Genomic DNA, 72089 nt, shown 5'->3' with positions numbered 1-72089 from the left:
AATCCACGGGGGTACACGTTCCCTCCGAAAACAGAAGGTAGGAGTTGGCGAGGTGTTGTGCACATGGAGAGTGTTACTTACTGGTTATTATGGTGGTCATACTGTGTCCCGTATGGCAGTGTATAAATGAACAGCATGCAAACACCTTCTGTCCAAACATCTGCGACAGGCACATTTTTAGGCTGCCTTCCAAAAACTAAAAAAAGATGGAGGCAGAAGAAATAAAATCTCTCTCGCTGCTTGGCTCAGCTCGTCCGCTCTCATTCTGTTGGCTTATTAGTTGTTCCCCCCCCCCCCCCCCAAAGCTTCTCTGCCACACAACTCATTTCATTTCAATTTTGAAATTGAAAACTACTATATTGATAAAAAGCCATCCAGGCAGTCTTGACAATGCATTGTCTCAAGAAAAGACAGGAAACTTTTGAAAAACAAGCTCTCTCGAATCCTTCATCCCTCATTAGATATATTTCGCCGGTAGAAAACACTACCTCACAATTCACATCATGAGTTTGTTCTATTCTCCAAAACCACCTTAAACTCTGTTAACTCGACACACCATCAGTGGCAAGATTACAAATATTAGATATCGTCTTTGTTTATCTTTAAAAATGCATTTAGTGTATCATATTCATACAACAAATGTCACACTATTAAAATGATCAGTCTTGGTTATGTGCCAACATGTGACCAGCAGTTTTGTGGCATCCATGCACCGGATGTCATGAGCCCTATTCACAAAGGAACTAGTACTAGCATGTCATTCACAAATGCTGTCAAAACTTCCATTTATGATTGCCCATGCAGCAGCCATGATTCTCAACTGGGAAAAAGGCACACAAATGTGTAATCTAAAAAACAATCACAGAGATGCCAATTTTCACAGGATTTATATCATCACATGACCTTTGTGTTTGGTGAAATATTTACTTTTTACTAACTTTGGACGTGGTAGATTCACACAGGATTAGGATGACAGAAAATGTCAGCAATAACTACAAATTATAGAGTTCTAAATAAATAGTAAAAGTATTAAGAATCAAAACTGAATTTATTTTTTTATTTTTTTATTATAGGGGCATTGTGGATACAGATTACTTCAGCCGCAGCAGCAGTTTAGTCATTGATCTTGTAATATATAATATGTATATTACTTTTTACCTTTTTAAGCTTGAATTACACTGTCTAAAGATTAAAATCATGGTGTATGTTAACGTCTCCTGTAATCAGTTCCAAAGTTAGAAAGCTATAGGCTAATATGCTTACACTTTCTCAGTTGAAGCTTACACAGATGTGTGCAAAAACAGATAAATATAGGAGATAAATAAATGAAAAAAACATGTGCAATAGGTGCGATATGAATACAATATATTTCTCATATTCAACAAAATGTGAGTCTTTCAGAAATACTGTAATTATTTTAAAGAATTATATATGAAAGTATGGTAATCATTTCCTATTGCTTTTTTTTTCAGCTTCAGTTTCAGCTTTACACACGTATCTCCTCTGCAATTCTGTGTTTTCGCTAGTCATTGATCCTATCCTGGCAAAGATGTTTCTCATCTACAAGTTGCATGACCTGGCCAACGCTGTGTACACAAGTACTTGGCACGACCATACATAGCTGGCCAAAGAGGCGCCCGTTATAGAAATAAACAAGTGGAAGCTCGGCTGCAGAGCCTCTGCTGCTCCTTCTCAAGGCATCACGTCATGCATTCCTTCTGTTCTCACTCATTTTCCAGCATTTTTTGCCGCTGAAGCTTTGCCCCCTGAACACGACTTATAAAAGACATCCAGTGTCAGCCAATTATTTTGGACTTTGATGGTCATAAATCAAGGCTGACCAATAAAAATGAAGACAGCCAAGTATAATGTTCGTGTGTGAGTCAAACTGGATTGTAAATGAAGCCAGATGGGCTGGGAGAGTGCCACTGAACAGAGCTGGATCCCATCACTAAATGGCTGTGTGTTTTCCCCTTGTGCACAAATTACGGCATCACCTCATTCAGCGACGTAAATCAAAGCCCAAGCTGTGATATGCGCAGGGCATCTCTCCATCTCATTACTAAAATAAATTCTCTGGCAGCGTTGGATGTGTGAGCCCTGTTCAAATTGTTGATACTGCCACAATCGGTACTTTTGTCGCCGCTTTTATTTTGAAGCCATTGATGTGATCTCAAGCGAGCGGAGGCATGCTTGGAGATGAAACAGGGCCTGGGAGTGTTGCCTCATAGGGGACCTCTGGACACCTATTGAGGAGGACTGACATGTTTGGTTCTGGGAGAGTGGGGAGGCGGGAGGGGGCAGAAGAAGAGTCAGGTCCACAGCAGATATAGCTCACAAAAAGCAAAATAGGCAGCTGGACAGTGATGAGGAAAAGGGACAGGAGTGACAGATATGAATGGACAGATGTATGTGGGCAGACAGTGATGGAGTTATTTGAAAGCATTCTGAGGCAGGCGAACTGAGCTGTAGATTTTCCAGACACACACTGCTGACCTTTATTCATCTGCTGTGACTTCAATTGTAAAGTGAAGAAACAGAACCCTCTGAGAACCTGTCTTTCTCATTCAGTGATGAGACAGGTACCCCCTTTACAAACAATCGACTCCCTGCAACCCTCTCTTCATTTTTCAAAAAACGTACAAGGCTAAATTATAATATTTGTGCCCTTCTGCGTTCCATTGAATTTACAGTACATAAAAGAGTTTTACATATGGCATTCATGAATTTCCGAGGTCAGGGAGGCTTGGCCAAGCTAAACAATATTCTGCACTTCACGGTGCTAGACTACTTCATCAGTAATGAAACAACACAAGAGTTGAACGATCGTCCTTTCTGCAGAGAATGATTCATGGGAGCAGTGAACGGCCTGACCTGTTATACTTTCTGCATTATGCTTTCTGAAAGGGAAATACTCGGAGACTGGCACCTGATAAAAGGAAGCTTGTGGTCTAGTGTTTCAAGCTGAAGGTCATTGATATGGGTCTGTGAAGGATGTAGGAGTGGGGAGGACTGGCAAGGTTGCTGACAAAGTTAGTCAGCTGTCAGTCAAAACCAAGCAGCAAAAACAGATCCATAACATTATGCAGTCAGTGGATGGTAACTGAGTGGCGGTGCTGCCGCAGGCAGATTTCTCTCCTTCTCCATCACAATTTGCTCAGAGGAACGTCCTTTCCTCAGGGAACTGATTAGCAAATATACAGCTGGTTGGTTGGAGCCTGAAATGTTAACGGTAAACCAATCAGTCGATCTAAATTTCAATGTACTGTATGAGACTACAGTATATATTAGTCAGAGCCAATATGGTTGCTGCAATATTGGGAGATGTGCAAGTCTTCAAATTGTTCTGCAACTTTGATTGCCTATTTAATCAAAGTTTGCTGATCGTTTCTGAATTAATTACATTTTCGTGATGTCCAAACACAGTAGAACTGAAAAATGTAAACTGAAGAGATGCAGATGTTGGCTAAATAGAGAGAGAGAGAGAGAGAGAGAGAGAGAGAGAGAGACTGAACAATGCTGATATGACCTGATATGCAGCATCCTTTTTAGCTGCAGCCCAGAATAACCTTTTCTACTTTCTGCAGGGCCGTCTGCCTGATGTTGACTGGCTATGCAATCCACGGCCTTGAGCCATACCAGGCATGCTCTTTGCCATAATACACACATCATCTGTTACACACTCCAGGAATTGTCAAGGTAAGCAACAGCAGGCGTCAAGCTGCAGACAAGTCATACATCTTCTGTGTTGCTTGGAGGAAGTGGTTAGGGCCTGTGTTGGTATTTGTGTGTAGGTGTGTGTGTGTGTGTGTGTGTGTGTGTGTGTGTTTTCAGGCATGTTTCTTCCTGCATCTGAATGTGTGTATGAGTGGTCCCGTGCACATGTTTGTGTCCGTCTGCCAGCAGCTGTCCCCGTGTCTCAAACAAAAGTGCCCATTGGTTCATGTGGGAAAACGGGGACTCAAAGAGGAGAGGACCTGGATCTTATCATTCTCCTGGTTTAACACAAGCCAGACCACCTCTCACTAACTCCAGGCAGCAAATTAGGAGCTGGGAGCTGCTGACTGGACTTGTGACAGGGAGGTGATGGAGAGCAGGCAGGCTGGGCCGCTTCACAGCTCCCATGGACCATGATAGGAGAGGAATGCTCCCTGTATATATAGGATAAGTAGTTCAGGAATGGAAGCTCATGTTGGTGCTTTTGTTTCACATCAGAAGCCCTTTTAGAGATGCTATGCATGTACACAGTTGGAACAATGGGATACTTCATTAATATAGGATACTGTGTCAGCCAGCTGTTGCATAACGTGAATGAGAGACCAGATGATAACCAGGACGAACTGAAAAACGTGGCACACACACAGATGAAACCGCACACCAAACTTTCTGACAACTTCTGATTGGGCTTTCTTTGGACATTAAGTTGATTTTCTCTAACTGAAAAACATATTACAAAAGCATGTTTGCAATTAACATGATCCGCAAAACAGGTTGTAGTTGTACTGACCAGTATAATAAATCCTTACGGACACACACAATTTTTGCAATTGTGTGCGTCTGAAGGATAAAGCTCCAAGCTTCAGACTCTTTCCTGGCAATGAAGTTCACAACTGCACACACCATGTCCCATCAGTGAAATACATAGTATCACATGAACATAATGCATATACTTACACATGCAGAGCAACAAACACAATATCCCTGCTACTGTACCTGACTTTAGGTTCCTGCCATGACGATCTGACATCTGGTCATGTCCTATTTCCCCTTTCAGGTTATTTTCCTCTTCCTGCGTCTCTTTTTACTCTTTTCACTTTCTCGTGCTCCCCCCTTATATTTGCACACACACGCAGTATTGAAAGCATTGCTGTATTTCAACAAAAGAGATTCGAGTTACTCTCTCAACCTGACAAATATCCAGAGTGAGCAAACATCCTACACAAGTCTGTAACACACTGTTACAGACTGAGGATTTTGGCAAGTTCCCCCCTTCTTTTCCCACCTGCTAGCTTAAGTTTGAAGAATTACAGTTGTGGCAATAATGTCTGATGACTTTGGTTTGATTGGATTTTCCATTCAATGTTTCCATATTTACATAATATTTCACTTTGCTTTTAATCATTTGCAATTTGGAACCAGTTGTTCTGTTAAAATAAAACTACAATTGAGCGATTGTCCTTTAAAAAGGAAGACCAAACTATAGCAATAATAATCTAGATGTCAACTTTCTGCATGCCGAGATGACAACACATTTTCAAAGGATCTTTTGCACTCACACTGTGTCTCTAAAGTTGTATTTACACAATAAAATGTGTTTATTTTAACAACTTGTTCTCAAATAAGTGCGATGTATTCTTTATACACAATCACTACTATTCAAATAGCTGGAAGGAGGACTAAAATAATCTTCGTATAATTACATTGTTCTTGTCTAAACATCAACTTAAACACATTTAATTGTTTGTTGCTAATGGTTTTTACTAAGAATAGCAATGCTGGGCTCCTCCACGATTGAATGTGCCACATCAAGTAAGCTACAGTAGCCGTAGTTGACTCATCCAATGGGAAGTTGTCTGTCGGTCGGTCTGTCTGTCATTTGAACTTGATCAACACTATGCACTATGTTATCCTTTTTGTAGAGTGACGATAAAAAAATTAAAATAAATAATGGTTAGTTAACGTTAACAAGTTAACGTTTTGTTAGCTGACGTTACTTGCATTCCATTTCTTAGAATGAAATGACAGCATAACTAAAACGTGACTAAAACGTGAGATAAATAAAACTTTAGTAAGCTATCTTGCTGAGTTGTCTTTTAGACGAGAGAATTTAAGTTCCCGCTAGTGAGCGGTGACATGTCTCGGGCTTTTATTGTGAAAGGAAAGACTGGAATAAGTGAAGCTGTAGAGCTCCGCGGTTGGCAACGTAGGAGCAATAAAGAGTTTGCTGTCATGGTTAAGACTACAGCGCCTCTGTGTTATTATTTTATCCCCTTCATGCACAACTCATCACCCTCGTGGAACACTTTGGTACAAAGTTCTGCCTGAGTAACCACAGATAGATTTTCAACAGCACTGGTGGTTGTTGAAGACAACAACTCCCATGATCCAACGCTATTTCATAACGTCATCAAAGTCTTTTTGTCTCTATTATTTTGAGAGACCCGTGGTGGTAGAGATTCATACAGTTTGTTTAAAGTCGATAGCACTGTTAAGAATTTATATATTATAACTCAGGTTACAACCTCCAGTTCTGCTGAGTGAATTTAATGCAGATGTATTCAAACCTGCATTCTCTCTACTGACCATCAAGGGGCATCTCCTCTGGTTGCAAAAAGAAGTCTAATTGTATGGAAGTCTATGAGAAAATTGCCCTACTTCTCACTTGATTTATTACCTCAGTAAACATTGTGAACATGAGTTTATGGTCTCAATCTCTTGTTTCAAGCATTCAATACAGCGTGATGTTCATTTAGTAAATTATGGTCCCATTTAGAGTAAAAAAAGACCATAAAGCAGAGTATGCTTTAGGGCGGGCTTCTGTGATTGACAGGTCGCTGCCGCTACTAGAGCCGTATACACCGTCTCTATATCACGACTACACATTCCAAATATGAAACTTCCGTTCACCGGTTGCAAAGAGTCAAGATGGAGACGGCCATAATCCAAGATGGTGACGTGGAAACCGCTGAACTCAAGACTTCATAACGACAGTCCACACACACATGAGTGACATCACGATGACTATGTCCACTTCTTATATACAGTCTATGGTATAACTTCCAAATATGGAATTCTGTTAATAGGAAAGTTTGTTCAAACCAGTTTTACATTATGGCAATGAAGATGAATGGTTATTTTTTTCAGTGCTCCTACAATATCAATCCAGTGTTTCTATATACAATATGGCACACATACAATGATATGTCTGTGTGTGTATGTGTGCGTGTGTGTGTGTGTGCGTGTGTGTATGTGTGTGTGAGTGTGTGTGAGCTCAGCGTGTGTTTACTCAGTTCAGCGGGCTTGAAGCCAGCCGTCCCTCATGTGATCCTCTGTCTCCATTCCTTATCAACAGCACTTTGTCGTCCCTGCCTCCCTGTCAGTGCTGTGTGTCTGCATCACCTCTCTGCCCGATAGGCAGCAGCCGCCTAAATACACCTGCACTCTGTCACACTGCCACCGCTTTCCCCGCAGCTGTTGCTTTTGGTGTTATTTCCATACATTGCTTAACAATGTCCGAGTAGATCTGATTTGATTACATTTCACAAATTGTTTTCAAATGTTACTTATGTGTAACTTAATGCTATAGACCATTTAATACACAAACAAATAAGTGTCAAAGTGGTGAATCAGTGGCTTGATCTCACAACTTTTCTCACAGATGATCTACTTTTAAATCAAATGCATCAATATACAAACATAACCAATCATTAGCCAAGCGTGTTTCCACACATGGCAGCAACAAATTGGAAAATTAAGCATAGCTGCATGTCTGTCTGCTCTGGCAGCAACTGGATTGTGATGAGGAAAATGGGAAAAAGATTATATTGAATATGCATTGCACCACTTTGAAAGCGCAAGCTGTGTTTTCTTCTTTTGGCGTTCAAACAAGTAAGAGATAAAAATGTGTTTGACGACTACTGCTGCTAAATGTGTGTGTAAACTGTAAAGTTGTCTTTAAAGCAATGAGATAAACCACGGAACATTTATCCTTTCTCCTGTCTGCCATTACAGACAGTAAGATGAAAGATCTACTGTGTCCTGCTGTTAAGCTTCGCAAATCCATCCCACTCCACTCCACTCTGCTCCCAAGCCACTGAATGTTTATCAGACTGCTTCTCATATTTCGTTCTACTGTACCCATTGCTCTTATCCATTCCAACTCTCCTCTCTCTACTGCGCTGTACTGTATATCTTTTCTCTCCATCCCTTCATCCCACTAGTGCTTCACCTTTCAGCTCCAGACTCTGTCTGGTTTTCATCAAGTGAGTCCGCTGGCACCATATTGACGCCCACCAGGCGCGCTACAAGTTAGATGCCTGCGCAGGGCTGATAACCTGCCCTGAGGCTGCCCTTTCCAAGCAAACACATTCCCTTTCTCTTTGCCTTGATTACAGCACAACAAAGCATGTATTTAGATGAAGAAAGCAACAATTCAAACTATTTCAACTTCAGTTTTACCAATGGAACAACTTTGAAGCTTAACTTTGAGGGAAACAGTGTAGCAACTCTGCCCTTGAATTAAAGGATTGAGGTCAAGACCAGAGGGCTCTACTTAAATGTAGCGAGAAGCCTGATTCCTACCGGCTGTGTCATACACTAGGTGCTGTGCCATTTCTGGGGGGAAAGCAACAAATTATGTAATGAGTCAATGAAGTAGCATAATAATACCTCTTAACTGGAATATGTAGCTGTTTTGCCTGTTGTAGTTCTTTCCGGTGACACAAACGTGGATTGTCAGTTAAGGGTGACGGCTGCTGCTGATGGCAGCAGACAGTACAGCGCCATGGGGGCTATTTACAGGCTGCATGCCGTCATGGGTGAAGTGGTGATGAAGTGTGTGTGTGTGTGTGTGTGTGTGTGTGTGCAAAGAAGTAACAAACCCAACAAAGTAGTTGGAATGAAATTAAGGTCTAAAGCAATTGTCCTTAAGTTGCCAAAGGCTGCTGTACAACAATGATATAAACAATGATAATATTTAAGTTTATGACTTTTTTTTCTGTGTCTAAATAATGTTTTTACTGTCTTTGCAACTTAGTGATGAACAAACCTCGAGAAGTCTCTGACAGCATAATACACCCAAAACACTTTCCACAAGCCCTCTTCTCTTTAAAATTAATCATCCGCCACAAATCACTCTCTCATGCTTTTCCCATCAAAATTGTGTCCAACCAGAATTTATCATTCTCTCATTCAAAACATTACACCATATAACATTACAACAGACAGATCTGAACAGAAGACAGGGGGACACAGGAGAGTTACGCGAGTACTTTAACAGAGTGTGTGGAACAAGAGCGTGGTGTCCAGGATGCTGCTCTCTGCCCTCTGCACCTTCACCGGAAAACAGAAAAGGGAGTAAGGGACAATAAGTGGTTTAAGATGTATGTGGTGAGATGTGAGAGGAGTGTGCATCTGTGCGTGGTGGGCGGGAGAGAAAGACAAGTGTGTTTTGTGAATGATGATTGTGCCCATGTACATATTTGCATGTGTATTTGTGTATGTCTGACTATATCAGCACATATGTTTGTGCATGCCTGCGCGTGTGTGTGTGTGTAAGCAAGTCAGCGGCTTACATTGTGTATAGGCTCTGCACCAGCTGTGTGGGCCATGTGGAGGAGGATGTATCAAGGGGTCAGGAGCTGGCAGCTTGCAGGGAGGGAGGGAGTCCAGCGCTGTGTCTAGAGGCCTAGACATTAGGAGTTGTGTTGTCTGCATGTGTGTGTGTGTGTGTGTGTGAGAGAAGGGAGGTTTGCTGAGAAAAAGAGAAAGCAAGAGCGTGTTGTGCAAGCATCCATGTCTATTAAATCAGATAAGCACATTAACACTCAGACAACAATGGAAACACTCCCACCTCTTGTTGATAGTCGTACCGCGTCAGAGCGCACACTCAGCATCCACACACTGTGTGGAGTTTGTGGCTGAGCAGTCATTAGCACCTTCAGCGGGCATCTGGTTTTCTTCTGACATCACTGATGGTTCTGACCTCTGGAGTGGAAGGGTTACACACAAGTCACACGTGTTGCTTCAATGAGCCACATAACATCCCCACAACTCGTCTCACACCAGCATCTGGTAGATTAAAGCTCCGGGGTTTACTTCCATTTACTGATTAGATACTTTATTGGCTCATTCAGGTTGATTACATCTGGGAATTCAATTTTTGTCAAGCCAATTGACAGTCTAAACTACCTAATTTGGAGGTAAAACTAAAAGTGAGCGCACAGAAAATGACTATAATAATATTCCACTGGAAAACTGAACTTTATGCATAACTGTGGGGTAGGAACCATGAAGTATGTCTGTAAATGCTGATCAATGGTTTTTAGTTAAATAATAGCAAATATTTTATACTTAGACAATAGCCTGTTTCATTAACACAACTTGATTCGACCAATAGGAGAGGCGTTTCTACTATTCCTCTTGAAGTTACAACACCTGTAATTAGCTAACAGTGATTGACAAAATACTGTTATAAGACATCACTATCCACATCAACTGTAACCTTATTGTTATCCAATATTCTGTGTTGTTCTAAACCTCTTAAACCAAAGGCCATTCCAATCAAACCACCTCTAACCATTACTGTCAGTGACTCCCTGAGGTCGATGTAATGTGTCTTGCTCCCTGAAAGAGCTTCTGTGTGCTGGCAGGTCTAGAAATATGCTGCAACATCTGTGAAGCTACTTGTGGTCCTAACGTTTCAATCCATTCCCAGCTAAAGCAAACAAGGGGAAACATATTGGGAAGGAATTAAGGGCAGATTTGAGCTGTATTGTTAAGCCTTCACCACTGACATGTCTGTTTCAGACAGCCTGACCTGGCAACTGCTTCATGGACCTAGCAACCCAAGTTTGAAATATACACCTTTTAGGAAGTGTACTTTTTATGGACTTTTCAAACTGCATACGTGTTTAAGGGTTTTGTTAAAGGATACATAACAAATAATGGAGAGAGAAAAGTCTGAAAAACAGAGATGAAATGTAAATATTAGAGTCCGTTGAGACCTAACCTGCACTTTGCCCTAACCTTTGCATTCATCATGTGAACCTCACTCTAACCTTCCCATCCAATCAGATACATCCGGTACAGTCTCTTCCAGTCCTCTCACAGATGCACACATGCAAACATACACAGACCAGCAGACACACGGACACCCGCTCATTTGTTCACTTGCTAGCTGAAAAGCTGAACAGATGACGGCTTCTCCTTTCGGCGCGGTGCCGGCCATGGTGGCAGTAGCCATGGTGGCAGTAGCCGTGGTTGGCGGCAGCGTGCTCATCATTCCACAAAACCCCAGCCAGATGTCCCCGAGCCTGGGAGGCAGGTGGGCCGGGGCCCCCCTCTGCCGCAGCGCAACGGTGCTGGCAGCTCTTCAAACCTGCTGGGTATAACCTTTAATTCACATGCTTTTCCTGGCACGGCGGGCCGAGGGGCTGCCATCTGCCCGGCCTGTTGTGGTATACAGTGAGAGACGAGGAGAGAGAGGAAATGAGAGAGATCGAGAGAAAGTCGGTGCGCATATGTGTGTGTGTGTGTGTGTGTGTGTGTGTGTGTGCGTGTGTGTGCGTGTGTGTGCGTGTGTGTGTGTGCGCGTGTGAGAATGACCGAGTTGCCCAGAGGCCACCTCACAGAATATTGTTCTGGTGGTCCATCAGTTTGGTATAAGACCCTTTTGGCCCATGTAACATGCATGCATGCGCACACACACCAAAGTATGAATGCAGATAGCTTCAGTATATTCACAAAATCATCTTTACTTAATGCTTGCTTAATATTCAGTTAGTGTATCCTCAAGGTAACAAATCACCAGTATGCTGACTAAAAAATAGGAATACAAAAAAATGCCCTTTCAATGATTTAGCAGATTACTGAAATCAATCAACACCTTGTGTAGCAAATAAATGACTGGTCTCTCAATGCAGATGCTCACCAGATGCAAGGATTTTGGTCTATTTCACAGTATCCCTTTCATATTCTCCATCATGGAGGGCTACACTGTTTGGTTCAGAACAGATGTCATTAATAATCCCCAACATAATGAAACGCTGCAGATCCCTAAGCCATGATACAGTCAACAAACATGGCAACACTCACCCTTGAGGTGAGGAGAGAATTGGGGCATCTTGGGTCGTAAACAGAGGGGTAAAATCATATTACAATGTTGGGAATTATTGCCAGACTGAATTAACTGATAAGATCAAGGGAGGAGTGGGAAAACAAATTGAAAGTGCCTTATCGCTTGATGTGGACTAAATCTCAAGGACTTGTTTTTGCACCATGTTGCCAATTTCTGGTTTGGAAAATCCTACTGGTGCAATGTTTTAAAATGATATGAAGGGGTTTGATTTCACGGGTTTCTAAAAATGATGGAACTATTTACAGTTCAAGTGTGGAAATTGTTTTGGAAGAAAAAGGATTAATAAAAGAAGGAAAAAAAACGTTGACATCATTATAATTGATATGACGTAACAAAATATATAGCCAATATACTGTACAGCACTTCTTGAAGAGTCTTGAATGTCAATCACACTATTGTGTGACTATTGTCTTAACACAGTGAGATCAAATATCATTGATCTGAAATTATACAGCAAAATCTAAGCACATATTCTCTTATCCATTAGAAACATAAACACTAAACAATATTGCTCCCAGAATATATTAAGATAAATTGTTGAATGATGATTCAGATATTATTGTACGCATCATGACACATTTCTACATCGTGGAATATTTGCATTTAAGTATGCAAATCCATGTCTGGGTCTGATCTTTTACACGACAGTTTTAAGTCAATCTTGTCCCATCCCTACTTTTTACAGCTTCAGAGGAAATAGAAGATACAAAAGAAGAGGGTGGCAGATGAGCAGAGAGAGGGAGAGAGAGAGAGGGAGAAGTGAAGACAGCGAGGGAAAACAGAGGGAGTCAGATCTAAAGAATTAAGTAAAGAGAGAGTGATGAAGGCAGAGAGAAAGAGAGGCAGCCAGACTGCGAGAGGAGACGAGAAGATAGGTGGTGAGCAATACACAGCACATACAAGAGATAATGAATAGAAAGAAAACACCAGAAATAGAAAAAGAAGGAAGAAGTAGAGAAAATAGCGAGAGAGAGAGAGAGAGAGAGAGGGGGGGGTGGGGGGTGGGGGGGCAGAGAGGCAGTCACAGGCCTGCTGTGCGGTGCATGGCGGAGGCTCATCATTCAGCTAATTATGATCAGGCTTTTCCCTGCAGGCACAGCAACGCTGGAAATGGAAAGTCTTTGTTCTCACACACCCCAATGGAAGCGATGGGGCATGGCGCCATGCAGATGAGATGTGTGTACACACATGTACACTCGTATGCAGACACACACACACAAGCAAAACGAGCGGCCTCATTAAGACTACATGCACACACTGTGCTTACTCCCACACGTGCATTCTTGTCTACAGAACACACACAATCACCATTCACTCTACACTTCTCTCTTAATGCATGTTGCCACCCCCCCCCCACACACACACACACACACACACACACACACACACACACACACACGCACACACACACAAACACACACCTCTACTTCTCGCCCTCACCCATAATCATAAAGCGCCACACACAGGCGCACATACAAATGAATGCGGACCCCAGGGATTGCACTCACAAACACACACAGACGTACACAAACATGAGAATCAGCCTCTCACCAAGAATGCATTGGGAACGTTATGATTATACTATCCATTAAGTTAGCTCCTACTGAGCAAAGTTATCCATCTCTATTACAGTATACAGACCTAGTTTAGAAAGGCCAGTGGGGTATTCACTTAGAAAAGTGAAGAAAACAAAGAGATTTATATCCAACAAAGACTAAAGAGATTCCAAAAGGGTAAATTTTGGCTTCAATGACCGGCCTTTTTCTGCTAACTTTGAGCAATTAGGACAAATACACAAACACATCATTCCTTAGAAGACTTGTGGGGTCAAAAATCAAAACAATATAATAATATCCATAATGGCCACAATTGCCTGTCAGGACCATGCTGTGTAGTTCATGGCCACTGAGCTGCACTCATTAATTGAAATTTATGGGTATTTCAAACACTTAATTACAAAAAAAGGACAAATAATTGCTTAATTAATAAATAAAGCAAAAGAGAAAGCCTGCCAATAAATTGGCGGTGGTCTGAATGCATAAGTACTTTTCTTAATTAATTAAGATTTGACAATAGTTTGAGAGGGCCGAAGCAAAACACAATATCTGAGAACAGATTATTGGTATGCTGGAAATATATTTAAAAAATCATATTTACAGCATGTAATCATGGAACACATGACATCTGGAAGGTAATGCCTTCAATACTTATGTGACAATGTGATCAAAAAAGATATATCTTTGAGAAAGTAATTGAGAAAAACACTCAAACACTCAAACACACAGAGCGGCCAGTGAAAACAAAACACGTCAGAGCAGATTTTAAGTGGAAAGATTTTGTCAAAAAGCTTTTTAATCTCCTTGATGTATCACAAAATCAGCAAAATTGTCTTGCATGTTCATCTCAATCTTATGAAATATGTCATTGTGATCATTTCAGAGGCCCAATCACCTGGTGGACTGCACTTTGCCTCCATGTTGCTGATGAAGCAATGTGCATCACAAATGATCTAAAGGAAACGGGTTGTAATAATATAGGCCAAGAGAGAAGGAAATAGCTTGAGAAGGGATGTGATTAAGTACATTTTGAACTATGGAGAGCAATAACTAGGTCTACTTTATTCAAAGGTTCTGATAAACAGCACATCACTGAAATTAGCTTACGGGGAGAAGGACACAGCTCTTTACAGAGTGAAATCTCATTGTACTGCAGTTTACAAGAGCAATATGTCAATTAGTAGAACCATATCTGCACACTGATCCCGCAGAATGATTTATGATTGGTATAATTTGTTTTGTGGGGAGTGAACGAATGCTCCGAAAGGACACAGTTGCAGTCGAGTGCCTCGGAAAGCTGATAACAGGAACCGATTCCGCCAACATTATTACAGATTTTCAACAGCTTGCCGACTGTTGAAAATCAGTTGAAGACTGATGCTTGAACTCGCTTTAAATTAAATTATATGTAACAAGTTGATTTGCTGCTTTTAAAATCATTGAATGATTCTGGACATGTTCAGAGGCTGATGTGTGTGCACGCTTTACACAAGGAGGTAAACAGTCCATTGACTACAGTCGTCTTGCTGCATTCAGCACACGCGTTTGCAACTGGCAAAGAATTACATAAACATGTATTGTTGTGCTTCTAGGCGAAAAAGAAATAGCTGCTGTCCATATTTTTCCATGAAGTCGATCATCGCAGCCCCCTGGCAGAGAGAGCATCTCTTGGCATGGCTCTGCACCATTCTCCCTCTCCCCTCTCTTGTTTACAGTACAAACACATCTGCCTTTCACGCATAAGTGGCTCCTCAGAGTTGTGCAACGGTAAACGATATCCCCCTGCTCCCAGATAGAGGGGTGTGTGTTGCAGAATAATGTCCCCAAAGCTGAGAGGACTTGGCAAAAACACACAGGTTGTTTTAATGAGCAGCGTATCATTGGGCGAGTGCCTATTGTGTGTGTATCCAATAGACACACTTTGTCACAAAGTATGCTACCGAGAGTTTTAGCATACACAGCTTCCACGACTTGTTGTTTTTTTAAGCAAGTTTGTACAATTAGTTTATTTTTTAATAAGCGATTGTCAGTGTCAACAATAAATGTTTGACGTTTGCCATCGCTGCAATATACGGACTGATCTGATGATGGAAACAGACAATTCATCAGTTGTTGATAGAAATGGACTTTTGTTGTCAACACTGACAAGAAAATGAGTGGAAAGCATCTGAATGTGTGATATGTTGTGTTGCTGTCTAATGAAAGAATATTTTAAGTGTTTCTTACAGACAGACCGACACATACGTACATACATAGAACGATAGAAAGATAAATACATACATGGATAGATGATTGCAAGAACATTTACCTCCTTAAAAACAGACATTTATTTTCTGAATCATTACTGCGCAGTACACACGCACAACACTGCCTGTAACCTTTGTGGAACTTCTTGCTTCCCAGACTCTCATTAGAGCTGAATCAATATGCCACAGAATGGGTCACCTCTGAGAGGAATCTGGATGTGGGAAATTATGTGCTATTACCAGGCAAATGCCTTTTTGAGTAATTATTACGTGCTGGACGTGGTTACAAGCCATTATATAAATGCCCCATTCACACTGTGCATGCATATTGATGCAGCTATACAGGCGTATTAATTCACTGCATCTCAGGTTGTTGATGGGCAGGTGGTGATGCTTTATGTTGTGTCCTGCAGGAAGTGATGATATGTGTACATGTGTGTGTATATGTCTAAAAAGGATCATGTACAAGTGTTGACTTATTGTGTTTTCTCTCATTTTATGGAAACTCTAGATAACTAAACTACAAGAAGAATAGTACTACGTGTGGTCAAATGATATAAAGTGCTGCAGGGATTTGAAAATACAACACAAATGTCATGTCATCGAGCTACATAATAGAACAGTTAAACAAATGAACGGGGGGAGATTTAATATTGTACACAATAAAACAATTGTTGATTTGCATCTATCCAAATGAAAATACCAAGTACTGCCCAGTCAGTATTTCAGTCCAAAATACTGAATTACCTGCTGATAGCAATTTAAATGCATTAACATATTCTCTCACTGTATCTACTACAATTGTATAAGCACATAAACACGTTTTGCCCATTGAGGCTTTAACAACGTCAAGAAATCAACACTTCCTTTCATCAAGAAACAAAACCAGGGCAGTACCATGTCCACAATGCTCACAGTCACAGCTGTAAATCGATCATTGTGTGCAGCAGCTATACGAAGTCTGTGACTTAACAACAACAACAGCTAGATCCAAAAGCATCACTCTGAAATTACAGTTCTCCTTAATTTTCCTGAACACTGGCATGCTGGGAAAGTGGGTTTGAGGTTTAGACGGTCAGATCAGATACAAATGTCGTCTCTCCTCCTCCGTCTTAAACTCCCTCCTTTTCTGCTAAGAGCCTCAATGCGTGGCAGAGCTGGCCGGAGGCATGTAGAGAACAGTGGTCGCCCGAACTGTAAGGCAACTCCCCAACAAACCAGTCAGTCAAGTAGCCGACCTCGGAGCCAAGCAGCCAGTCAGCCAGCCAATGCAGCCCAGTGTCTCCCTCATGCTGCCAGCTCTGTTTCCTCCCAGTAGCTGCAATGTGGGATTGTTTACAGCTCTTTTTATAGTCCAGTGAATAAGCCCTTATTTTCTCCCAATCTAGCCCTGCTGGGAGAGCCAGCCCAGACAGTGGGAAGTGGCACTGGGAAGTTGTAATTATATTTGGCACACACACACACACACACACACACACAGACACACACACAGAGAGAGAGAGAGAGAGAGAAAGAAAGAGAGCTGTGTTTAAATACCATTACTTGGATATATATGCAAAGACATCTGAGAACTGAGAAAGAAGGAGTACTTATCGGTAGCCACACACTGCTGAGTGCTTGTCTGTAGTTAATGCACATCATACAAACACATACAATTGTACTCTTTTAAAAACAGCGCACATAAAAAGACACCAGACTGTACACGCCCTCACAGAAAAGCCTGAGACTCCTCTGCAGCCTTACTGCATTGTATGAACACGCCTCCCATTTCTGCCTGAAACGTATGTTTAACATGCACTTGGGCCCATTTGGCTGACTCCCTTTAAGGTGTGAGGGGACACTGTGAGATCACTGGATTCATGGCGGCTGTGCATGTATCGTCTGCTTTGTACTGTTGCCTCAACCAAACTTCTTTACATCAAGAAATATCACCAAAACACTCATTTTGAAGCATGTTCCAGTCAAGTTACACCTATAGTGTATGTTGTACTGCTTACATGTCAATATAATAAACTAAATACCTTAATAATAAACTAAATACCGTAAGTGTAATCGCTCTGCCTTTTCCTCCAGCAGCAGTTCCAGGAGTCCTCTTACAGTAAGTGCTCTTTGTGTGGGCACAACATGTGTGAATACGTTGCAATCCATTCCTTTTCACAAATGCAATTCAGCTATTCAGTGTAACAACATTAAATGAGATGAACAGGAAAACAATCGCGCCAGAGCAAGAAAATGTGCTGCGGTGGACAGCACATGGCTCCAGTGGAAGAATTGTACTGAACTGAACTACAACTGGGTAAAAAGGGCTGTATATTCATTCTGCTTCTACATCGCACCTTCCCTCGTTGGCAATTCTATTATCTTAACAAAGAGGCTACAGTTAATGTTAAGCCGTAGTAAATAAAACAAATTCCCGAAATCTTTTCATATTCAGCACAATAGCTGTGGTCGGAGGATGAATTTAATCATCGCTCTGCAAAGAAAATATTGAAGCACTCCAGGAATCCCATTTATCTGTGTGTGGGGTATTCAGATTGTGTTATCATAGCAATGCCTTGCTCTTCACATCGGACTTAACATGACCAACCAAGCATGATTTATTCGTTTTTTTCTCAAAACAACGCTTCGACAAACGGCACAGAGAAGTAGAAAAAAAACGATGCAGAATTTGTAGCTACAGTACGCTTCTTGGTTTTAATGTGTGACATAACCAGTCCAGCATACTGCGCATACTGAAAGGTGTGGCGAATATTGACCATGTTATAAGTCCTATATCCATTACAATCATTTCCATAAATAATATTGAGACCCCCACATTGGAAGGCAGATAAACGGTCTTAATCCAGAAACACATCAATGAAATCACAGAGCATGAAAACACCCACTGTCAGCTCTTTGTGTTCGCCACCACTAATGTTGTCAAGGTTGCCAGTTACCGTCAATCAAACAACAAAGGGTCAAGCTAATTGGTATCCTCTGTGTATCAAATGATTAGTGTCTGACTTCAATGTGATGTGGATAGATTGTACCTGTATACTGTGTCTCTATCAAGCGGATGCTTATCAGTGCACTAAATGCACATCCTGTATCCTAATATCTAGTCTATGAGTTTCAAACGCTATTTTCCTTAAAACAAATGTAAAAACATGCCACGGGTTATAAAGATAACACTTGTTCATTTAAACACTGTTCATCTCTCGACAAATCAGTGTTGGGCATGCTGAAAATTGTATTTTACTGAAGAAGATATTTATACGCGTTTGAAGATAAATACATAAGACCAATAGCAAGACTGTAACATGGTGGTTATTTTCCAAAACATATTGAGAGCTCCCTTAACTTTATTCCAGGGAACACCATATCTGACACCATGGAATTGTGACCTTAAGCATTATAGTTTGTGATGAGTTCATGAATTACGTTTATTAATTATTTTCTTCATTTCATTTTGTCATTTAAAAAGCAAGGTAATAAAATGATGAAAACTGTAATTGAGGTTACATTCTGACAAAGGCAGGGTGACACTTCAAAGATGGCGATGATAAAAAAAAGTGTTAAAGCTGCTAATTAGCAGTGCATGCTGATTAAAATATTCCTCCATATGCTCTGATATTAAGATTTGTTTGCAGTTGTGCATCTCATTATCTTTTATGATAAAAAGGGGAAATTAAGTGGGAAGAAGTGAAAAGTAGAAAATAAAACATGACAAAAATAAAAATGAAAGTCATATCAAAGCTAATAAAATGGTTTCACAAGGAGGTTATAGTGTGTTGTGAAAACAGGGAATACCAAGAAAATGGACGAAAGCAAAGACGGTGAAAAGAAAAAACAAAGAGCACAAAGACTCACAAAGGTGAGACAGACGAGCAGGCGAGGTGGGACGGGGTGCATGGGAGGGGGGGCTGGATGAGCTCAGCCCAGGTTTGTGGGTGAGTCAGGGGGCAAGTATGCAGAGGATGCTCCCTGATTCACCCTGGTACTGGCTTGTGTCGAGGCCTGGAATCCGTCTGGCTCACCCCCATTTTACACTATCTATGGTTGAGGAGGAGAGGTTGGGTAAGGGCTAGGTGTGTGTGTGTGTGTGTGTGTGTGTGTGTGTGTGTGTACGTTGGGGGCAGTTAGTGTTATGACTGAAGGATGGGGGGGGGGGGGGGGGGGGGGGGGTTAGCCTGGGAAGGAGAGGGAATGTGATGGTACATAGTGTGTGTGTGTAGCAGGGTTGGAGGGACGGGGCAGAGGCAGCAGGGGAGATGACCTGAGATACTCTGACTGAAGCAGCAACAGACCGACTACAGCGTTGGCTGTAATAAGTCACAGCAGCACCTGGAAATGATTTGAGGCGACCAGTTCATTCGCTATTTTTCTCTGGTCAAAGTGATGAGATGATGAGGACAAGGTGTGAGGATGACCGAGATAGTTAAAATATGGTTTAAGTACCCAATTAAGTATTGATGAAGTGTTGTTGTAAAGCCTGCTGTAATGTTCATATACACTCAAATGTTTGTTACATTCTCCGGTTTGCCGGGAATCTTCTGCACACATGGGATATTTCTGTAATCACAGTGGAGCAGCAACAACAATTGTTTGAAATTACAAAGAACAAAACTAGCTCGTGCTTAAAAGACTGAACGTTATCCTTTTGAACATTTATGCATTCACATATATTCTCGTATTGTTTTCACCACCGGTTTGAGCGGTACAGTACGTGTTGCATCTGTAAATTAAATCTGGCTTTGGATTCACCTGAAACTGGAGGAGGGACTTTTTTGTTGTTTTGTTCCGTTTGTTTTTGTCTGTTTGTATATTGATGCATTGTGCAATAAAAAAATATATCAACAGTATAATAACAATAACAACAACTGTCAAAAAAATAATTAAATTCAAGGAGCTGTCAAACCCATATTTTCCTTTTAATGACATTCATGTTTGCTCATTGTTTGTCATCTGAAATAGTTTTGTATTCTTTTCATTTTGTGGTTTGACAACATCAATAAAACTATACATATTCACTACTTTGCTCAAGGAAGTTTCATATCTCATGCCATATTTAAATAATGGGAACCACTGGCTGCTGCAAAAATAGGCGTTCAAGGCAGATGTGATTTGCAGCAGACTGTAACTTTCAGATACAAAAAAATATTATCACATTTGGGAATAACTCATATTTATGTAAAGCACATTATTTGTCCTTAACAGAATGTCACATTGGGATTCAGGGACATTCTGAGTCTTTTTTATGGGTTTGTTATGGAAGCTAGATGCGTTATTCTCGGTAGAAAGATAATTAAGATGAGTGAAGTGTTCGGAAGCTAACCAAACTGAGAGAGAGGGAGGCATGATGTAGTTTGCATATTGTAGTTTTAACAACCATAAAACAAAACCTACAGAATGTGACTGTGCATATGTGAATGTGATCAGTAATTCTGGGGTGAAGTCATGTGGGATGGAGAGTGTGGAGCCAAACACACAATCCACTGAGCAGCAAGTGTATGTGTGTGTAAATAAGGAAAAGTAAACAGGCGTCTATTATATCTTCTCATCATTAAAAACTGGTCTGGTACAGATAGGTGCCACATACATAACCCTGCACACACACAGCACACTCACATAGTGCCCTTGGATGTGTATTAAATTTAATGACATACCCACTGTGGTGTAAGAGTTGCCCTTCACTAGGTACCAGGTATTAGGCCTGTCTGTGTGAATTTCACTTTCGCCACGAGACCTGTTAGCTCGCTGTCTCTCGCTCTCTCTCTCTCGTGTGTGTGTGTGTGTGTGTGTGTGTGTGTGTTTTAGAGGATGATATTTAGAAGTCAAATGCAAATATCACAGGAGTCAAATATCATAGTCTCCTTTGGCGAGTGGACACCTGTGTAAACTGCCATGTCACTCGATATGCCTGTGTGTGTGCAGACGGCCCAGATAGACGCCTGTCAGATGATGTTGATTCTGTGATAACTTCAAGCGTTCTGTACACAGTGACTTCAAGGCACATCTTGATGATATGAGCTGCTTTGTAGGGTTCAAAGTAACCTCAAGACCTTTACTGTCCCACCAGTAATAATTTTCGTATTTACAATATCTGAAGGATGAAATAAACTCATGCCATAATCATTATTTTGCTCCGCTGAAGCTGCTAAGATGTTTCTCTTTGCTGTTCAAAGCATCGCTAAAGTGTCTGGAAAATCACGAATCAACATAACAAATCCTTTTAATGTGCTTAACAATGCCATCAATAGCTGGTTTCTGTACCACAGAGTCAACTGTACCGGAGCAGAGTGGTGTGTTGAATAATAGTGAGTTTTATTATGAGATGAAAATAAGTCAGAAAAATGTATTACAGGAAAGCATTTCAAAATCAAGTCAGTTTATCAAGACTAAATATATGTTCAGATGGAAACAAAAAGCTAGAGTTTTGCCTTGCGTCATTCATGCAAATTTGACCACCAGACCATTTGTGTTTATTCAGTCCAAACAGCCAATGCACACACTGTATGTATCAGCTGTGAGCTTACAAAGGAACCAAACAAAGTCTTACACGTTATCATCTATTTTATGGTGAGACTTTTCAGTCTTAACCAAAGTGATGGACTGACCGACCAGCAGATCAACTCTACCAACTCTGGACGGTTACAACAATGTGTAACTTGTTCCTCGGTCCAACATCTACACAACAAAGACACTGGTCCCAAAACAAACATATATTCACAAACCATAATGACAGTACACAAAAAAACTATAAAATGTACATCCAAGTGTCACGGCAGGACAAAACAGGCACAATAAATCCAGCATATGGTTGCCATGGAAACATTTTTCAACACTGACCATTGCCCGTTGTCTCACTACCCTTTGACAGAAGATTTTCTGGCACCAAATATCTAGAATGAGATGAAGAAAATGAAACCAGAGAAAATAATGGCCCTCTTTCTTCCTCTAAAGCCCCTCCGACTGAATGATATCTGCCCTGACCCCTTGTGACCTCTGGCTTAAGGGGACAAGGAAGAGAGAGAGTGGACGGTGGCGTGCAAATAGACAGGGCAGTGTGTGCAATTGTGGGACGCAGACAGAGAAGAGGAAAAGGGAGAAAGAAAGAGCATGTGTGTGGGGGGCTGCTCCCCTTCTGCCTCCAGGGCACGAGTCCTGTAGCTCGGACTCTTCTAAATCAAAGACAACACCATGATCTCTGAATGACCCTCACTACATCCCCTCAAGGAAACCGTTGAGAGTACTCGCTCAGGGTGAAGAATAGAAACGTAATAAATGAGCAGGTAGACCTCGACACAATCCCAAACCAAAATACAGAAAGACACAGACGCACGACGGCTACAGTGCAGCTTATGAGGACATGTTCGCCGAAACACTGAGGCCGCGTTCTGGCTCGTTACCCCGATGACATGTGATATCTGCTCGGGTTTCTTTCACCCGCAAAGAGGGAACAAGTGAACAAGATGGAGAGGTGAACAGAAAGATTGATAGCGACCGTCTTCTTGGGCCATGTATCATCTGCCACTGTCACTGTTGCCAAAACACTGACTGCTGCTTCAGCCCGTTAAAATGTCACCGCTAATGATGTGGGTTATGCTGCTAATGTAACTAATGTGTTGTTCCTATGGGGCATGGTATCCTGCCCAGGTCAACTCTGTGAATGGCTAATTGTTCCTCAGATGCTGTTACGGATATAGGTTTAAAGAAAAAGAAGAATACAAAAAAAAGGTTTGGAGATTGAAATCTATTTGAGTGTTACTACCAATGTAGAACTGTAGTTGTGTATTTTATTCCCCTCCGCTCATCGTTTTGGTTGTGTGGCCCCTCATTGATTTGGTTCAGTCTCAAACCTCTAAGCATCCTCCTTCCAGCTGCATCAGGCAGCAGTTTTCAGTGAATAAACTCTGATACAGCCTCAGTCCGATAACAGCTCAGCACTAAACAATAGACTAGCGATAGTGACACAGTGGAGCACTTAGCCATAAAGAGACAGATATTAGACTGGGGATTAGGTGGAGACAACAAATGAGGCTAACACATTAGCTATAGCAACTTTAGAAAAGGTGATAATAAGTTATTATTGTGTCCACAGCTTGTTCTTCTGCCCCGAAGTGATAAAAAAAAAGAAGAAAAAAAAGAAATCCTCATTACTGCTTTAACAGCACACACATTTAAATGGACAAATAACATACACATAGATGATCTAAAAACAATTACATTAATTTGTTTAATTTACAAAACAATTAAAGCAACCCCTGTATCACTTAAACGAATAAATTGCTGAACTTTCTTTAATACGAGTTAGTGAATGGATGGTTGAGAAACAATCAAGTGAGCTTCTAAGCTTCTTGAATGCACTCATCAGTGCTTGCCTACTCTCTGGAACAGTGACTCACAGTGAGAGAAGGGGGAGTTGAGATCGCCTTATTCCAGTAAATAACAACCACAACAAACCAAAAGAACTGGAGACAACCTGTTTGTGTTATTCCCTCAGGTAATCCCACGCTCACTAGTGCATGGCCAAGCAGACCACTGAGAGAAACACAGCTCCGCTCGCCTCTCTTTTCTCTCTGGGTATGACTTTGTCTTTGTCTCCATACACACTAAAGGGCAGTTATTGATTAAAACCTGCTGTCAAATATTGTTACTATTTTCCATGTAATTCTTTCATCATCTGAGACAACTTGAAGACACTTTTAAAGCCTCAAACACAAGAGCCATGGGCTGCTTGAGTTTTTTGCTCATTCAAAATATGGCAGTGTCTCCTGCCTGAAAAGGTACACTGATCTAAACAGACAAGCCATGGCCGAGTTTGACAACTGCCACCAAAGCGTATTCACTGGAATGTAGCTTAGAAATCTCGGATGCATACTGCAGCTTTTTTTGGCATGATAAACCACACTTGAAAAGCAAAACAAATGGATGCCCAAAGCAATCACAGAATCCAACAGAAGTACCAGATACTAGCTTATTGCACTAAATGAGTCCTCCATGCTCTCCATCTCCATTTAACTGTGTACAAGAGGCCCGATTCTCAGGTGAGCCCTTCTCAAGTGGGTACAACTTGGATGGTTTACTCACTGGGTTGAGTCTCCTGGGAACTGAAGGATAGGATGTCAGCTGCTGCTTCCTGCTTTAGCCTGTAACAGGAACTGGCTGTGTTCCAGTGTGCTCCTCTGAGCGTGTGTGTGTGTGTGTGTGTGTTGTCAGACAGATGACTGGGCAACGAGCCCAGGTACAGCAGAGCCCAGGTGTTCTTCTATGAAGAACACAATGAGCATGTGCAAACATGGAGGGACAGACAGGCAAATGGAGAGGGACTGGTATCAGAGAGCACACCTGTTGCACACCTGCCCTATCTGCTCATGACACACGATTATGGATGCAGCAGTTGTAAAAACACACAGACACACACACAAAAGCCAAAACGTGCACATGCACATTTCCTTCAAATCACAAATGTCGTAACACCAAAAGATCAGCAATTAATATAGTGTCAGTAAGCGTTAAGTCATACTTTTCTATCAGACCTCAAACGACTTTCGAGTCTTCACAAACTTTTCTGTCACTTTCTCCCTGCCTTTCTCTGCACTCCCGCTGAGTTTTACGTTCTCTGTGTCATTAGGCAGCGCATCAGGGATTAAGAAGGCGATGGGGGGATGTGATTCTCAGCAGAATCCACTAAGTCTGGCATTACCACACACCTCACAAAGCACTGGGGAGTTTCTAATCCACCGCACAGTGCAATCCTGCTAATGCATTCATATCAGACACACAGGCAACAGAGGTCGGCTGAGAATTAAACACCAAAGTATTACCGTCAAGTTCAGCGTTGACATGGTCATGTTTGTTTTTCACATTGAAGTCGGCAGATACCTGCATTGTGGTAGATAGGTATGAAGATCCTTTGTAGGACAATGACCAATGCACATTGTTATACGACACAGCAGTATTCTACATCACTCTCTGCATTGAGATTAATGAAGTTCGCTTTAAAACATGCAACACGTCATTCATAATCAAAGAGAAATGTAAGCTTTTCTGTTTTCTGTCATCGTGGCTGTCTGAATCTGGATGGATGCACCAACGTTTCTTACATGATTTTAATCTACATGTTTTAGTTATTAAGTGGAACTGCAGAAGCCTTGAAAGAAATTACAATCACCAAGGGAAACGAGGGAAAGTGGAAAGGGAGAGGGAGAGGGGGAGAGAGAGAGAGAGAGAAGACATTATGTGTGAGACTAGCAGTAGTACTTTGTTATCAGTCCTGTCCTCTCACTACATCCCTGTCAGAGTGACTAGAAGAGTCGTGGGTGCGTGTGTGTGTGTGTGTGTGTGTGTGTGTGTGTGTGTGTGTGATAGAGATAGGGACTAAATGAGCTCCTGGCGGGACTGACCCTCCTCACTTCTCACCGGTCCGTCAGAGAAACTGAGCGCTCCATTGGAGCACAGCCAAAGGCGCTGTGCTGAATACAGAAAATACACACACACACACACATAGATGAACAAGAGAAAGGCGGCTGCACAAGTTACTCTGTATGCTCACACACACACAAACAACAAAAGTAAACGCCATCCTAGAAACTTAACAGAAAATAAACAGGTCAGCGAGACCATTCATGTTCACATGACTTCATGGTGTTAACAGAAAATGTGACAAAACGCACGTGTTTGTTTACATCTAAAGAAAATACCATCCGAGCCAAACCTAGCATGCGCCAAATGTGCAGTGTGGAGTTCACCAGGAGTCGTAATTATGATTCATGTCTCGGTAAACAGCCACACATGGACGAGAGCATTCCCCCACTGGCTTAAGTGTGGGAAAGTGCAGCGACATTACGTATTGCATGTGTGTGGTGTTGCATATGCAAGTTTGGGGCTCAGTGTAATTACTCTTGGTGACACACCTCACGTGACTAATGAGTGGGATTCGGGTGTGTGGCTTCTAGCTCATTTGTCTCGGGATGGTGGGTGAAGCTTCAGCGCTGCTACGGTCATGCTGAACGCTCTACAACGCTTCTGCCTGATTAACTCCCCGTGTTTGACTCGCTGTGAGCAGCAGCCAGTGAAACACTGTCAATTGGCACAGATATGTCACGTGATGACATATACCAACTTAACACCCATGTCCGGTTGTCATTGGTGTGCATCTTCAGTCTAATGGAGCATCTCTGAAGGGAATCCTGCGTGGCCACGCTCACACTTGTTGATGCACAAGCAGCTCTTATTAAGGAAAGGCCGTGACATGTAGGCTGATGAAGACATTACTATAGTCAATACAATTTAATAACCCATTATTGATAGAACACTTGTTTATAGCTTAGAATTGATGAGATCTAAGAGAAATAATGGTAAGTTCATACCCCATAAAAGTAAATTGACAATTGGATTTTTTTTATTCATTAACTTTTAAGACTCAAAGTAATGACTACACCTGCATTTAACCGCTAAATATAAACCTTCATGGATAAAGGGAAGTATAACACATTGCTGGTAGTTAAGATAATGTCAAGGTGTTATCTAAAGTATGCACTGCCTGTTCGGCTCCTACTGAGTTTCAATGCAACAGAAATAATTGCAATTACGGTAATAATTTTGCAAAAATAAATGGGCCTTAGAAAAATTCTGATATTGCTGTGTTTATGCTCATGACACCTTCTCTATCGGCATCGAATAGTTTAATAAAAGTCACACAAATCATTTTATACAAACTAAAACAAGGTCCTTTAATCTTCTTTTCATTTAGGCATTACTCATATTACAAAGATACATGATTTTGATTTTTAGAGCAATGTTGTAAAAAAAAACAAAGATAAATCATAATATATCACACAGTATCCTGTAACCAAATCATTATGACAAAGCAAACTGTAAAAATGTGTATATACCATACAAACCAATTCAATAATGTGGGTCTGAATAAATAGAACCTTTCCTTTGTGCTGATGTCAGAGCTCTTGTAGTTGGTAATGGTGACCTTTTAGATAACCGGTGTCACATATGAAGGTCTCTCTGCCTATCTATTGTTACACATGAGAGTGACCCAGTGGTGGAGGAGGGGTCTGGATGTACCAACGCCAGATACAAGCCATTGGCTGAGGGTACGAGTGCATACTTATCAACATGGTTTCCTGGACATGTAGTCTTTTACCAGAGGTCAGGAGGTCATGGGAGAAAAGAACACAAACTGAAAGCTCAAAATCAGTTTCCCCTTTCATCGAAGCCAAAGAACACAGTCAGGCTCAGACACAAGACAAGCTTTTAAAAGATACTGGGAGAAAAAAGGAATGAAAGAAGTCACCCGGTCTCTTGTGTTTTTGATATTGGCCTTCTATGCGTTACACTAATATAAAAGAGTCATATCCAAAACAAAGCATCTGTTGCCTTTTAGAGGACCGTATTGTGTTTGATAGTCATAGGAATAGAAAGTGATAAAAAAAATGTTTAAAGCAAATGGACTAAACAAAAGCCGCTGGCTCTTTGTGACCAAAGAATCTCTCGAACAGTGGAAGCGCTTTGACGTAATGGTAATTGGAAGGTCAGTCCTTGCACTTTGCAGTACTAGTGCAAGAAGAGTAGGGATAAAGAGGCTTTGACAAACCTTCTCATTCATACAGACACATCACGTCCTACGTTTGACAGGACGTAAAATCAATCAAGGTATTCCTTAACAGAAGCACAGCAGCTCTCCTCAGTCGTCATTCATCTCTGCAATTTCCATTCAAATGAAAAGACAGGATCATATTTGTAATGCTAATCCTGTGGATGTGTGTCTCCGTGCTGCCTGTATGTGCGGCAGGTAGAATGTGTTGTTCTGTATTCTGCACACACATTCAATCAGGGCGAGGGCTTTGTGGATTCTAATCTCACACTTTGTGATCTCCAGATATCCAGGAGGAGAGGTTTGTGCACTGGAATGTGAGGTAAGTGTTTGTCTCCATGTGACGAGAAGTTCAGCAGGAGATTTACATTTTTCTATTAGTGGAGAAAACAGAGGGACGTGACTCCGCGGAATATGATTAACGGAGGCTCGGTCTCGATTGTAGGGTGGAAGACTTATGAAAAGAACATTTTAATTAAAATGCGGCTCATTTTCTCTGCTGTAGGTCGATTTTGCAGCAGAACGTTATACAAGTGCAACAAAGCACGAGGTCACCGACTTTTTCAGGAAAGAGAATCAAAGCTGCTCTCTCAGATCTGGGTTCGGGGAAAGAACAGAAGAAACTTGCATGTAAAACCACAGTGCGAGTGTCAGTATAATAATCATATAGTTTGCATGCTCCCATGCAGAACATAAAAGGGAAAGTAGATCTTCATATTTGATGCACTCTCATATATCCCCGCAGTTCACCGTCACCAAAAGTGTGTCAAAAAGATGACAGACTGCGTTCCCTTCTCGTGTATGAGGTGAAGCGACGAGACCTCTCCTTAATCCACATCCAGATCCAGGTCCATCTCGGTACTCAGGTTGAGGTAGAAGAAGGCGTAGACACAGAGGACACAGAACAGGATTGCAGCGATGACCAGGAACGCATCCTGAAAAGGAGAGGGAGGTTTTAAGACACGGCGTTCTTCTGTAGAACTATTTATACGTGCGACTGGCTGATCCCTTTTCTGCCTCTATGCTCAGGAGCCGCTCTACTTTGTTTGAACGTGTTGACATGGTTCTGTAATTATCCGGCTTATCTTTTAGTGTTGTTATGTCTATATTTGCCAAGACCCCATTGTCTCTCTTTTCAGTGAAATGATCTCAATTCTGACTTTGTGTGTCAGAATACATTGTTTAATAGAGCGTTTTTGGAAAAAGTTCAAACTAACTTGTAAATGTGCTTTTAAAGACAAATGTAAATATAGGACTGTCAATCATCACCATTTTATTCTATTCAATAAAGCAAAAATCTGTTTTAATACTAACATGTAAAAACACTCAAATGAAATGAAAGCTGCTCCACACTATTGCAGAAAAACACTGCATGAACCGGATCACACCGGTATACTGCAGGTCAGCTGTAACTGACCTGCAGTATCCATCTGTTTCAGTGAGAAGATGACTGCTGAGTAACAAATACCCACTATTCTGTAATCGTAATTCTTGAATTGCTGCATTGAGACGTCAATCAATTCTATTTTAAGGAAATGTTTATATTTTAAAGTCGTGTATTGCACATTATACATGAAAAAGAATAAGCAACTGCACAGAAAATGAAAGTCATGATTGTTTTTGTTGAAGAAGGTTAACAAGCTCATAATCATACGTCAGTGTTTCCTGTCAACACAAGACTGGTATTTTAAAGCTATCCACGATAAAGAGCATTCCCATTTGCAAGCTTTGTTTACAGCGGTGAAAAACGAGAGCTCATTGCTGACGGGAGGCCAGAATAGACAAACAGATATGTTTTCAAATTTGTGTGGAAATGGTTTCAGACTCTTTAAAAGGGGAACCAGGTCTCTGCAGTAGGAGTTATAACTCTTATGACACAAACATTCTCAGCTACTTTCAGAGATTCACTGTGAGAAATAGCGGAATTAAATGACGTAATGTGTATATTTAGAAAGAAAGAACAGAACTTGATGTTATTTATGGTGCACATATCCACATTTAAGATAAAATAAAATGCACAGTATCACATTTCAGAAACCGAGTATTGAGTATTTTAATCTATTCAATCTGCGATCAATCTTCACTGTTCTCCTCCTGACAGTTAAACTTTGGAAACAAAATGGCCTATTTTTTCAAATTATTTCTATTGGTTAATTGTCAAACAAATTGAAGCCTTCCAGAGGAGTGGCATTCAACTTGAAAATGGGAATTTGAAGCGCTTGTTCATTATGTGGCGCTCTCACGATTACAATCTTCATTAGGGCCACTCAGACTATTGAACAATGCCAGTTATTCTTTATCAAGAGAACTCATTAGCAGAAAACTTTCTAATCAACACTGGAGAGCTTGGAGAGCATTAAAAGGTTGAGGAGTAGAGTCTGATTAGGGGTTATTCAAACAAAATATTTGATTTGAACATGGAAATGAGTTTTTACATGCAAACTGGGCCACAACAACAATAGTGACATGACGAGTGTATTCAAAACACATAATTGCAATCCTACACAAACCATGTTCACAGATATATCTATATTTCTAAATTATTTAACCTCTCTAAAAATCTTCCGGAACCACGACAATCAGCCCGTGTGCCATATATTCAGTGACAGGCTGAGGTGACACAAGGTTACGTTGAAGAACAATGACAAACAGGAAAGCAGCAAACAAGACGGAGGTAAAAGAGAAACAGAAGCAAGCAGAAAAAAATATGAAAGAATATGTGAGAAAACATCCCGTCAAGTTATTACCATACGTAGCACGCACACACAGAGATGACTGCACATTTAACCCACTGGCCAAACTACATGGAGGAATGACAGAACGAAAAACAAGCGTGAGGAGGGGAGCAAAAACAAGTGAGAGATAAGGCTCGGCACAAACGAGCGGTGGTGGGGGGCTAATAATAATTCCTATCCGAAGAGGGGGGTGGGGTGGCAGGGGGTGACAATTAAAAGGCGTCACGGCATCCACAGCTATCTGTGTACATGTTGTAGTGCCTAGTCATCAGCAGCATTGGTCTTCATTAGCCTCAGCCCACATTTATCTACAGCCCGGCAGCCTCCAAACAGCTTTAAGTCCTTGCTTAATTGGAAAACTTTTAAATTTCATGCACTTTAGTTTCATATATTAACCGCCAGGCTCCCACTGCTTGATTTACTTTTTTATTTTGCCAAGGCCTCGGAGAAAAGAGAACTGTTATCAAATCACCGAGGCTTGATTGTTTTCTGCTTTTTCTTGTGTTCTCTCACCGCTTTGAAAAACATAACAAAAGGGAAGCGTTTGTAATTCCGCCGACAGTATCGCAAAGAAAATGTTGGGCTTCTGACGCAGGTAAGCATTTCGCTGAATTGTGGCTGAAAATCACAACCCGGCCGTTGTTGTTTATTTTTATTTATTTTTTTCTCCGCTTCAGATTTCCGAGAGAAAGAGACCAGCTGGTTACAGTGACTCGTCTGTGAACACAAGCTGGAGGGGTTTTTGGTGAAAACACTTGGGTTGTAGGAAGCACCTGCACTTGATTGAGATCATTGTTTTCGAGGAGAGTGGCCCACTGTGTTGACTCTTGCCTTGTCTCACAAACACATTTATGTGCGCCCACTCAAAACTGCCACACATGCTACACACAAACACACAGCCTCTCTGCCCACATTCTGATGGAGGCCTCTGGAAAGGGCCTAAGCATCGTTCTTCATCATGTGGCTCTCTGAGCACCGGCGGCAGCTGCAGCGCACTTGGCATGCTGGGAGCTGGGTCCCTGTCACCCTGGCGACGAGCCACAGCTCAGCAGACATCCCCTCAAATAAGTCAGACTTTTATTCTCCTCCTGGGTTTGTTTGTGTGCATTTACATGCATGCGTGTGTACGTGCGTGAAAAAAAGAAACATTTAAAAAAAAGCAAAGCCATATGTAAAACACTTATTGTTTTATGTGACCAATGCTCAAAACATTATACTAAGTATTCAAATGACTTGATATCAATTTAATTCATTCATCCAATCAAATGATTGACTCTGTTTCTGCATTTATCTTTTGTAAAATAAAAAAAATCTGTCATCACACCCTACAATGAAAGAGACTGCCATGACAAAACCTACACATTCTGATGTGCTATCGTCTGTACTCCTCACCAGCTAGAAAGTGTGAATGTGCCTCGTAAACATAATGGCCAGCACAAATAACACAGACAGTTTGCTTCAGTTTGGCAGTTTTCAGTCCCTCACAGTTTATACTCCATACTTTTTGCTGCCTAATAATTAATTCAGTCAGTTGCTTCTTCACGGAAAAACAGCTTCATGACTCAAGTTGTGTTTTAGATTGATGGGAATCACAAAAAGACTAAAAGTACAACAACAAAAAAGAAAAAGAGTCGCAATCTGTACAGTCTTCCATACATTCATAAATGACAGCTGGAAGTCATTATCTGTATCCTCCATCCTCCGCCAATTCCATAAGCACGCGTTTCCCAACTTTCTTGGCTCAGCTGCTAAATCAGACCGAGGGAAGATAGTGCAGGACTGAACAGAAGGCTCGTGTGCCAATTAGACGAGGCAGCGGGGCTTGTTTCCCTGCGCTGCAAGCTAGCGTGCTGGAGCTAACTTCGAAGGCACTTATTCTTCCACTGGCAAACTGAGAAGAGACTGCTGACCACTTCCTGCTGTGATGACCCCATGGCGTCTGGGTTTTGAAGGAGCAGGACGGGAATACTGTCCATACTTGAATTCAGAGAGTAACAGGCGATGTAAACGCACCTCGACTCTCAACGTGTGAAAGGGAACACGCTCAGCCATGAGTGCCTGATTTCCTCAACTTGTGAGGTCGTTTTTGTGCAGCCCCGACATCGAATCGCTGTTGTGGGAACAGACGTTCTTCCTCTCTCTCAGTCCCTCCATCCGCTTTGCTGCCAACTTACCCAGACTGCCCTGCTACTAGGACAGCCCCAAGACAGCCGGCCCTGGCAGCTGCCAGATTCTCTGTGCCCACATGTCTGCTGGTCCTTCTGAGGTGCCAGCTGTATCTGAGACCTGCATCTCAACCAGGGACATGGTAAAAGAGGGAGAAGGAGGAAGAGGAAGAGAGGGAGGAACGGGAAGAGGAAGGGAAGGAACTAGAGACGAGAAGAGCAAAAAAGAGGCAGGCAGAAGAGAAACCCAATGCACACAGCAACAAGCCAACAGGAACTGCAGCCAATTCCTCTCCGTCAACCAGAGGACAGAGAGACAAAGACCAAGAGGAGGCTTTCATCACAGAGCTGTGTAAAAATCACAACTTTAAGTTAACGCTAAAAGGGACTCGATTGGTAAAGCAAGCGTGACCAAATATCCATTACATTGGGCTGAATTTCAATCGAACTCGGGGCCAAAGGGTCCAAGTCAGTTAATATCCTCGTCCCAGAGGTATTTTTTAATCCGACCTCTGAAAATTCCCCCGCGTCTTGAGCATGGAAAACCTAAATTATTCATAAGCAATATCAATATTTCAAGATATGGACTAATCTAATTGGATTAAAGACGTGCTTAATGAGGCCTTGCGTGTCTAAGAGATGCAATATTTTAAAAACCTGACCATTTCACCCAGTGTTTAATCCTCACTATAATTTGTTCATCTCTGTGTACTACGTGCCAACTGAGGCTTAATGAGGAAGTGAAGCCTTTTGGCTTTTGATGTAATGTGAAGAGAACCAATTCTCAATGCCACGAAGGAAAATAAACATACAAGAACAAAATGTAAAAACATGTCTGAATTGAGTTTTCCTGCAAACTGATTTTCATTTTGTAACAGCATTAAAAAAAAAGAACCTGACTTCTTGTGATGGGATCTGCCATTTCAAAGATGATTTTAACACCTGTAATGTTGGATTCACAAGCTATTTCATTGACATGGGCTTACTCTACATGGAGAGACCTTGAAATAGTAAAACTGTTTAAATGAATGAGAAAAAGCATAAATAACATTTGGCAGAGTGATAAATGTCCTCCGTCTATGCACAACAGCTCCGAATCGCTGCAGTGTGACCAAACAACGGAGGGATGCACCTTCATCAACTCCCTTCCCTTACACGTTACCCAACTCTATCCATGTTATCACCTTCTTATTCCTTTTCTTTTTCTTCCCTGCTCGTTATATTTCTACATTCTCTGTCACTGTCTCTCCTCCTCTATTGCGTCTTTACCATTAAAAGAATAATGAAACTCTTCCAGGAATTCATTATGTCTTTATTTTTACAGAAAGGATAGATTATTTTTATATACACTTTTAAACTTTATTCTATGGAGGATGGTGGTTTTCAACACTTCAAAGGATGAGCAGCGGGCCTCATCGCATCATTTCAGGTTGTTGTTGTTACATTCCCTAAAGACCTAACGCAGGTTTTAAGAGAGCTAAGAGCCACGCATGTGAAGGGATCTATTGAGACAGACTCAGACCGAGCAGACGCACAACAAAGAAGATGGTTGGCAGACAGGAAGATAAGCAGAATCACAGATGAGCCAAGACAGACAAGCAAGCAAACACATTGGAAGACATGTAGAGATGTAGTCCTGAAGAGAGTAAGTCCGGGCCAGCCTCACCCTGAATCCAGAGGAGTTCTTCTTCGCTTCAGCTCTCAGCCGTGTGGCCTTTAAGGCTGGCTTTGTCTTTTTGTAGTCCTGCTTACCTGAAAAACAGAAAATAAGTGTGGCACACAAATCAAATGACAATCAAATTGTTTTCATTCATTGTAAACAGGCCAGCGCCTTTAGACAGATCCCCTTGGTTCCAGTCTTTATGTTATTGTATAATATTGAACCACCCCCTGCCTGTAGCTGCATATTTAACAGTTGCGAGAGCAGTTTTGATCTCCTTATCTAATCACTGCAAGAGAGTGAACAACAGAATGACCTGTTCTTGTAAGATATGCTGCAATTCTAACGCCCAACTAAAGTAAGGGAAAATAAGGCAATTAAAATTTAGCCACACATATTGCGATCTGCATTTGCATCAAAAATACAAAGAATCTTTTCTGGCCTCTGCTTTCACCTGCACTTGCTTGACCTCCCATGGGCTCAACTCTCAAGGGTGAGTCTCGTGGGCAAACTGGCCACCTGGCAAAGCATGTGTGTTGTGGGAGTCTGTGTGTGTGAGCGGGCTTCACATGAGGCAGAACCGTCTGTCTTGGTCTAATTACAAACAACACACTGCAGGAAAAGGAACTTTGCTAACAATAGTGGAAAGGCAACAGCTTGCTAAACAGTGTGTCTGTGTGTGTGTGTGGTGTGTGTGTGCGTGTGTCTTAGGGAGTAATTAAATATGTTATTTTAGAGAATTACAGTCAGGGATGAAATTAGGCTTGGGTTTGGGTTAAGGTCAGGGTGAGAGTTAGGGTTAGGCGTAACATTCAGATGGTTAACATTTAAATTATTAGCTGGAGTTTAACTGCTAACAAGGAGAGGTGCAATAGAGGAATGTGTGTGTTTGAGACGGAGACCAAGCCCCCGGTTCAGCTTCGAGGGTTTCTCAGTTGGTGATGGGACATGCGGAGGCCACTTGGAGTTTTTACAACCAGCTAATTAAGCCACATTTACATCGAAAGAGGGAACAAGACTAGGAGGAAGGAGAGGAAAGAAAGTGTCCATGTCAATCTGGGAAGGTTGTGGGACAGAGAAAGGAGTGAAAATGAGCGAGTGAGGTCACAGGAGTAAGGAGGTGTGTGCGTGTGGTGGTTATAAAAACAAACTGCATCCCACTGTCTCTTAGAGATGCTCCTCTTCTAAGGACGGACCATGGAGAGAGAGATCACTGCTAGGCATTAGGGCTGTGCAAAATATCAATATAGCTTACCATTGCAATCATTTAAAAAAATGTTAAACAATAGTGTATCAATATGTCCTACCATCTATACATAAAACAATATCTGTGTGTGTCAAACAACCTCCTCCTCCGCTCCTGTAACGCGAGATGTTGCTGCCTATTTCCTTCTGAGTTAAGGCCAGTGACCTCCTCGACCTGTCACATGATCGGCCAAAATCCCACATGGCGTCTCACAAGCAAGCGGCCGTATTGTCGCGCTGTGTGATCCCGACTCATACTGCCGACACATGATGGGATGTAGCAGACAACTTTACTTAATGCACTTCATTTCATATGGTATTGAGATGGAAGTTGAAAAGTGGTCATTGACACGATAAGAAAATAATACAGTATATATCTTATTTTCCAATAAAATTGTGGCAGGTGCATTTTAGTTAAAACAGAATTCAGTGACACCAATGAAAATACAAAATTAACTTTATTTTATATATAATATAGAAGTGGTTTTGAGTGCAGTTTGTCTACTGAGTTAGCAATATGTAATGTACATCAGCTCTATTTTTAATAAAAAAGGGGGGGAAATAACTCTAGTATAATTCGACTCCTCTAAAGGACCCGTCACACCAGAAAGATGTAAACTGAAATGCATCCGTGTCTAGAGATGAAAATAACAAGTTTCAATCACAAAAAATAAATGAATATTGTTTTGTTCTCAGGATTGGGAAAATGTGCAAATTCAGCCAAAGATTAAGCAAAAAAAATTGCAGATTTACTCCTCCAATGTGACCAAAACAAGTCAGGTATTATGTATTTTTATAGTACATAAAAAAAAAATGGACTTCCGAAATGCTTTACAAACGTAGGCAGAAGTGAGGTGGATCGGGCATCTAGTCAGGATGCCTCCTGGACGCCTCCCATTAGAGGTTTTCCGGGCACGTCCAACTAGTAGGAGGCCCCGGGGAAGACCGAGGACACGCTGGAGGGATTATATCTCCCGGCTGGCCTTGGAACGCCTCGGGATCCCCCAGAATGAGCTGGAAAGTGTTGCGGGTGAGAGGGAGGCCTGGGTCGGCCTGCTGAACCTGCTGCCACCGCGACCCGACCCCGGATAAGCGGGTGATAATGGATGGATGGATGGATGGCAGAATGAAGCACTGGTCACATCATGCTATATGTGTAACTGACTGGGCTTTCATGAAAATTGTAGGAATCCAATCTCCTGTATCCAGTTATGAAAGTAAAGTTGTTGCTTTTAAATTGAACAATCTGTACTTTCTGTGTTGTGACTGGTTTGTTTCGTTTGCCCATCTGTGTCCTCAGGGTATCTTTTTTTCTGCAGCAAAGTGCCCAAGGATGCTCAAAGACAGGCGAGATGGGGTTTACATTTCAAAGGCAGAATTATTTTCAGCATTTAAGCCATTTCCCACAAATGCTTTCTGTGCACCTGAGGTGTTTTTGTTTCTATTTGTGGGTCTTAAAATGTTCAACACAAAAATGTATCAATACACCCATAACCATCTGGTCAGAATCAATACTTAAATTGGAGCAACATCAGGATAAATATAGGACTAAGTTAATATGGAGAAGATATTTCAGATACCTTACAACAGAATGTGTAAGGTATGTAATGTTGTTGAATTAACGTGGTGTAAAGCCTCATGTGGTTTGTTTGCCTGGGTCTGGAAAGCACGCAACGCTCCTATTCGTGGTTGCTATTCACCTTGCTGCACACGGGCTCTGCAGACACTTTGTCACAAAATGATGCACCTGCGCGACACGCCGGCCTCATCTCTCCCTACTTCTGCCTGCCACACTGAAAAAGCATCACTGTCCGTGTCTCAGAAGAACATTAGCCCTTGTAAGGCGGCCGAGAGTGCCTGCTGAGAGGCTTCCAATGAGTGTGCCTTTCATTGAAGTCATCACCGATTTCATGTCAAGAGTGTGTGCGCCACACACACGCACTTTTCCATTGCATGTTTGTCGTTGCATTTACCTGTAAATGATGTTCGATTTTATTTTTATCCAGAGCTATTGTAGTGCTTAGCATAACGAGACAGGTCGGGGGTATTAGCTCAAATTAACCACACGCGTGACTGAGCACTCAAAGGTAGCAGGGGAGGGGGGGGGGGGGGGGTATGTGATTTGTGTGTCACACAAATTTGGCCATTTAAGTGAAGCTAGAGAAAGGGGTAGATGTAGAGGAATGTCAATGAAAAGAAACATCAGTAATAAAAAGGATTTCATAGTTTTAAAAACTCCATACCATATCAGTAATAATAACCTACGTAAATATGTTGCATTAAACTGCAGACTTGAACTCCAAAGTGGTGCAGTGTGTGGATAACAGATCATTGTTGTCATTCTTCTTTTAAGTCTTAGGTGTGAAATGGTGTTATATTAGGAAATATTTTAGACATTTAAGTCAGATTTTTTTATAACAAAATAAAAATCTGCATATTAGAAGTAAAATGGTAGCAAAAAAAATACACAAAAATATGAGTAGGTACCAAGCAACGGGCTGATAGTGAACTACAGTTTTAATAAGTAGTTCCTGGAGTGTTACCAATAAAATAATAGAAATGTCTCTAGGCTAATTAGGTCACGGCTGAGGTTCTGTTCCACCTATGCATTACTTGAGTCAGGAAAACCATTGCATCAATAAGTTATACTGTACAAAGATTCAAGTATTCTTTTATGTAATGTTAATATTCTGATGGTTTTGGTAGGCAGGAAGCCATCTTTCATGGCCTCATGTTAAGTTCTGATTATTGCATCCAACAATGCATTGATTTGTGGTGAAAAGTCAGCCATGACTTTATACAGCTGTCTATTGCATATACATTTAAGTTTGGCATCATGTAATAAAAGACTGCTGCATCATCATGTGAAATTAAAATATATATTTATATATACAATATTTTTACCATTAAATAAAGCGCTGATCCACCAGAATAACAGTTCTGAGAGAAGACTTTCCCAAGTTGATGCCTTCTTTTTGTATCATCCAAAATAAGCTCCTGCAAAAATGAGATGCTCCTCAAAGCTACATTAGCAGCCCAGTATTCCACGTACACCCTGAGCTGTGTTAGTCTTTCCACATGGAGCACATTTTTAACTCTTCTCAACTTTGATTTTCATCTCTTAATTAAAAATCTGTGAAACACATGCCAACCATGACTTGTGTATGTCAAGCCTTTAATGCTGACTTGAAAAATAAGAGGTCCAGGTTTTTAATGAAGCAAACAGCTTAGTAATTAACTTCAATGCCACTTTTTTCATAAATAAGCTTCCATTTAAATTGTGCCAGATGCAGACATGTGACCTCAGGCCTACCAGTTCCAAACAAAATGATCCCTTAAGGATTTAAAGTGTACAATTATTAAATTACATTAAGAACTATTTTTAGCAGCATTTAATGGTATTTGTATAATGGCATTGTGTTTAAAAGCTACTGTACAAAGCAGTACATGAGTGTGTGTGTGTGTGCGTGTGTCTGTGTGTGTGTTTGTTTGTTTGTTTCTGTGGAGACCAGCTATCCTGCATAGCTCCACATGCAGAGCGATGGGGTGATGTGGGCATACAGACCACTGTCCGGTGTCTCTGAATGTCCTGGGTCACTGCCGGCAAACATACTGACAGCGTGTCTGACAGTTCCTCGTGCGTTGCTTTTGTGTCTACGTGGCATGGCGGCCAAATAGTCAGTGACAACACGTGTGCGGATCGCTGGCATCTGCCAGGATTGCACGGTCGAGGAACTGGAGGGCTGATGCCAGGCGCATGGGAAATATTTATGCCTTGTCCTTCGCATCATGTGCAGCGAGGAGAGCAGAGGCAAAATGTCGCAAGATGCAATGGCTCTACAGTAAGGGCTGCCAGGTTGCCGTTAGCAACCATTATGACAAAGCTTTATTCTTTTGTGTCACATCTTCATGATCAAGCAAATGTATAAATGCAATGTTCTTCAAAATATATTTTTTACAATTTTAGCAACCAAATGCTGGCAACCACTTAAAGTCTACCTACAGAACACTATAGCTTTACCTCTCCTGAGGGCATTTTTGGCGCAGTCAATTATCACAGGCCTAATAATGGTTTTAAAAAAAGATATTGTCAACTAGGGCCCTTGATTGACCATCATGACAAAAGCACTCCAGCAGAGATGATGGTATAGCTCAACGGCCAGCCTGGACTACTGCTGATACTCAATGAACAAGCCTTTCTTTCAAAAGAGAAGAAAAAACAGTAGAAATTGAGAGGCTGGAAGGTGGAGAGAGGACTACAGTGTCCTTGACACCTGTGTTACATATTTTTTAATTGATGAGTATGGTTTTACACAGTGACAGATATATGTCATATATGTGGGTTAATCCGATCGGTTACACAAAAAGGTACAAGTGACAATATGGTGCAAAGACTCCAACGCGCATCAACATGAGTGTCATTAGTCCCAGAAAAACACCAGGAAATATAAAACCTGGAATAATAAGAGGATGTGAATCACAAGGGGCCATCAAACAATCGTCCACTGGGAGGAAGGGGACAAGAACAATGCCACAGTCGACACAATCTTCCAGAGAGGGGATGTGGATTACACAACATCTTACTTGAAAGTGACACACAAAAAAAAAGGAGTACCGGTAACATTCACAGGGAGGGTTGTGTGTGATGAAAATCTCCATTCAACCTGTTTAACCGCTCTTGCAAGTTGAGAAATTGCTTTCAGGACTTTAGTGGACAAGTTAAATATGAGATCATATGTTCGACCACATCCCTGAACCCCCTGTGCCCCTCATCCCCCTGGATGTCCTTTCCTTCTTGTGTTGTTGAGAGGATGACCGTCTTCTGACTGGTGGGACGCATTGTTATTGTGCTGGTCGAAGTCAAAATAAGAGTCGCAAGAGGACCACAATTGCCAAGAACTTAGACTTCCCCTAGCCAGAGGTCTCCTGTGTAGAAACACTATTTATAAACTTGGAAATCCACGGTGCCCTGCTAGTTTTACAATCTTCAGGTTTCTATAGCTGTGACTGTTGCCGTCTCTATAGAGGAACATATTCTCATCTTTGTCTCAGCTATTTCAGCCCTTCTATAGGTTCCTATGAGATTGATAACAGGGCTTTAGTTAGAGTCCAACTCCTTTTTCATCTCATAAGACTACTGAGTCACATCTCATGTACACAATATATACCACTTCTGGGAATTTGAATAAGCCTATGACAAGAGTTTGCTGCTCACAATTATCCAGCTTTGCCATTGGCGACCTGTTGGTTTTGCTCCACAAAGGAAAAACAAAAAAAGACATGATACGAGCTGTGATCTTCAAGCAACCACAGCTGGCATGCTAAAGGGACAACACTTTTGTTGATGCCAACCATATTGCCTTATTTAGGCCTTTGTTGATGCAAGACGAAAGATGGGAAAAACTAAATACCGCAGGATTAGAGCCATATTAAACTATTGATAAAACAGCTTCTGACCTGATATCAAAAGGGGTAGCTTTGTTCACTGTCTGTCTGTCAGTACAGGGCGACTGTGGGTCAGTGGTTAGGCAGGACCGTCTTTCAATCAGGGGTTGGTGGTTCAATCCCCGCCCTAGTCGATGTGCTCCTTGAGCAAGACACTTAACCCTGAATTGTTCCCTGTAGCTGTGTCTACAGTGTATGAATGTAACATGATTGTAAGTAGCTTTGGATAAAAGCGTCAGCTAAATGACATGTAAAGTACAGTGACCTGAGATGCTACAATGCTCATCTCAAAGTGTAATTACTTCCACAGCTTGTATACTGGTTCTACTCCAGTAAGTCTGGTCATTTTCAATACAATACAAATTGGAGACATTTCCAGGACTGTGCAAAGATATTAAGCTGTTTTTTGCATAGCATCGTTGATAAAGGTTGAGCTGTTAGGCAGTTTGGGATCTATATGAAACTACCACCAAAATGCTCACTGCAATACGGTGTCATGTGATTTATGGAGGGTGACATTAGTTTGTTTCTATGAGAGTTGATTGCTGTGTTGTGGTAAGATTGTCCACATCAAGCTCTGAGTTATGATGTTAGTTGAAACTAAATACAAAACCAATCTCAACTGTCAAAAAGCATTAAGAACTAATTGACCGACCTATTTTGGGTTTTAATTATCAGTTAATATATACAAATATTATATCAATGAGCTCAGACTTGAACTTATCGTATGTTGTGAAAAAAAGAAATCAAGAGCTCTTTCAATCAAACACAAACTAATGTCAGAACATAAAATCATTGGCTGTTTGATTGCAGTTGATTCCCTGATGATCAACAAATTGATTCGGATGAGTGAGACTCACCAATCTGTTTTCGGTATTGATCAACTGGTAATCTGGGCCCAGTGGCATCCTTCTTCCCCATTCTCCTTCTTCAGCCTGATAAGAAATGAGGAGAAGGAAAACACCTTCTGAGTGAGAGAATCGTACAGCTGGGTGTCAATGTTACACCTGATCATTTAACGTAATCAAACAAGGATATAGCTCCGCTCCTGCTACAGTGGCCGCAGATAACTTGTGAAATCTGCAGGAAGGATTCCAAGTTAATACACAATCATATAGAGAGAAGAGTAGTCAGTTTTGATCAGGCAGATGGTTTATCTTTCATACATCTGCCTCCACATAATTCAATTAATTCTCACCACCTTCCATGTGTGTTACGTTCACAGTACGCACACTTCCTATCCATCTCATTTAGTCGAACACCATTTCCCCTTCACACCATGAGCTCTCTTTGATTACCCTGACAGCTCACATGGAGATATAAAGAGAAAGAGCTTGGAGTAATACAAATAGTATACTTAGGCTACGCATGTAAACTACCGTATGCAAGGGTTTGACAGAATCAATGTCAGTCTCCAGGGCTGTGCATTATAATCAGTATAGATATACAGAAATAAGTACGCTTGTATAATACTTTTATGTACAAAGTGCGAAAACTCAATGTGTGTGTTTCATGATCCATCCAACATGCTCATTTCTCAGAGAGCCACTGCGCTCTGAATTCCAGACAGGCTCCCTCACAACACACTGCATCAATCAATAGTGTAGCCTTTTGTTTAAAATACTGGAAAAAGCAAGTATGAGTGGAGGGGCAGGCCAGTGCTTTTTGGATGATACTCATGTCCCTCTGACCTGTTCGGGGGCTGAAATATTTGAGCATGATTTGTAAGATATGCCCGATATGTTTTGACGAGTAAAACTCAATTACTATCAAGCCCTACTAGTCTAATGATTATCATTGTTTTCAAAAGGTATGTTTTAAGTGTGATAAGGCGGAGGAATCTGTAAAGCAGGTGTGCACAGGGGAGAATAGTGAGGGGAATAGGAAAGGAGAGGAACAAAATTATCGATGTGCATCCAAGAAGAACAGGAGTGAAGAGTCGAGCAGTGCAGCAGGGGAATAGAGGGAAGAGACTGAATTAGTATGTTCAAGGAGCGTGGCTGGCTGCTTGTGCCAACTGATGCCTTCTCATGGGAGACTGCTGCCTTGAGAGACCTGAATTCTACCTTACACTAAAAAACACTGCTTTCAGCTACATTTCAAACACCATTAGTGGCAACAGAGAAGGAGCGTGTTTTGCCATTGTTCTCGAGCGACGTAGACAGTCAGCAAATTAGAGGACGTAAGAGAGGAAATTATCTGCATGTCATGTTTACAAGTCGGACACAGTAGGCTCAGACTTCCAAGCTATGTTTTACTGTGCAGGCAAAATCATAGTATTATATCTAAATTGCCAAAAGCAACACATTTGAAGCCTCTGTTGGCCCCTGTGGGTGATTCCACTCAGACTAGGGTGACCCGACATCCGATTTAGGCCGGACAGTCCGGATATATTCAATGCCCTGTCCGGCGTCCGGCGTCCGGCGTCCGGCGCGTATTTGTCCTTCCTTTTTGAGTTGCAGTGGGCCTAAAGAGCCGAGTGATAGAATACAAATGATATCGTTAAAAGCGAAGTCAAATACATATCTGATAGGCTTAGGTTAGCTTCTAACCCTATAGGGATTGGTTAAAAATGTAAACAAGGCTCTGTGTGCTGGCTACGTCATACCTACACTGCTGGCTAGATTAGACAGAAACTTAACACATAGAAGAAAACATGCCAACACGTCAGATGGCGTTCAACCCAATGGACCAAAGAACATGATTTTATTTCAAAAAGAGCAGTCGAGACTCCTTTCATGCTCTGCACTCTCTGTCGCTGTGATGTTGACATAAGCAGTCAGCGTAAGCTGCCATTGAAAGACATGCAGGAACAGAGAAGCATAAAGGTAACAGACGTGCAGTATCTCATTCACTCAAAACATTTTTCGAGAAGGTACGTCGCCGTTGATGAAAAAATCTCCGCTGCTGAGCTGTGTAAAGTTTACACGTGCTGTAAAGCGGGCGTGAAGGTGGAGATATTTAGGGATTCGCCCATAGCTCAGGGGATTGATGTGTGGCCCGAACTAAAGCCCAGGCTTTGTGTGCAGTATGTTCTAGCGCCCTACATACAGATTACATCAATGCAAACAATTTTGCCCTTTTAACATTCATTTATCTGTTTATTATTTATGTGACCTGTGATTTAATTTGTACATTTTAAGTCCACAAATGTTATGCTTTGTGGCACTCAGCACTTTAAAAGATTCATCTCTGGTCAGTTTTTGAACACCACAATGTATTGAATAAATACAAATACTGTGAACAAACACTTTTTGACTCTTCAAGACTCTTCTTTCCTATTCTGTTACACACACATTGTGTAGCAATCACACACATGTCTTGTAAAGGGGAGCATGCCAGAGTCCTATGCAATTATTCACAGCCCCACAAAATACCGCTTAGTGTCCTCCTGTCTGGTGTTATGGATATGGTCACTCTAACTCTGACATTTCTCCACATGTGTAACTTACTGTATATCTAGCATTTGTAACAGTGAAGGCAGAAAGAGATAGCCAAGAAGGTAGCGTGCTGGATTATTAGAAAAAACATATCGAAGCAGAGTGACAGCAGCATTGCCGGTGATGATAAAATAATACTTTCTCGTTCATATTTGCACCTTGTATGAAGAGATAGCATGGCTGACAGTACGTTATCGTGATCGACAGTGGTTATCAGCACCGGAATTTACTGGACACCCAAGCTATGTGTAGCAGGTAATCTAGTATTTCTTTAAGAATGGCCTTCACTGCTAGTTGTTTCGCTAGTTACAAAAGCCTAGGTTTCATAAACTGGTACAGCAGCATTGGCCAGCGTACCCATAATACATGATTATAATGGGGGTTAGCAAAACATTTGCAACAAATCTTTTTCTAATTTATCTTTAAATCTTTTTCCAAAACTGACATACTGCCTTAACTTATTTATCACCCAACAGGTTGGATGTATTCGCCTGCATGGACCTGATAAAATGGAGTTACATGAGACTTTTTTAACAGACCATGTTGTTTTGGGACCAGTGTGGTCTCTGGGATGTAGACATGCATCTTTGTATCCGTCAGCATTCGAGAAAAGCTATTACACCGGGATAGTTATTTAAGCCTATTTAATCAAAATGTGCGCCTTTTCTCTCTTCAGTCCCGAACGTGAAGAAGAAAGTTGTGAGCGACTGCAGACCTCCGTACAGTTTGTTCACTTTTGATCAAAACAAACCAAAATAATTCTCATTCAACTGCACAAAGCATAAAACATGGAAGTGGAAATGTAATTGGCATCAAGCAGCTTTAATTCATTGCACTCGCGAGGATACTTACACTGCTCTTTGTTTACCGAGAATGTGTCGCTAGTCGAGGTGTGTCTGCATGACAAAGCGCGTGCTTGATGCACGCAGGCACGCGACGATGGAATTAACTGTTTTATTGTACTTTTGGATCGAAATGTCTCCACAATGCCAACACGCCACTTCTCCCAAATCCGAGTTCCTGGTTTACACGTTGACATCAACGACAGACAGTCCGTTTCTCCAATCAGACGCGGGCATTTGTCGCGTTGACCAATAGCACGAGGGTGGGACGGATCGCTCAGACGAAACACCGGGAGAGCACGTGACAAGTTGATAGTCGGGACACGCCCTCTCTTTTTCAAGATACACAAGCGCTTACGTGTTTTTACATATTCCATCTATAGTTATTAGGACACTAGCTTTTGACGTTGCAAAGCAAAAACGTTTTTTATTAGTAATGTGGTGTGTGAATTATGAAACAGTTTTGCAAATATGCAGAAAACAGGTGTATTCTACCTAAGTGAAGCACAACATATCAGTGGTAAAAAGTAAATACACTGTTCAATATTACAACTGTTACACTGTCCGGGACTACCTTACCTACCAAGGAGTACTTTGACTTTTTATACTTAAAGTATATTTTTAGCTAATACTTTTACTTCAGTGTCATTTTGAATGGACTGTGGTATTGCTACTTTACTTGGATACATTATTTAAATATTTCTTCCACCATTGCAAAAGATCACAACAACGGCTTTTGCATGCCTGAATGTTACAGTGCAAAGATGCCTGCACCCACTAATTTTCTTAAAATGTAAACAAAGACAAATGCTTCATTAATGTTGGCCATAAGTCATTCTTGCCTTGTCAGATAACAACAAATGGCACACGTATCATTGTTGAAAACGTAGCATTATGCTGTGACAATTAACAGCTGACCAAATCAAAGATGAGACAAACTCACTCCACGATGTTCATTTTTCTTTTTACATTGTTTCTTAGTTTTACTGTGTAGAATTTAATTTCCCACTATGCATCCAGCCTAGTTGCTGCCTGAGGCATTTATATGTCGACTTGCCTGTAACTTATTGAAGTTTAACACTGATGTTCTGCCCTCCCATGGGCTGCATCGGTTGCATGCAGGTTTCTAATATTCTTCAAAACATTTGTAATAATATTTGTTGAAATTGTCTTTACATCCCCAAAGGGTTTTCAGTTGGATTTTTTTGGTTAATGTAGCATACATTTGCAAACTTCTTAACATGATCAACCTTAGCTTTAAGATGTCATTGACACACTTTAACATTTATCAAAGATGATAATTGTATCCACATAATTATTACTTAGGAAACTGTGCTGCACATTCACATTAAAGACTTTCATTGTGACACTGAAATCCCACTCCTCTAACGTTTACGTACTATAATGCTTTGAATGCCCTTTTAAGCGCTGTACAAATAAAATGTATTATTATTATTATTATTATTATTATTATTATTATTATGTATTTTAGATGTGTGCAAGTCCAAGCTGCTAAGACAGTTAAGTCACAACTGTTAACAAATACAAGCCTGAACATTTTATTTTAACATGGCCATCAAAACCAGCACAAGTGTAGTTAATGCAGACCTCAAATATTCTCTTGTTATACTAAATGTGTGTGATTAATTTCTCCCGTTGAGTGAAACAAACCATCGTGCTGTGCCTGTCACAATGATAGATATGGAAAGCATTAGGATCAACTGCTGGTGTGAATGAAAACTAGGCAGGATGGATTTGCCCGATGAACAGTTGCAGTGTATGAACTGTGCACATCATTATAATGTATAGATAAGACTTGAGAGGAGACGAGAGGGGTTCCCTCAGGGCCTGTTAGTGTGAAGTTTTCACTTGTGATTGAGTGCCCCTTGTTAGATTATAGAGGAATATCAACTGTACAAATGGCTGCTGTTTTAAGTGACCACACCACAGAGACAGCATTAAATAGAGTTAAAGCCTTGGCAGCATTCCTAAGATGATCATCTAGTTTTTGAAATCTATTCGGGTGTGTTATGTGTTTTTCTCATTTCTTTCTGCCTCTTTCTTTGAACATCACTAAGTCACACTCTCTCTCTTTCTCTCTCTCTCTCTCTCTCTCTCTCTCTTTTTCTCTCTCTCCATCACTCCTTCTCTCAGGCAGTTAGACGGCCTTTAATTGCCAGACATTAAAAAGAATGCTAGAGGAGAAGAATCCCCCGGGGCTATTGGCAGCTAAATGGCAGCTCTGCTGCCATCGCCTCCTCCTACATGCAGCAATGAAGACGTGTCAACATAATCTTGTGCAATTTGCAGTCATCATCAGGGGACTGATTCATTTTCCAACTGAGTGTCAGTCATAAACAGCAATATTGTCTTTCTACATTGTCATGTCTTTTCATGGTCTTGTGACTTTTAAATGTTTCAAAGGAAAGTAGTGATAAACAAATCAAAAACAATGCATTCACCTTAATCTATACTAATGGACTAAACGCAGATATACACTGGTTTTAAAAAAGGCCCCTAAACATTGTATATAACCATAGAGATCTTACATTTTATGCCACACTATATGGGGAAAACATTTTGTCACAATATGATTTAAATAGGGGGGGGGACATTTGTTTGATGTCTAAAAAATGTCACTACATTTCTCTCATGGCACTCTTTCACCTGGGACAACCATAATCCAAATTGTTGGGGCCTCTAGCCCGACATGAATCAGACTGAAATGTTTTACAATTCACCGTCCTACGACACACACATACATACTGTCATCATATACAGAAAACACACTATACACCTCTAAATGTTGTTATATGAATTCTTAGAGACTGAATTTGAGAGATCCCTTTCCATTTCCATCCTCAGTCATGTTATTGGTTTGAAGGAGAAGACACAATTCTTCCTTCTATTAAATATTCTTATCTCAGTTTTTCCGCTATGCCTGCAGTGAGCGGTGAGTTCTCACCCCCTCTCTATCTCCCGGCCCCAGAGTTCCCTCTCATTGACGGGGAAACTGTATCAGCACAGAAGAAATGAATTTGTCCCTCGTATATGAAGAAAGTCCCAAAGACCTAGAGAGATAAGTTATCGTACAATGAATTTAGTCCTGTTTCGCTCCAGTCATTATCCTGCTTCTGATGGCTGGGAGTTATCTTCCAGTGTGTGAGGAGGGTTTGGCTGTGTCAGGACTATCATGACAGACGTCCCTTTGTTATCTGCAGTTGGAAAAAACTTGAGAAGAATGGGATGCAGTAAAGTTCCAGGTGGGAAACAAAGTTGAGCATGAAACACAAAACCTGCTTTTTTTATTTGTTTTGACAAATGTGTTTGTGAAGAATCAAGACAAATAGGATATTACATAGTTGAAAATATTAGCCTCCCGCCTCTTTTAGTATAATATTACATATTCCATCAAGTGCATACTTACGTCCCTTTTCACAGTTCATTTGAATCATAAACAAGTCAACCAGTAACGATATTATCAACAAATTCGTGGAGCAAAGATTTGCTTCGTTAAAAAAAATGGCCATCAAGCACATAACATAAAGTGAACAAAATGTTACCTCGTATCGTGAGAGATCAGATATCATTTTTTCCATTGACTTAACCTTTATGCGACTTCAACAATGGGGGTTACACGCAGCTTTTTGTAATGATTTACACGGGTCCCCCTTAGCTTCCACAAAGTGGTGGCCAGTTCTCCAGGGCTCCACGTGTGCTGTGAAGGATATGCTGCCTTGTTATTCCTGTCTCTCTCATCTACTTACAATGCCTCCCCTTTTGGATACGAATGGAGGTCAAATCAGAGAGCAGCCTCTACTTCATTCTCCCAAACAGAGTGCTCGCCTGTCCCCCCAGCTGTGTGTGGTGGCTGCCCACACTGAGTTTTAGTGTTTATGCAGGTGCTGCAGCTGGATCTCTGCTATGGGTCCCCTCATGGACACACTGCAGACCGGCTGGCTGGGTTGGAATATTTCTTTTTACTGTTTATTCTGCCAATTCAAATCTGGGCCCTGTTGAGAGCTATTCTTGAGGCGCTTCATTTTTATCACTTTGACTCATGTGGTGATCCACATCAGGACAGACACATAAGCACTCATTCTTTCTCTATTTATCTCAAACACACTCACAGACACACGACAATTTACTGACTCACTCTGTAAAGCACCCGTAATAATCCACATGACACAAACACACATACACACACACACACACACACACAACCATCGACATAAACCTATGCTAGCTACCCTGCCAACTAAATTTGGTACACCCCCACCATTACCTCGCCTGGTTGTCACGAGACAGCTGCAGAGTTCTGACATGTTAATTTCAGCCCTGAGTTGACCCCCAGCTAATTATCCTTCAACTCTGTAAACACTAGTAGCACCAGTTAACACCAATTAATGGCCACTAATCATTGCCAGATGCTACATCTCGAGTAATTTGCCCCACTTCCTACACTTGCACTTACAATTTCACACATTCCCTTGATTCTGGATTTCTATGGTTTGTTGAACCCTTGCAAAGACATTAACAAAGGGCATTTGTGCACCTCCTGCACTCGTACTTTTTCAGATATCATTAAATACACAACAAAATTGCTCATATTTAAAACTGAAACCTGAAAGTCTTCCTTAACTAGTCCAACTTTGGCAGTACCATACCTATTACAATATGTAATCAACATAAACATCACTAATATAATATAGGTTTCGGAGGGCTATATGTCCTTACACCAATAATCTACAGACAAGAGACACATCTGACAATCATATTACATTAAACACACGCAGAGAGAGCATAGTTAAGCATTATGAAAACATATTAAACTGGATCCCAAAGCAAAATCTTTTCTGAGCCGCAAATAATCACAAGCTTTATTCTGTCTGCTCCAACATTATTCTTGATTTGCTGCTTCATTGTTTGTATTGATTAGTCGAGTGCGTTGTGCTTGCTGTCTTGCCTGCCAACTGTACTGTTGCCAAGGGAAAGCGTGAACAAACCTCTGCCAGCACCAGCCTCCTCCGGCAACAGCTGTGCCACATATGCTGCCGATCAATATAAACAAACATGGCCTCCCCGCACCAGGGATGAGAATTGACAGTTATGATTCATCTTCTGTTCCACTGGTGGGAGGTGCACATAATAATAAGCAGAGACAGATCTTTTCCCGTTGTGGAACGACCACTGGGGTGAGTAGGGGTAGGTTGGAGAGATCATTCGCCCCCCAAGGTAACTGGCAGGGTTCCCCACATAACCCCTGACAGTTTTTCTAAGGATTAGAGCAGCATGAATCCACCGGGGCTGTAATTTGCGGCGTTCCGTACACAGAGCGAGCAACGAAGATAAATGGGGAACGGGCACGGATCATTGGTGCTGTTGCCAGTCGCACTGCAACTGAGCATATTCAACACAGACAGTGGGGAAGATCATAACATCCAAGTGATTCATGACACTCTGCCTTATAATAAGCACTTTGTAAGCTGCACCACTTCAGCATATGAACATCTCATCAAGCGAAAGGTGTTTGATGCATTTCACCCCCCAAAATAATGATGACATTTCTATGCAAGCACCATTTAAGGATTTCGATCATCGCTCTGTGGTCCTTTGTGGGTGCATGACAGGAGTTCAGCAGCTTGTACATCACGTTCGCCATTGTCTCAGGGGCACAGCTGAAGACACGGGTCATGGAGGACAATAGCTGCATAGAGTGGGCATGACGTCCCCTTGATGAAGAGTAATGGCTTGAAACAATATTTCCCTAAGGAGTAAAATTGAAATCTGAACAATGTGATCGCCATGTAATTTGGAGATGTCGGATCAGTTTTGCTGGAGCCAGCAGTGTATGAAAGAGCAGAGCACAACCAACGGAGGAATTGATCATATACAGATCGCAACGCTGTGTGCATCGTCTGCTCCAAACATGGGATGTCTCATGGTGATTTGGTGAATAAATAGAGTTTTTGAGAAAGCCATAAGTCACTGGTTTTCATAGATCTGTCAAGTGTTGATATACCTAATGCCTAATGAACTCACACAGAATTTTGATATGATCCATATTAAGTCAAAATAGTGGCCACAAATTCTTATTTATGCTTTCTTAAATAGAAATACAAGTCACTGGAGTTTACAACAGCTCATCAACCTGTCCATACTGTAATGTAAAATATTAATGGCATAATTAATTTTCTTTAAAAGCTCAAAGACTCTCTGATAAATAAAGGTGCTAATTGGAACCATATGAGGATATTCAGCTTGTGTTATTGTTATTCCAGCTTTCAACAGGAGAACCCTTAAAGTCATGAGAGTCCGTTTCGTAAAGTTCATTTTCAGTTTGCTTCCACGTCGGAAAATATTTTAGATATAAAGTACTACATTGATATTGATTTATTTTTAAGTGGGTCTTTCTTTTTGGTTGGCTGAAATACATTTTGCTCCTGGCCTCGTCCACAGCAGCATATGACCTTGTTCCTGTGTTGGTACTCCAAACTGGGCTTGTGCCGACACCCGTCTACTAACCCTAACCCTATACAGTGACTATGGGTGATACCTCATACAACCTCAATTAAAAAAACACAAACCATCCCTTTAAATATAAAAACTCAAACCATCCTCATCAAGAATCACATTTAAAAATGTTCTCCTCACCTACAAAGCCTTGATTGGTGATGCACCATCATATCTTAAGGAGCTTGTAGTACCATATCTCCCCACTAGAGAGCTGCGCTCACTAAATGCGGGGCTACTTGTGGTTCCTAGAGTCCTAAAAAGTAGGATGGGAGCCAGAGCCTTTAGTTATCAAGCTCCTCTTTTATGGAACCAGCTTCCACTTTCAGTCCGGGAGGCAGACACAGTCACCTCATTTAAGAATAGACTTAAGACTTTCCTGTTTAATAGTGCTTATAGTTAGGGCTGAATCAGGTTTGCCCTGGTCGAGCCCCTTGATATGCTGCTATAGGCTTATAGGCTGCTGGGGGATGTTTTAGGATACACTGAGCACCTATCTCATCTTCTCTCTCTCCTTATGGATGAATTTACATCTCTCCATTGCACCTTATTAACTCTGCTTCCTCCCCGGAGTCGTTGTGACTTCACGTCTCATTGGGTCCATTGGACCTGGAGGTGTCTGATGCCTGGTGAGCCGGCCTCCCGCGTTGGCCCTGCTGATGCCCCGCCCCCTCCTCTCTACCTCCTTCTGTTTCATGGATTGGAGGTCCATTCATACATTGTCATATTCATGTAATGTGTTTATGTAACTTTGTAAATGCTGTTCATTCTATACACATGACATCTATTGCATCTGTCCATCCGGGGAGAGGGATCCTCCTCTATTGCTCTCCTGAAGGTTTCTTCCCTTTTTTCCCTGTCAAAGGTTATTTTTGGGGAGTTTTTCCTGATCCAATGTGAGGTCCTGGGACTGGGATGTTGTATGTGTACAGATTGTAAAGCCCTCTGAGGTAAATTTGTAATTTGTGATATTGGGCTATACAAAATAAACTGAATTGAAATTGAATTGAATCCTTTCATTTCATGACTTTTGTCTTAGGTATTGTTTCTTTTTTAGCTCTACTGCCAACATGGTAATTAACCAAACTTAAATTAAATTCCATGCAATAGTTTCATACTCTTAAAACCACATATTTTCGAACATCATGTCTCCGTGAGCTAAGATTATTGGAATAATTAATAATAACATGTCTTCAATCAGGGCTACTGATATGGAGCTACTTAATAATCAGGGTTAATATTTAGATAAGGGTTGATTGGTGCATTTAAATCAGGCTCATTGTGTGATGCAGTCATTAACAAGACCATGACTCAGTTGGAAACCTCCATCACCCAGGCTGTCAAAAGTCACTACTGACAGTTTCCTCCGGCAGCCTCACAACGACATCCCAACTAGTTGCAGCTGCAAAGGATGAAGTTAAGAAAAGTTTAAAGCACAAGACGGTTATAATATTTAACTGATGGCTTAAAATAAGAAAGTCAGAAGAAGTAGCAATGTTAACAAACAGGAAAAGGAAACATGCAGGGCTGAATCCAAAACAAGCATCACAATGGAATGCTGCTGCATCTCTAGTCAAGGCCATGGCAACAGTCTTTTTCTTGCCGATTCTTTGACTCCAGCTGCACAGCTGTGGAGATAATTTATTTGTTTACTGTATTTACCAGTCAATTACATTTTAATGTGACTTGCCTAATGTCCGCATTCTGTCTTCAGATGTGGCCCATGTAATGACTGTGATAGCTAAAAGACAGTTTAATTACACAAGACCCTAATTGTCTGCATACAAAGCCCCCCATTACAGCCGCCCTGAATCTATACCATCATCGGGAGGGAATAAGTATAATTTGAAGTCTTTGTCTGATGGCTGATATTATAGCTTCTAAAGAAATGTGATGTAAATGTTGCCTGTAGGGCCACAGACAATGACTAAAGATTTGAAGGTAGCTACTCAAGCTGGAAATTGGAAAGATAGAGGGAATGTTGGAGCGAGCCCCTGCACCTCCAAATAAAACAGCTAAGATAAAAGACGATGATGATGTAATGGACATTTTATGGCAACAACAGCTGCACTCCATTCTCTTTCCCAGTGACACACACAGCAACCACCCACACGGTTATCAGTCTGTCCCTGCGACAAGTTGTTAAGAGGAAATATAATATTCTGGTCATTCCTTGCAGTTAGCTGGGTGTATTTTAGTCGTGGCGCCATTCATTACTGCTCTGTCAGAGCTCTCACGACTCGGGGCTTAACAACTAATTGAGATGACATTTACAAATACACAGACACACACACACACACCACACACACTGCCCATGTTGCTATGAGCTACGAGCGGTTACAGCCACACAGTTGTTTCTAATTTTGCCTATTTACACGACTGCAATGGATTTAAAATAAAGCAGTCAATGTGGCGTTGAAGTGTAGACTTTCATCTTTATTGCAACATAAATATAGCATTTAGCAACTGTTTAGGAATTACAGATATTTGTACACAATCCCTAACATGTTCAGAGGTTCATAATAGTGAGTATAATGATCCTTTACTTGGAGGAAAATCCTTTGTAGTCAACGATTGCCTGAAGTCGTCATCACCAAACGCTGAGTTTCCGCCCTTGAGATGCTTGGCCAGGCCTTTACTGCAGCCTCCTTCAGGTGCTGCTTGTTTGTGGGTCTTTCTGCCTTCACATTTATCTGAAGTAAATGAAAAGCATGCTCTCTTGGGTTGAGATCAGGTGACTGACTGTCCATTGAAGGATATTCCATTTCTTTGCCTTGTAAAGCTCTTGGGCTGTTTTCACTGTATGTTTTGGGTCATTATCCATCTGTACTGAGAAGCGCCGTCCAATCACATTTGCAGCATTTGGCTGAATCTGAGCAGACAGTAAAGAAGACTGAAAATAATTTGTAATATTTGTAATTTGTCAATATTAGTTATAGGGAATTGGTGCACTTCCTGTTGATTCATTCCTATGTATTGCTAGTGTAACCTTCAGAAAATGTCTCTACAACTAAGCACAAAATACAATATATATGAAGAATACAGCTTTAAATGAATAAATGTGCTTGTGTTTCAATGGAGCAGTTCTTTCCATGAAATTCCTATTTTACCCATATTTAATACCAAATGACATAGACCTAATAAATAATAGGAGGCAGACATGTTATGTCCCTTGTCTTCCTGCTATCATTCACACTTTCATGATGAAGGATTCACTGCCTTCCTCCATCCTACTTTGTCGTGAGCAGGACTCAAAGGAGTCGTAATGTGTGCAGAGACACCGCTGCAGGTTGGCCCCGTCTCCACCACACAGGGGTCGGTGTGTGCTGCCAGAGGAAAGAGACAACAAGCAGGATCATTGTAATTGTTTGAACCCAAAACTAGCAATAGAAAAGCATTAAACTGAAAGTCTTTTTTGTATTTATTTTTGGATCATAATTTCCTTAGAAAGTTACAACAGGTTGTCAGTCCTATTAAAGCCTGTTTGAGGTTGACTTACATTTCCTCTCATAACTATTGTCAATATGCAATGATTGTTCAGTGTGTAGATGTATTTGTATATATGTATTTATGTTGATGTTGTCCAATGTCTTTATTTAATCATGGGATGTGTATTTGCTCCATAACTGGTAACTAACATGCATCAGAATAGTGTGCACTGTGGCCCATCGTAACGACAGCACGCCACTGACAGGTTGGTTTGAAGTCTTGATGGTCAAGATGGATTCTCTCTTTTATGCCCTCGTTTCTCGGCTGCGAGGTCGGCAGCAGCATGAACACAGTCAGTGTCAGTCAGCAAATGGAGAGACCGTGCACTGGTTCCTTATCAGTTCCCAGGAGAGGCCAGTATGACGTTAAACAAATAGTTTTGCAATCAGTTGTCAATTCAGTTTAGTTTTCCTTCCCTCAACTTCTCAGGTATTTTCTTTATTCTTTATTTGTAGCGGCATTGTAACACACAAAACTCACAATCTGTTATTTTAACAAATGTTTTCCAGGACTGCAAACAACATATTTGAAAATAATTTATAAGATGCCAAATAACGAGAGTTTTTTGTGATTAGCAGACCATAAGGATTGTCTGTCTGCATAACTGCCAAACTTTTCTAGGCAATAAAGTACTTTATTTAAATGATACAAAATGATACAAATCAGTATTTTTATTAAAGGCAGCATTTACTAAACCAAAACATATTTATTTTCAGACAACTTATTAGGTGCGAGATGGGGTCAGGACATTTAGTTTGTTGTTTAATTTTTTAGTCAGCTAAAATCAGCGGGAAAACATTTGTTATTAACTGAGGGTGCTGCATAATGACTTGATTAAAACACAGACATGTACACACACACACACACACACACACTCATGTACACACACTGTGTCCTCAAAACCTGGGACACATCGCACATGAAAGGTGCTCGACATCAGAGGGAGTCAAATTGGCCTTGGCTGGGAGGATTGGTCCAATCAACCTCCAACCGTATAATTAGTAATTAGATTGGGATTAGAGTCAACTCTGAGTGGAGGAGCGTGGCCAATTCAAATCAGCATATGGAATGTGATTAAATTAATAAAAGAAAAATTGAAATATTAATGTCCTTTCTTTCCACTGGGTCTCAGTTTGATTTGTTTGAACTTTGGTTAATTATAGACTCACACAGAGTAAAAGATGGATGGCTATTTGTAATTTATTGTACATTGCCGGCATTTTATCCAAAATAACATCCCGCCAAAACTCCCACATGGAACCTTTCAGACTCGTGTGAAATAAAACGTTACAAATGTTATTCATTTTATTGTGTGTTTTCAAACACACAAACTCAAGTACTAGAATTAACTTTCATTGACTTGAATAGGCAGTAGAGTTGTCTTTCTCTCTCCTCTTGTCCCTCGTCTGCTGGTTTGCGTTGCTTTATGTAATATATTTGTGTAACCAATGTGGTCAAGAAAATAGATAGAAATCAAGAGAATATCCTTTGTAAAGGTCAAACTAAATAAAAAATAACTATATTTACACCAAACTAAATGATCTTGCCAGCTAATTATTTGGAGCTGCCTCCAGCCCCCGAGGGTTACGCCCTTCCCTGAGATACTTTAAACCTCTCCGACATGATACAGAAAACTCCTGCTCACCTTGAATATGCACTCTTTGGTTTATGGAGTACAACGCGTCCGAGAGGACTTCTTGGAGTAATGGCCGTAGAAACGAGAGCTCGCCGCACAATTAGACACGATGATTGAGCTCCCTTTCAGTTCTCCAGTAACCATTTGTGTCAAAGGTTTCCTGCATGATTATTGCTTAGGCATTAAAAGGATTAATTCTTAACAATATGCCTGTCATTATAATCTGGAAAAAAAAAATTAAAAAAAGATGTAATAAGTGTAGTGATCAAAAGGGTTCTTATGTGAAGCTGACAACCACTCATTTAGAAAGGGCAGGTATTTCTCCTTACCTATTAAGACCTAATTTATAATTTGTCTAAATTCCATTATTCAGACTTACACAAATGTTCACTTTAGTTTTGCGCCGGAGACCACTTGTCTGTTAAAGGCACATCTTCTCTGCTATTAAAAAGTTTTTATTATTTATCATATGACTTATATTATATTATAATTATATTTTAATTTAAACATGTTCGACACTGCTTGGCTTTTGAGCATGTATAAAAAATCCAGGTTTAACAAGCCATGTATGAAGGCAGGAAGTTAAATATTGAAGACCTAGATGTGTGCTGTGTTTCAACAACCGGGAAGAGTGGATTTTTACCAGCAGCCAGGTGTGTTTTAGAGAAAACAATAAGCGTCCTGTGATGGAGGGATGGACAGAAGACAAAGAGAGGAGGGAATTAAAGGAGGTAACTCTAGCATGTGCGAACGTGCAAATAAATATCTACCGTGTTGGAGTCCCCCGGGCTTTGCCCCAAGCCCACTGCCTCAGCCTCGGAGAACTTCTGTCCAGCTAATAACTTGATATTGTATCTTTTCTGAAACACATGTGGAGAGTTACAGATTCAAAACAAAGTTAGGCTGGAAACAGAAGAAATTATTTTCCAAAAGCATAGAACAGCTTTTATATTGGTTTTAATTAGAACGTAATTCTGTTATTGATTGTGGTTTCTAACTAAAATAATTAATAATTTATATTAACAATGGTTTAAAGGTCTAGATGCTTATAATAATGAACCCAGAGAGAGTTATCACCCGACTAAGTGGTTTCTCCTTCAGCGTCTTTCTGATGATTGTTATTTTTGATTTTTTTGTTCACATTCACATTTCCCATCAGTGTCATTTTCCAGAAAAAAAATGATAATAGCCCACTGTACGCCACCTGCCCAGCAGCCAGCTAGTAGCTAACAGACAAAGTTAGAGACACAGTGGAGCATTTAGCTGTTTAAAGGCAAGATATTTCCTCCAGGAGAGTTGCACACTTCAAATGAATGCTCACATTGCTCTGTGTCTGCTGGATGTGCTGGATAAAACACTGTGTACTAACATGTCTGCAACTTAAAGGGTGGCAATATGTTAAATATTGTGTTTACACATTGTTTCCACTGACCTCAAGTGGTCGAACAATCTGTTACTTTCCCTAAAGTTACACGTTATTGTTAGAACATTAGATTATAAAGTATGATTACTGTTATTACTGTTATTACTGCCTTACTTGTATCTTCACCTAATCAACTAAATGTTAATTTGCTCATCAGTGCATCTACTATATACTGTATATTTGTATCCTTCTTTTGCATTACTTACATTTTGCGAAATCTTTTAAACAACTTTTGATTGCAAGTTGTTCACTTGCAAATATTTTTCAAAATGTAGTAAATATATTTTCTTTTCGGACAGTATTTCAATCTAATTCAGTGGGCAATTTCATTACATTACATTTCAGGATGGTTTGATAACAACACCTGAAGATGTATGTGATTTTCATTTGGATGGATAAGAGCTTTTATGCCAGCAGTACACCATATTTATTGGAAGGGAGTGATTCTTGGCAGAGGCATCCATTATGTTTTATTAATGAAGATTATTGTACTACAGAGGGAGGGGTAGAAAAACTCACACACACCGCTGGCGGGACGTGATCACTCAGTGCATTAAAATGTATGATATAAGGGAGTTAGTGACACGGTTATCTACATGGAGAAAAAAGATGAATAAATATTGAAATGTGCTTATGAAATATTTACACTAACACAAACAATGAAAGTAACTAAGGGATTTAGGAGTGGCCAAAAAGCCCACAGGGGATGCATTTTCAAAGGCAGCAAAGCTGTATGCAGTCTTTTAGACATTTTTCACTAAGAGGGAGTAGGAGCAATTTTCTGAAGCATCTCAGATGAACTGCTTCACAGCATGAGAAAAATAAATATTTCTCTGAGATCACAGGTTTCCCCTCAGAGAATCCTGTGTGTTTAATGCATCACCGGGAGACAGAGGGGCAGAAAAAAGAGCTGTGTATTAAATACGATGACTCCTGAGATGTTTGATTTACGGTGTTGGGTGTATCTTTTGATGCAATATTTGCCTGAAAGAGCACAGAGAGAGTGATGTGCAGGTTTGTCCTGCAGCGCTGTTATCAATGTATTCATTGTTGAACTGGTAATGTTTTCATCTGTCACTTTGATATGCTTGTCATCCTATCAATCCCTGCAGTGTTTGTCTTTAACGTGTGCATCTCGTCCATAGCTCTTATGTCAATACAATAATACAATTAATATTAAGGAAGATTTTACATTTAAACTTGCATTGAGTCATACTCAACAGGTGTGTGCTAATTATGTTTGTGGGATGAGTTTAAGAACATTGCAAGATCATTTTTTTCAGGTTCAAACTGCTGTCTAGTTTTCATTGGCAAAAAAAAGTTTTTGCTCTCCTTTATTTCCTTTTGTTTCAAAAAAGTGTGCAGTGTAGATATTGACTTGCATGCTATCTGATACCGTTGCATAGATCAAACCTGCAGAAACACACAGACTACTGAGATCCTCAAGGGATTAGAAAGGGCAAGACAAGTACAACCTCTCAGACACCCTCTCACTGCAGGAGCAAGACAAGGAGACAATGCCAGAATGCTGATTGATACACTTTTGATCTCTGCACAATGTTCTGGGAGCAGAACTATCATCTGTGGTGAGATTGGGTAGAGAGAAAGACATTTGAAAGATACAACATGCTATCCATTCAAAACTAAACCAATGTGATGCACTGCACATGTCTGGAGGTTCGGAAGTCAGAACGAATAGAGAGCAAAAGACAGAGTGATCCCATACGGAGTCAAGAGAAAGGATGCAGATAGGAATTCAGCACTGGTTGAAAAGGTTTCAACTTGGGCAAAGATCGGTGCTTATCGCAGGGCTAAATACATTTAAATCTAGGTGTACATAGACAAAACATGACTGTAGGAAACCAACACAAAGAACTGGAGTTCCTTGTGAGCTCTGCGATCATTAAGAGTCAGCAAGGTCTTTGGGATGGATTGCAATTCAAATGGATATTCAAGTTATTTTTGACTGTTTTCACAATTAAAGTTGCCGTTAGGTGCACTTCTTCAGTACAAGTCCTGTTGCCATTCTCACTCCGGCTCTCTGGGTTTGTTTTTTCCTTTTGAAGCCTCGTTCATACACACACACACCTCTGGCTCATCCGCATTACCACCATCACATCAGTGCTTACGACAGGTGTCCTTTCAAGCACTGTGAGCTGTACAAAGATAAATAAATATAAATATATAAATATGCACCATACTTAAACTTGACTGGACAAACACCACAAATAGTGATAGTCGCAACACAAACCTAACAACAGGAAAAGCAGTTGCGTCATCATGCCTCATTTTATATAAATAACACACAAACTGCATCTTTTGTTCCATCATGCCTACATTCAAACATACTGTTGTTTCTCTCTCTGCCCTTTGTGTCTTTATCGCCACTTGTCAATACACATCACGTTTTCTATTTTTTGCACCCGGCGAAGGTCTTATAGTAATTGTCTGCTGGCTACCCACTGATCTCATCATTGCCCACGCTAGCCACGCAAATACAAAGGATAGTGACAGGATTCCTGCTGTGTGGCAGCAATAGGGCACGAGGTATCTCCATCTTCTCCACTCAGTGTTGCATCGAGCATGGCGTGGGGCATGAGTGGGAATTCATAGTTGGAAGTGGAAGATCCAGTTTAGGATCAAAGCAATATGCGAGTCCGATCTCAACAGCACGTTGAATACAAAGCACTTTGTCACTATGAAAAACTGTTCAAACAAATCGTTTGGAAAGCCTGATGTGCTGACAAATGAGAGAGAGGTAAAGGATTGTGTCTTTCCACCACTCAGTGCAGGTCTTCTGAATCTCTCTGTCAGTTGAATTGAAGTTCTGACAACATCCATCATTTTAATTGGACCAAGAGTAAGGTAAATAAGACCTTGCTGTCTTATTAAGGAACAGAATGCTGGTTTGCTGGACAGGATCTACCTTCCTCACGCTCCTTCACACAAACGTACATTTCGGATAATCAATGCAGTTCAGCATTATGGACACACCGCAGACAGAATATAGAACAGGCAATAAAAAAGTCAGAAGAACGCAAGACAACAACTCATTATCTCCAGGTCACACCGCCTCCTCCTTTCCCCTTCCTTCCTGCCTCCACCGTAGGATATCACAGTCTGTACCAATCCATCCTACCCACCTCCACCCCTCTGTCATTTAAGTAGCAGACCTTCAGGTGGGAGCCTGAGGGATGAGAAGAAATGTGTGTGTGTGTGTGTGTGTGTGTGTGTGTGTGTGTGTGTGTGTCTCATGCGTAGGAGTCTACAGCTGCATGGCGCGTCTGCTTCCCCTGCCTGTAGACATGCTGCCATTCATCGCCTCATTACCATGAAGGAGAGGAACAGAGGATGGGTGAAGGTAGGCTGCATAGACGGCAATCAGCTCCCTGTTGCTGGTTTTGTATGCACTGCATATCACATTTTAGTTTCTGCATGTTCCATAGAGTAGCCAAAGTTACCTCAAGTAAAATACTCTTAATAACTTTTAGTTTGACGACGGAGGTGTGAATCATAAACATGAATCGGCAGGTACAGTAAGTGGCTTACTATTGATTTTACATCGATGATACTCTATGATTTTCTTAATGATTTATTATCTTTCTTTTGCTCCTGACCTGGATAAAAAAGTGCAATGCCAGCCTTATGGTGATAATTGATTCAATAATATAAATGAATGGTCAAAAAACACAGAATACAGAAAATGTGCAGGCTCTGTATTGAATGTCAGAATATTTAACTAGGCAGGTAAGTTGGGATAGTTTGTGTGCATGCGCTGGTGAACAGGAAAGGGTGTATAAGAACAAAACTATATGCTGGAATGAAAAATATATATACCGTATATATAACATATCTCAATCAAGAGTTGTCAAAGCAAGATGCACACAACATGTGAAATGATTCTGTTTATCATTGTCCGGATATTGTTTAATTACTTACTTTAATGAGATTGTAGGTTTCAACGCATACTCGGTAAGCAAATAATGTAACAAGATGGATTTTCATATAGTAGCGTCTCCTGTGTTTCAACGCTATTTAAAGTTTGGCCATAAATTAAGCGATAATGCATTATTCATGACGCCACTCTCTCCCAGGAGTTTATGCAAAGTAGCGCTCTCTCTCTCTCTCTCTCTCTCTCTCTCTCTCTCTCTCTCTCTCTCTCTCTCTCTCTCTCTCTCTCTCTCTCTCTCTCTCTCTCTCTCTCTCTCTCTCTCTCTCTCTCTCTCTCCTTGGCAACTGTTTACATTATCTCACTAATGGTCTAAGTCAATGAGTCACTCTTACACATGTCAAAGCCACGGGATTGTACAGGTTGTTGATACAAAGGTTGCAGCAAATCAATTGTCTCTTCAAAAACTACAATAATTCAAACAAACTGAATATTATGGAGGTCAAAACACTTTTTCGATTTTTTTCTTCTTTATTATATCAGTGTGGGTTACAGCTGCGCGGAGTGAAGTAGCACTTTTCATTCAGCGACAGTACCGACAGTTACAAAGAAATCCTATTTCATATTCGCAGGACACTCATGTTTAATTCGCATGCAAACTAAAGCGAGCTGTTAAAAACAATTTGCTTTTGGACTCCTGGTTTTGTGCAGCAGAACAAAAGCAATGAAAGAAAGCCAGGTATAGCGAGAAACGCAGAATATAAAGAAAACAATAATTTTCTCCATGCGCGTTGGAGAGCCGAAGGTAGCAAATGTGGAGTCGTGGATGTCGCATAGTGTTCCTCCTAGTGGGGGAGGAGTGGATAGTGGACAGAGCAAGGCTGCTTACCGGAGCCTACCAACGCTGAAAGGAGGGGAAATGTGTTGACGCCAATTTCCCCGCAGGGTAGGAGCACACACAGAGCGCTCCAGGTGCCCCGGCCAATACACAGTGTCTGATTGCAGTAAATTGGGGTGCTGTTTTTAGTACACAAACAAACCTAAGTGTGTGTCTGGCTGTTCCGTTCACTGGGCAGGGTTTGTTGAGGACAGAGGACAGAGGAGAGAGGAGAGAGGAGAGAGGCAGAGGGGTCTCTTGGTGAAGATGTGTACGCTTCTAGTGGGTTTTGTCTTTTGGTGAGACAATAAACAGTTTTAGTAACGTGCGACATTGTTTTACAATACTTTATGTTACTTGGTACTGAGAACTCTTCGGGTCTGAAAAGAAATGTCAAAATGTATTATTTACAGATATGTAGTGCACGCCGCTCTGGTTTGTTCACGAACAATCAATTATGAAACAAAATGCACTCTCCTAACTTGAATTTTACACTCACACTTTTTGTCATTTTATCAGTCGTAGCTTTTTATATTTTATCAAAAGCAAAAACACTTAAAAGGTTATTACAGCAAAACGTTGTATGAAAAAATGATGAAGCATGGCCATACTAATAGGCTGCGACATCTCATCTGAGATTCCCACATCGTCTAACAGTGCACTTATTTTCCAGAGAGAAAAGTGTTTTCCTCCTATCTCATCCATCTCGCTTATGCAAATGAGTGTGTTAATTTGGTTTGGGGGAGTCATGTGGGAGATAGCAGAAAGTACAATCTTGTTTACCTTAATGGGGAATGTTTTCAGCCCAGTTAACCAACACGGAGGCTCATTTAGTCAAGCTAGAAGCAGGAATGAAGAGGCTAATAGAACAGGAATTTGACCATAGCTTAAGAAAACATCTGTTTGAAAATGAAAACAGTAAAGCACTGGCTGCGTACCGTATACCAATTATTTACCAATTTATTATCTTGAAAGTATATTTGTTATACAAAGTTATCCCCGAATGTATGTTTTTAAAGCATGCATCTATGTTTATATGGCATCAAAAAAAAAAAAAAAAAACGTATCAATAATAACACAGCTGCAATAACACAATGCATCGCATAGTCCATAAACATCAGTCCATGCAGCTTATTAAATCTTTGTTTTTTTATGTGTCACTATTCACATACAACATAATTTGTAATGTAATGTAACCCTCTGGTGCAGATAACAATAGAGAAGTGAACAGTTCCTCCCCAGGAAGTAACAATAATGATCTGAAATGGTACAAAGGGCTAAGGTATAATAATTACAGCTGCCACCGACCCTCCTGTGATAGCCACGCACAGCGAGGAGGCGGGCGAATAATTATAGGCGGTTGAATCGAAAGCATTTCACTGTGAATGCCCACTCGCTTTCTGTGGCCCTGACACCTTCTCTGGTCAAGGACGGCTTTCAGTAATTTCAGAAACACGCATGCTTTTGACATGTTGTATACAGGATATATGCATAAGCATACATATATGCTTAGAGGGGCAGCATTCACATGCTTTGTGTAGATACATACATGTAACATGAATCATGTTTTATTACATCTGAACGATCAGAGTGGACATGGAGGAAGAGGATGTATTTTACGATCAGGAAAAAAATCCCAACTTAACAAGCTTGTTTACATAAAATCACAATATCATTATTTTATAATAACGAGAAAACCAAGATGTCAAAACGTATACTTTATCATAATGACTTGCTCTACTTAATGACATGTTTGACTTTTGTGTTCGCAATCTTAAGAAAATACAGATTATTATTTCAACCTTACGAACAGTTTATGTCACGATAACTATGGAAAGAAACCATGAATGAGTCATTATATCTTGTCTAGCCTTGTGTAAGTAAACAATATTTAAACAACAATGTATCTCTATTTAAATTATTAACACTTATCCAATGGTTCAATGAAATTTAAATAGTACAACTTTATTGTGCATAAAATACAGAGTACAGAACATTTGAATTCAAACTCTTAAATAAAAGTACGTCTGACTAACCACAAATGCCAATGGGCAATTATTATCGTGTCGATGCTTATGAACACCATCACCACCCACTGCCCCTCTCTCCCTATGCAGCATTTTCCTCCGTCAGTAGAGCCTGAGAGGAGTCACACCTGCACGCTCTGCTGCACACTGTAAAAGGACACAAGGTTGGTGTGAAAGGCAGCCGAGGGACTCTATGTGTGTGTGTGTGTGTGTGTGTGTGTGTGTGTGTGTGTGTTGTTGGAGGGGGGGGGGGTTATCTATAGCTACAGGTTTTCCCCTTGTAGCTATGCCAGCTACAGTGCATCATTACCTGTGCACTTTGATGGGTGTGACATTCACCTCACACTCCACTGTGGTCATCCACCCACTCAACACACACTAAACACACAAATCACACAAACACATACACACATACATACTGGCTTTGGAATACTTTAGATACACATTTAAAAACTACTCTTTGAGGACACTACTTTCTGGGTGGTTTAGAAGGATACCACCATCAACAGATTACATGAAAATCATTTCATATTTTCTTCAGGCAATGTTCCTGACAATTCATGACTGGAAATTGTTACGGTTTATATACAGTCTTGTCGTTATGAACAAATGATTGTTGTCTAACATGAATTGGCGTTTTGGCGTACTCTGGATCCCGTGTAATCATTCTGTCTGACACACACACACACACACACTTTTCCATCCCGCTGAACCGCTCAATAAGTCACATTCTGGTGTCGTGCTGTGTGTCATTTCAGGGGCCTGAAGGCAAAGCTGAACTCTTTGATATGCAAAGAAAACACTTTAGGCCTCACTTGGCAGAATAAGCTGCAGCTCGGGACAAGGTGTCATTTCATTACATTACATTACATGTCATTTAGCGGACGCTTTTATCCAAAGCGACTTACAATAAGTGCATTCAACCATGAGTATAAACTCAGAACAACAAGATTTGAGAAAGTACAATTTCTTCAATAAAGTTAAACTACAAAGTGCTATCAGTAAGAGACATTTAAGTGCTGCTAAAGTGCTACTACGGCTCTACCTTCCCTATTCAAGGTATAGTCGAAAAAGATGTGTTTTTAGTTTGCGACGGAAGGTGTAGAGACTTTCTGCTGTCCTGATGTCAATGGGGAGCTTGTTCCACCAATGAGGAGCCAGCACAGCAAACAGTCGTGACTTTGTTGAGTGTTTAGATCGAAGTGAAGGAGCTACAAGCCGATTGGCAGAAGCCGAGCGAAGTGAACGAGCTGGGGTGTACGGTTTGACCATGTCCTGGATGTAGACCGGACCCGATCTGTTCGCAGCACGGTACGCAAGTACCAATGTTTTGAAGTGGATGCGGGCGGCCACCGGTAACCAGTGAAGGTCGCGGAGGAGCGGAGTAGTGTGGGTAAATTTCGGGAGGTTGAAGACCAGTCGAGCAGCTGCATTCTGGATGAGCTGTAGAGGTCGAATGGTATTAGCAGGAGGGAGTTGCAATAGTCTAGCCGTGAGATGACCAGAGCCTGGACCAGGACCATTGCCACCTTCTGAGTGAGAAGAGGTCGTATTCTCCTGATGTTGTACAGCGTGTACCTACAGGAGCGTGTTGTTGCGGTGATGTTGGTAGTCAGGGAGAGTTGACTGTCAAGTGTCACACCGAGGTTCCTGGCAGTCGGAGTCGGGGCCAACACTGACTTGTGGAAGGTAATAGTCAGGTCGTGGGTGGGAGAGTCATATTCCCGACACCTCTACCCTCGCAACACTTGCTGCTTTAGTGACTGTCCGAAGACGATATGAGCCATTCCTCGAAGTACTTATTTTGCAGATTTTCTGCAGTTTTTTTTGCCGTTCTATATCGGATCACTTGTAACCAGCTGGATGTTGCTGCCTTAAAAAAAGTGAATAAAATAAAATAATAGTGGAAATATACTGATGAGATCATACGATGGTGTATGATTAGCTTTAAGCATGACAAAGCCCTTTGACCAAGTTATTTCAACGCATGACAGTCTTTTGACATCCCATCGGTCAATTCGACATTACTTTTTTGCACATCTTTGAGTTGTCTCATTCCAAGCAGTTCATCACAGCCTCACAGTGCTGCGTTTGAGCATTGGGGACATATGTTGGGATAAAAGCGGCGTAGGAAACAGTGAAAGTGAGATGGCAGCGCAGAGACGCTCGCCCTGAGGCACTTCCTCTGTCATCACTCCTAGAATCCCGTTGTGCAGACCACGAACATTAACTTCCGAAAGCACTCTGGGTAATCACTTGCAGTCTCACACTAGCCAAAACAAAGATTGCAGGGGATTTTCTGATGCACACAGTTGGCACACGGCACAGGAATTGACAGTGAATGAACACTTCATTCAAGAATGTTTTATATAAACAGCGAGTGTTGAAAATCATGGAGACGGGAAATAGAAAAAGTGACTTAATTTGTAGAGAGATCAGCGTGGCACATCTTTTGTTGCCGTTCATGCTAATGAATACTTGTCTTAAAACCACACCAGTTTCTCGATCCTATGTCCCCCAGGGCTGTGTTTGGCATCAAAGCCAATCTGTGGTGCGACGCTAAGGTGAATGTACGGACGCTCTAATCCACTTGAACCGTTTTTCTTCCTCTGCCGCCTTTTCTGATATAAAGACCTGCAGCGCTTAAACATCTGCCACAATACAAAAACAGACAGGCTGATATATGAGGAAGCAGACAGGCAGCTGTTGAGGAGATAAACAGGGAGACAGACAGGTAGAAAGACAGACAGATAAAGAGACGGGCTAGCAAACAGTCAGACGCGCCCACACAAAACTGCACACACAAGTGCATCCAGTCCATGCAGCATCACAGGCCAATTTATTTTCTTCAAACTCCATCTGGTCATGAGACAAATATAGTCATGTGTCGGCCAGCGAGGTGACTATAATTTGTTTGCCTGCGTGGCTGTAACGTTCAGTTTCTCTCCAGGTTAAAACACAATGACTTCCTAGCAAACACGACTGGACTAAATCGGCCACAGTTCCCAGTCCTGCCATCTGTTGCTTGCTTGCAGCAGGATGTGAGCATGGCTGGAAAAAGGGCTCCTGATTGGATGTTCCATAGAGACAATGCTGTACCCTTGTCAGGGTACCTCGATGTGCATGTAGATGTCAACAAACATCTATAAGCATACAACGCTCACAAACACGCTGGCGCGCTGTATATTCATATGGCAGACACAGAAATGCACACAAGCAAACACACGTGCACGCAGATGCAAAGTAGAGTCTCAGCGGGGATTTGGTGACTGAAGTCAATAATCTGGCAGAAAAAGGAGCGTCTTAGAGTTGCTCTCCATCATAATACTCAATACATATGGAATGTATTTTCACCCAAACTCAGCTGGATGCCCAATCAACTGAAAATTGTTTCTTGATTCTGCAAAACTGTCAACTTCAGATAGAGACAACTTTTAGGGGGCGATTTTCAAAGAAAATGTTTCATCTTCTGATGCTCGGCCTACCGCTGTTTTGAATTCATGCGCCTCCAAAGAGTCCTGCGAAAGAAATTCTCCAAAATACTATTGAGATTATTATTAAAACAAAACTTTACTGTGATGAATTCAGAAAAAATTAAGGACTATAAACATGATCTGTTTATTAGATTAACATTGGTGTCTTTATGTCATGAAGCAAGAGCTAAACACTAAAGGGAAGTTGTTAGGTTTTGTTTTACATTTGGCGCAGAAAGAAAGATTTCTCATGGTAACAGCAATCAGCCACAGCACTTCCAGCCCTTTGTGTGTGTAGCAAGAAATGCCCCCTTTCTTATTCTAAATTACACCTTGGTGCAGTCCATGAAGTAATTAAATAAATACAATAAGCAAAACCATGCCTAAGCTAATTAGCAGCAGTCTGCCTCACAATGAATGTAGAATGCTATTAATCAGTGTGTGTGTGTGTGTGTGTGTGTGTGTGTGTGTGTGTGTGTGTGTGTGTGTGTGTGTGTGCGTGCGTGCGTGTGTGTATGTGTGTGTGTTTAGGGGGTTGCCTACGAACACATATGATCCATTTTTATTGATGCTCCCTTTGTTTTGCCTCTACTAATCTTCCGCCTTGTGTTTTTATTCAACAGCATTGTTCTATGAAATCTGTTATTTGCATGCTTACAGTTTTGCATATGCACAAACGGAGGCAGTGTCGGTTTATTTTAAATTCTATTCTTACAATAGATAATGCATTAGCAAAAGTCTCTTATTTGTAATCACATTTCCGTCCCCTGGTAGGTAACCTACCACTAGTGTTTGATATTTGCTTTTTGCTTTCAGCTCAGTTCAGTGGAAGTGTGTCCATAGTTGGATCCTTTCCAGATGCAAATCATAATGTAATGATGTGGCCCTCTTAATAGATTACATTCAGTCTCGCCTGCTGCGATTTATTAAACATGATTTAACATCTTGGCATCAGTTTCAGCTCTGCTAACCAAGCCTGGAATGAAACAAACTAAATTGTCAGAGTTGGAATCAATTAAGTCATCAGTTTGATTGTTTTTTGTTTACTATAGTCCTTAAATTAAAAGTATTTCTACATATATAGTAAGTACCAGAAAATGTTGTGCTCTCATCACTGTGTCATCACCACATGACACAGTCGCATCTTTCCTCATTAAATAGTAATTAAAGAATGGCTTCAATATTGCTCACGTATGTTTCTGATTGAAAAATCTTTAGCCAGGATGATTGTTATTATGAGGCAAAATCCAAACAAATAAACGATGTGCAAGGTAATGGAAAATGCATATATCTATATTAAACATGTCTCTATATTCTGTCTTTTTTAGTAAGTAATAATTCAGATTTTGGAGCATGAAGATGCCAACAGTCTGTGGAGACTGTGACAGTACAAATCTTCTGCAGTGGCTAAGTGCCCCCTGCAACAAAGAGAGCCTTATGGTCGGGCCCCACGGACTAATGTGTACCACAACAACAACCCCCCACACCCCAACCCCGCACACACCCCCACACCGTCCTCGATCCCCGTCAGCCATCAGCACATCAGAGCAGAGACAGACAGCGGAGGAAAGGCTGGACCTCATCTCACCTCTCAAAGAGCTCCGTGACCCTGTTGCTCCCAGCTGCATTTACAAAGCCTGACACCAAGTTCAAAGTAATTTCTCCTTAGTGTGTGTGTGTGTGTGTGTGTGTGAGGAGTGAGGAGAGAGAGTAAATTAGGAGTGCAGTGTGTGTGTGTGTTTTTGCGTGCATGTGGTTGTGTTCTTGTGTGTAAGTAGGGTGTGTACATGCACATGAAACGCGTGCGTACATTGTCTATACACTGTGTCTGTATTTGTAAGTGTGTGTTACTAAACCCCCTGTTTAGCTGAGTTGAACATCTCCCACATCAGCCTGCTCTCAGGTCAATCAGTAGAGGACAGAAAATAAAAATTATTCTTTTTGCGGCTGCTTTATACCAGTGGAATTATATGTTATACATACAGTACACACGTGCAGAAACTCTGTGTGTCGTGAATATGCCTCAGGTAGTTTTACGGGGAATAAAATGGCCATGGCAACTGTGCCTTATGAAAGATTTGTTTTGTATTGTAAACCTTTCAGTACGCCCTGTTTTCTAAGAGAAAATAGAGAGAAGTGAGAAAAAGAAAGATGGACATATGTAGGTTGATGCACCTCAAAGGAGTCGTCTTAACCCCATTCTCTCCCCTCCATTTATTTCAGCACAAAGGCATTTTCTTCTGTCTACAAGACCCATTTAACACATGAGTGGCAGGGAGCTCGCGCGGGAGGTGAAGGTTCATAAAATTGATGTACCTCGACATCAGCTGACCTCTGACAGATAGTTCTGTCTATTGAGGCTCTCTCCAACACATATAGCAGGCCTCCCGCTCCGACTGAATTCAGGTATTATTATTATTTTTTTATAAAGCATAAACGCTCACGCTCAAAAAAAAATGTATTTCACTGAGAACCCATTTTGTGTACACAAGACCTGATAATATCTAACCGTATTTTAAGAGGTAATGTTTGAGAGGAGCAAAGCATCAATTTCATTGCAGGGCAATTTGGATGGAGGTGCCTTTAAAGTGGTGTTTCACAATGTAGACGAAGGCAAAGAGGCAGGCTCACAGAAACACCACTATAAAAGCTCTGAGAAGTATTTCCAAAAGAATGGTGAGGTTAAATAATACTTGTCATAATTCAGCAAAAGAAACTATTGATATATCATCAAGTTGATCCGTACAAGGCGGAACCACATGGAATATGATACGATTTCAAGTAAACTGCTGATCTCCACGGTGCTTAGTCATAGCCGACTACCAAAGACTAAAAATGATTCACTCTTCTGAACACCATTTGCATGTGAATTGGCAGAACTGAAAGCAACACAGGTGCTACAATTCATCTTGTATAGAGTATCATTGTGTAAAGCATTTTGTCACGTTCTCTGGCTGTGTTCTACTACGATTACTCTTGAAA

The 72089-nt window shown here is 41.0% G+C and overlaps 1 protein-coding gene across 1 annotated transcript; it reads right to left on the bottom strand.

Moving 5' to 3' along the window:
* Positions 1–27353: 27353 nt before the first annotated feature.
* Positions 27354–45985, bottom strand: triqk (triple QxxK/R motif containing). Its single transcript, XM_034545387.1, has 4 exons — positions 45791–45985; positions 42359–42433; positions 34815–34900; positions 27354–29183 (listed from the first exon to the last, which is right to left on the bottom strand). Exons 2-4 carry the CDS (start codon positions 42417–42419, stop codon positions 29076–29078), a joined length of 255 nt encoding a protein of 84 aa, XP_034401278.1. The 5' UTR covers positions 42420–42433; positions 45791–45985; the 3' UTR covers positions 27354–29075.
* Positions 45986–72089: the final 26104 nt, after the last annotated feature.

This window comes from Cyclopterus lumpus, chromosome 11, assembly GCF_009769545.1.
Source record: "Cyclopterus lumpus isolate fCycLum1 chromosome 11, fCycLum1.pri, whole genome shotgun sequence".
NCBI lineage: Eukaryota > Metazoa > Chordata > Actinopteri > Perciformes > Cyclopteridae > Cyclopterus > Cyclopterus lumpus.
Note: the sequence above shows the minus strand (reverse complement) of the source record. Positions and strands in the feature narration are given on the sequence as shown.

Coding starts and splice junctions, on each gene's coding strand:
- triqk (XM_034545387.1), bottom strand. CDS start 42,419: ATGGGGAAGAAGGATGCCACTGGGCCCAGATTACCAGTTGATCAATAC. Junction 34,901..42,358: donor TCAATACCGAAAACAGATTG/GTGAGTCTCACT, acceptor TCTGTTTTTCAG/GTAAGCAGGACTACAAAAAG. Junction 29,184..34,814: donor AGAACTCCTCTGGATTCAGG/GTGAGGCTGGCC, acceptor TCTCCTTTTCAG/GATGCGTTCCTGGTCATCGC.